The 59562-nt window shown below is 53.5% G+C and overlaps 2 protein-coding genes across 9 annotated transcripts; both read left to right on the plus strand.

Annotated features, from left to right (window-relative positions):
- Nucleotides 1-10166: 10166 nt before the first annotated feature.
- CDX1 (caudal type homeobox 1) lies at nt 10167-27913 on the plus strand. Its single transcript, XM_033180564.1, has 3 exons — nt 10167-10705; nt 26033-26178; nt 26738-27913. Exons 1-3 carry the CDS (start codon nt 10261-10263, stop codon nt 26942-26944), a joined length of 798 nt encoding a protein of 265 aa, XP_033036455.1. The 5' UTR covers nt 10167-10260; the 3' UTR covers nt 26945-27913.
- A 5707-nt stretch (nt 27914-33620) lies between these two features.
- On the plus strand, nt 33621-54463 carry SLC6A7 (solute carrier family 6 member 7). Of its 8 annotated transcripts, none has more exons than XM_033180568.1 (14): nt 33621-34122; nt 37886-38069; nt 39870-40001; nt 40196-40430; nt 42412-42550; nt 44285-44419; nt 45512-45615; nt 45744-45868; nt 47121-47233; nt 47340-47471; nt 47955-48054; nt 48250-48350; nt 48883-49050; nt 52838-54463. In XM_033180568.1, the coding sequence occupies exons 1-14, from the start codon at nt 34090-34092 to the stop codon at nt 53045-53047; spliced, it is 1911 nt and encodes a 636-aa protein (XP_033036459.1). In that variant the 5' UTR covers nt 33621-34089; the 3' UTR covers nt 53048-54463. The 8 variants fall into 8 exon arrangements, with proteins under 8 accessions (XP_033036459.1, XP_033036458.1, XP_033036456.1 ...); XM_033180567.1 differs by adding an exon at nt 52558-52666 and having other exon boundaries at nt 47955-48350; nt 52838-52977; XM_033180565.1 differs by having other exon boundaries at nt 47955-48350.
- Nucleotides 54464-59562: the final 5099 nt, after the last annotated feature.

Here is a 59562-nt window from a genome sequence, read left to right on the forward strand (position 1 = left end):
CTAACACTGTACTGAGTGCCGGGGACAGAGCAAGACATGGTCCTGACCTCAGAAGCACCCAGGCTAGTGAGCGAGATATTCACTGGGCAAGCAGGTGCCCGGTGGGCAGACAGGAGGCTGACAGTGCATTTAGAGGGACCCCTAATGGAGGCCTGAGAGAATCAGAGAGCACTGCTGAGAAGAGGTGACGTGGAGGAGACGGAAAGATCCTCCAAGATGATCAGCCATTTTTCCGAAGGACAAACCAAGGCCCAGGAGTGAATTGGCGCAGAGAGGGAACGTGATTTGGTCAACGTCATCCAGCACAGATCGGATATCTCTGGATATTGACAGATACATTCCTTTTCGCGTCTCAAAGTCCCTGGGGTGCAAGAAGAGGATTATTTGCCCCATTTTATAGATGGGGACACTGAGGCCCAGAAGAGCAAAATAAGCTTCCCAAGCTTACACAGCAATGGCAGAGCTGGGGCAGAACTAGGTCTCATGAGTCACATGATGGAAGAGACATAAGTCATCTGACCCCAACCCAAGACCCCCATTCCAGTGTAGATGAACCCCTGCCCTGCTTTCTTCCTAGGTTCCCCCTGTGGCTCTTTCATTCAGTCACTCAACAAGATACTTTTGAGGATCTGTTTTGTTCCATTTCCATTCGCTGGCTCTTCTTTCCCACTAGGGTCTGCCAAGACTCCTTCAGTTCCCCCGGCTGAGTGTCTTCTTCCATGCTTAGCTTCTCAGATCAGAAGACATCTCCAGTTACAGACTCCTAACCCTCAGATGCCAAAGGGCATTATTTTAGAAGGGCATATAGAGTGGGCTCACCACCCCTGCTCCCACTACTGTACACACGGGGTAACTGAATTCCAGAGGGTGAAGAAAGGTGTCCCAGGTGACACAGGTATAGAGGCCGGCTCTGCCCTCCTTTCACTCTTCCCTCTGCGCCACTAAGTCTTTCCTCCTCAGCTTCCCCCAGGCCCCTGTTCACAGAGCAGGGGATTTGCCTGAGCTGGAATTCCATGCCCACCACAGTCAACAATCTTGCAATCATTGCTTGGTCTAGTCTCAGTCAGGATTGCCCAGCAGAGCATCTGGGCTGGACCATATGGAAGGAGAAGTGTTCTCACACTGGCTCCTTGCCACGGGTTGGGGACCAAAAGAGTACCCCAAGAGAGGGGGCCTGGCCGGGTCTTTGTGGCAGCAAGGTCATAGGGGAATGTGAAAAGATCCTACAGGCCACAAGGTCAGGCTTGCATAGGGATTTCTTGTGCCCAAAGACTCCATCAGAAATTTACGACTCCCCTCCTCACATCTGCCTGGGCCATTCACCTCTGAAGCCTTGGCTGACCCTCTGCAGCCTGGCCAGCCTGGGGGAAGCCAGGAGACACACCAACCCCTAAACCCCAAAGAAGCTAGTCTGGGAGTCAGAAGACCCAGCCACAGACTTATTGGGAGACCTTGAATAGGTCCCTTGCCCTTCCTGAGCCTCAGTTTCCCTATCTGTGCATAACAGGTGTGGACTCACTATGCTACAAGGCCCTTGGGATGGTCTGTCTGCAATTTCCCTTAGAGCGGGACTCTAATAAGGGAGAGGAGGTTGGTGGACCCTAGGGCAGGGGTACAGCTGGGGGCCAGAGATGCAGCACAGAGGGGAGGGGCAGTTGGCGGTGGCTCCCCTGAGAAGCTGGCGGCCTCCAGTTTCCGGCCAGCCCAGCCGTCCTGAGGCCCATCTGGAATTACTTAGCCCCTACCACCATTAACCCTTGGTGGGCACCAGGACTGTCATTCCTCCTCTCAACTGAGATATGGGTGGGAGGCACAGAGCTATAGGGAGCACCCCAGGGCACTCACCAAGGACAGGACAATTGAGGCAAAAGTGTCATGATTGAGAGAGGAGGTTGGAGAGCTACAGATAGAGCTGGGTTTGAATCCCAGCTGCTCCAGTTTCAAGCTACATGAGCTTAGGCAAGTCACTTAAACTCCTGGGCCTTGGTTTCCTCCTCTGGAAAATGGAGATAAGTCAAAGACTGATTCATACGACTCTTCGATTTGTACGAAGGACTTAGTACATTGCCTGGAAGTGTTATTACTGAAATAGTGAGTTCCCTCATTCGAGCAGCATTTCATCACTGTGTCTCCCTGGGCCAAGCCCTCCCTTTTCTGGGTCTTGGATTCCCCTTGTGCACTCTGCCTTCAGGGGCAATGGACAGAGCACATGGGCAGTGCAGCATCATCACCCTGGGGTGGGCAGCGTGGCCCCCAGCCCCACTGTGGACAGGATAAACTATGAGCATCCTCACACCTGCCCAGATATGGGGAGCCCAGTACAGCCTCGGACAAGGCTGTCTTGGGGAAAGTTGGGCTGAGAGTGGGTGGGCAGAGCATGGAATGTGGGGAGCCCTGCCTGAGGTGGACTGGGATGGGGTGCAGTGGGAGAGTGGGGCTCTGGGCCTTAGGGTTCCACACCGCCCTCCCCCACAGCACAGTGGCACAGTCAAGAGTTAAATGTCTGGACTCTGATGTTGGCAGCTCCAACCCAGCTCCACCACTTCCCAGCCATGTGACGCTGGGTGATGATATTACCTGAGCTCTCTGAGCCTCAGTACCTTCAACTGTGAAATGGGGACACACGTGCCTACCTCATGGGGTTGTGGAGAGACCTGACTAAGCCATGCCCACAGGCATTTTGTCTAGCCCTCAAGCAAAACAAGAAAGTGCCACAAAAGGTGACTGATCCAGCCGGTACAGTGGCTCACGCCTGTAATCCTAGCACTTTGGGAGGCTGAAGCCGGTGGATCACCTGAGGTCGGGAGTTTGAGACCAGCCTGGCCAACATGGAGAAACCCCATCTCTACTAAAAATACAAAATTAGCCGGGTGTGGTGGTGCATGTCTGTAATCCCAGCTACTCGGGAGGCTGAGGTTGGAGAATTGCTTGAACTCGGGAGGCAGACGTTGCGGTGAGCTGAGATCGCACTATTGCACTCCAGTCTGGGCAACAAGAGTGAAACTCCATCTCAAAAAAAAAAAAAAAAAAAAGGCGACTGATCCTCAGGTGTTACCAAGAGCTGCTGTCATAGAAGTCCACCATCAGGGCTGGAGGGGAGCTCACCAACATGCTCATTTCACAGCCAGTATGACTGAGGCCAGTGATGGAAAGGAACTTGTGCAAGGCCTTGTGATGTTTCAGCCACAGACTGGGACTGGAACCGCGGCTTTCTTTTCTAGACTCATAGGCCCATGCTCTTCCCCAGAGGAGGGAACCAGGCTGAACAGACCCCTGTGCTAAGACCCCCCACCCACCCACGCTTGTCAGAGCGGAAGCTGCAGCTCTCAGTGGGGCAGGGGGAGGGAACCGGAAAGGGAGCCTGAGTGGGAGAATTCCCAGGAGGCTGCTCAGTCCTCACTCAGGCAGGCCAGCGGCCACCACATCTGGCTGTCCCACGCTCCCGGCTCTGCCCCCACTCCCAGGCTCCCCAGGCAGGGTTGTGGGGTGGGGGAGGGGGGTGATGAGGAAGCAGCACACACATATCCCAGGCGCTAACACAGTCATCTTCGACGTCAGGGCCCTAAGATGTGTCCCTTCTGCTGGCATGGAAACTGAGGCCCAGAGAGTGGAGGGAACTTGTCTGAGGTTCACGGGAGGAGCGAGGGAAGCTAGAATATAGGACTCCTGATCCCCAGCCCAGATCCTTCCACCTATGTGCGCCCTGAGCAGAGCAGGTAGATCCCTGTGCCTGTGGCTGGGGAGCCAGAGGGGCACAGAGTGGGAACTGTCCCCCTACCTCTTGGACACTCAGTGTAGTGGCTTTCTGAGTGGGCAAAGGACCAGTAGGGGCCTTGGGCCACATTCCTTCCCTAGATTCCTAGGACTGTCTTACTGAGCCAGACTGTAGCCACCAAGGCCTGCCAGGATCCCAGGAGATAAAGGCTTCAAGACACTGCCCGTTCAGCCTCTCCCCGCCCCCTTGCTGGCCTCCCTTTCAGTGCCCCAGGACCGTGGGCAACTGAAATGTGTTCATCTGGTACACGCAGATGGCTCACAGATCCCTGGAAGAGCAGGGCCCTCACCTTCACTGGATGTGCTGGCTCCTAAGGTCCGGAGAGCACTAGAACCTTTTTGAGGGCACACAGCAGGCTTACGGTGGGGCCTCTCCGTCTAACATCCAGTTATCACTAAGATAACTGTTTCTCCAACCATCCATCCATGTGATAGAAGTTAATTGAGGACCTACTATGTGCCCTGTCCTCACAGAGTTCACAAGCAAACACCAAGGAAACCACAAATGAATAATATTAAATTGTGATGAGTGAGATGAAAGAGACAGAATAGTGAGCCGGGTGGGTGGGAGTTCTTGTTCAGGTACAGTAGGACTTCTGTGGGGAGGAAACAGGCCTGTGAGGCCACACACATGCAGGAGTAGGAACAGTGTTCCAGGCAGGGGGAAAAGCATTTGCAAAAGCTTGGAGGCCAGAGAGATCTTGATGTGTTTGAACAAAGAGAAAAGAATGGTTGAGGCAGAGAGTGGGCAGAGTGGGGTAGAAGGTAGGAGAGGTGGTCAGTGGCCAGGCATCAGGGCTTTGTGGGCCCGAGGGAGTCTGACTTTTATCCTGAGGGTCAGTAGGGGCCACTGCAGGATTTTAAACAGGGGACTGATGAGACCAGGTCACCAAGGTGCACTGCGGAGGATGTACTAAAGAGGGCAGGAGGGAGGCAGGGGGCGAGTGTGGAGGCTGCAGTGACCGATCATGAACTGAATGCTGCGTGCTCACACACCCCTGCTCCGTGCTGCCCCCAACTCTTTATCCACCTGAGAGGCTGCAGGAATGCATCTCAACAGGGAGTCTGGGCTTCTGGGTCCCAGCCTGTGCATGGCCACTTGACTCACAGCATGGCCCTTTTCCTTCCCTGGCCTCTGTATCCTCTGCACAGTGGGTCACACACAGTGCTCCTCCGATAAGGACATCTATGCCCTGGGCCTCCGGTTCTAGCATCACCTCTGCTACCTAAGTGTCTGTGTCCTGGGGTCTGCCACGCTTCCCTACACCTCTGTTTCCCTAGGACAATCAGTGGCATCTGGGCATTACTGAGACAAGGCAACAACCGTCTGGCGAGTCCTCCAGCAGTACCCAGGAGTGCCAGCAGGTGGCGCTCCCAGCCCCTGGAGGGGTGGGAGGAGAAGAAAGGCATTGGGAGGAGAGAGGTTTCTGGAAGGCAAAGATGCCTCACAGGAGCCCCCCCACTCCCTCCCCGCATCTGTCCCTACCTGGAGGTGGGCAGAGCAGGAATTAAGATCTCCGATTCTGAGGTAGAAGCAGGGACTCAGAGAGAGGAGTTTACGTGTCCAAGTTCACAGAACGAGACTCAGGCTTGGCTGGGACGGGCCTCCAGTCCAAAGCTCTTGGACTACAGTCCAGAGAGAACTTCAAGAGGCTGGCGGTGTGGCGCAGTGGGCCTAACACTGGCCCTGGTGCCCACCAACTTCTCTTAGGCAAACTATTTCCAACAGAAAGCTGAGCCCAGAAACTTGTCTCTTCTAGGGCCATAAACCTGATTGAAAAACCAAGTTATCACTAAGATCTTTATGAGGCCATCAGCTCTGTGCCCCACCCCAGGAGGCCCTGGCGGGGTGTGTGAGAGCAGCCTGTAGGGAGGGCTTCCAGGGGAAAGAGGGGCCTACCTGGGAGTCAGAAGAAGGAGGGGTCCAATAAACAGCCACTCCCAGGGGCAGGGGATGTCAGAGAGGAAGAGGCTGCCCACAAGACAGGGTAGACAGGGCCTTCTCCACACACAGAGCCACACTGGACTGCTATCCCAGTCCCAGTGAGCACAGCGGGAGACTGAGGCCCAGGGGCTCAGGGTCACAAGGCGAGTCAGAAGCCAAGGTGGGAAGACCTACAATTTCAGACTCTCAGCCTGGGTCATTTAAACAAGGTTACAGTGTCTTGGTTGGAGGGAAACTGGGGGTGCCACATGAGGGCTGGCTCAGGACTTCTATAGGGGGTCCACCTAGGGGTGAGGGCGAAGGGAGAGCGGAGGCTTTTTTGCATGAAGAAGTCAGAGGAGGAAGAGGAACCAGCTATTTGTTTAAGCAAAATCCCAACTAACAAACTAGGGGGCAGGGAGGCACACACAGCTCACTATCCTGGCAGCGGGGGCCAGATGTAGAAGAAAGAAAAACTTTGGCTGGGCATGGTGGCTCACGCCTGTAATCTCAGCACTTTGGGACGCCAAGGTGGATGGATCACCTGAGGTCAGGAGTTCGAGACCAGCCTGACCAACATGGAGAAACCCTGTGTCTACTAAAAACATAAAATTAGCCGGGCGTGGTGGCAGATACCTGTAATCCCAGCTACTTGGGAGGCTGAGGCAGGACAATCGCTTGAACCCAGGAGGTGGAGGCTGCAGTGAGCCGAGATTGCTCCACTGCATTCTAGCCTGGGCAACAAGGGCGAAACTCTTCTCAAAAAAAAAAAAAAAAAAAAGAAAGAAAGAAAAAGAAAAACTTCCAGCTAGGACATTGACTTCTGTGTGACTTCAGGCAGGTGACTTCGCTTCTCTGAGCTCCAGCTTCCTCCCTTGCAAAACTGGGCTAACAATCAACCCCACCTCGTTGTGCTACTGTGAGGAGGAACTGAGATAACACATGCAAAGGGCTTGACATGATGCCTGGCACTTAGTAAATGCTTAATACATAGCAGTGCTATTGTTGTTATTATTACTCCAGCAAAATGTCAAGGACCAAACCCTGAACTCTCAGAGAGAACTGAGCTAGGAGTCAGAAAGCCCAGTACAGGGGAATCCACAGGAAGGGTGGGGCCCCAACCCAGGATGTGTCCGTGGAGTGGGAGGGACATCCACCCCAGGAGGGCACACTACTGAGGGGACCACAGAGCAGCTGGAGGGGCTCCCCAGGTTTTGGGGGTCCCTGGCTCTGCCCTCTGCCTGATCAGGAAAACAGTCTTTGCTCTCTGCTGGGAAAGGACTGCCGCTTTGGCCCCCAGCTCTCAGCCACCACCTAGCCCCGGCCACCATCTCCACCACTCCCGGACCCCTGCCCGGCTTCCTGCTGCTCTCTGGCGCCCCACCTCTCCTCTGGCTCATTCTCCACACACCAGCCACAGCTGTCTTCCCGCCACTGCCCTCGGCCACTCTAACCCCTACATAATACCCTTCCACACCCTCATCAGGCTTGTCCCACCAGGGCCTGTTCTGTCCCTTGCCGGACTCCTCTCTTGCCTCTACCACTCCAGACTGGCCTTTCAGTGCTAGGAGAACAAGTGTCCCCTCGGGCCTCAGGGCCTCTGTTCATACTGACCCTTGACCCCTGCCGCCCTTCCCCACTCCCCAGGGCCTTGACTCACGTGTCACTTCCTCCTGCAAGGCTTCCCTGACTCCTCCCTCTGGGTCAAATCTCCCTATTCCTGGCCTTTGCCAAGATGTAACTTTACCTTTATTTGTGATTATTTGATTCATACCTGTCCACACCTACCAGACCCCAACTGTAAGTACTGCAAGGGCAGGGCCTCACTCAGGACCTAACATAGTGTCAGCACAAAGGAGATGTGTTAATACATATTTTTCAAATGGATAAATACATAAAGAAATGAATGTGTATGCCTTTCCAACTTTAAGCCTACCATTTAGGCCTGACAGAACACACTCTTGAAAGTAGAGGGCACCTAGAGAGCACCCTTCCCCCAGGATAGGCATCCTTTCCCCAGCATCCCTAACGTGAGACTGACCTCCAGCAGTCACTTACATACCTCCTGTGATGATGAGCTCACTCTCTCTCATGACAGCCCATTTCCTGACAGATGGCCCCTAACAGAGCACTTTCTTAAGTATGGATGGGCTGAAATCCACATCTGTAGCCTGCAGCTTCCTCCCTGAGGTCCCAAGGCTACCCTGTCTTCCTCCCCAGACTCAGACCCCACTCCAGGTCTTCTCTTCCTTCAGTCCAAGCAGTCCCTGTTCTCTCAGCTCAGAAAGTGGAGTTCAGTCCTCTTGGGCCTCTTCTCCCTCCTCTGTGTACTTGCCAATTTCCCACCAATCCCTTGAAAACTTGAGTCCTAAGCAGAGCCCAGAGCTCCAGATGACTTCTGAGAAACATTTCAGCACTGCATTCACTTCCTGACCTGGGAAAGTGGGATCTTCCCTGCTGCGGCAGCCATGTGCTCATCTGTGTCATGTGCTGATCTGCACACATGTGGACAGCCATGTGCTCCCGCAAGGTAGCCAAGGGCTCCACCCGGTCAGCAACAGCCAGGATCTCCCTTCCCCTCTCCTACAAGCAGCCTTCATTTTGCTGCAAACACTGGGCACTACTCGTTTCCTTTCTGAGCCTCAATGCTTCTACCTGTGCAATGGAAAGGGTTCCTCTGAGCAGGAAGTGGAAGGAGCCCTGTGCTGGCTGAGTCTCCGGCTCTATCACATACCAGAGCTCCAGAAGAGCAAGAATCTCACCAGGGCCAGCTTCCTGGGTGGGTCACCATTGCAGTCACACAGAGGCCAGTGTGTGGAAGGGCCCTGGGCTCAGGTGAATGCTCTGCTGCCACCATCCTGAAATCTTTAATCATTTTCGAACAAGGGACCTTATATTTTTTTATTTTGCTCCAGTCCCAGCAAATTATGTCCTGATCCCGAAACATCTGCCCAGCCTTGAGACGATACCTACCAGCCCTCAGCTAATATGGTGACCCAAGAGAGAGACGGGTTGAACAGATAAGACCCTGATTCTGACCTTCTTCGGGGGACCACACATCTCTGCACAATGAGAGGAACCCAGGAAATGTGGGCCCATCCAATCCCACAGGGTGCTTCTGCACAGTTCCCTGGCACACAGCCCTTGTGGGGAGGGACCCCACCTGACTTCCTGACCCAGAGCCCTGTCCTTCATGCATCCTTCCCCAAATCCCTCAGCCTTGCCCCCACTCCCAGTTCACTGACACCCCCTCAAGTGTTCCCATCCCCCACTCCCCCTTAGGTAGCTATGAAATGTTTGCCAGTCCTTAATATGGGGTGGAGGAACATGTGATGCGTTTAAAATCCCAAGGGGGCTCCAGCCATAATAAACGGATCAGGGCTTTTGGATCCCGATTCACACAAACCAACTGCTAAAAAGACATTTTTGAATCAATTGGAGTACTCTGAATACGAACTGTGTGTTAGGTAATACCCAGGAATTTGTGTTAATTTTGCTAGATGTGATAATGGCATATTATGTAAGAAGATGTCCATGTATTTTAGAGATGCGTGCTGAAGTATGTAGGGGTAAAATGACATGATGTCTGGAACTTGTTTTAAAATACTTCAGAAAAGCGGGGAGTAGATGAAATAAGTGTGACAAAACCTTAATAGTTGTTGAAGCGGGGTGATGGGTACACAGCAGTTCATTATACAATTCTACTTTTGTGTATGCTTGAAACTTCTCAATTAAAAAAGGAGGGTAGAGGGTCATCAAGACAATTTGCTAAAAGTTTCCTGTAATGTCCCCAGAAGACCCCCCCAACAGACACACACACACACACACACACACACACACACACACACACTCTGCCTTTTAAGAACTTTCTCTAGAAGGCCAACCCAGGCAGTCCCCCAACTGTAAAGAACACTCGTGTATGTATGTGCATATGTGCATTTCCCCAGGGAAAAACATCCACAGCTTCCATGAGGAGAGGGGTCGTGACCCCTCCCCGCCGAAAGATTAAGGACCTGCGATCCTACAGACCGGAGCCCTGTTTGAAGTCTGCGTTGCCCCTCACCTCAAGCTGGTCACTGTGTGAAGTTGGCCAAGAATCCCCCGGCCCCTGGGTGCTTGTTCCTCCACCTGTGAAATGGGGCTGCAGGGCCGTCCACGCGGCCACTGGAAGGACAAGGTGTTCAGGCCGCTAGGCCGCCCCCTGGCAAGAGATTTCCACTCGCAGCGCGGCCTCCACCCTCGCCCAAGACGCGCCCTCCGCGCCCCCACCCCCTCCAGGCCTTGGCCAGTCCACCTCCCGCTTGGGGCGGCAATTTGTCTCCTTTTGAACCCCCCGCCCCCGATGGGTTTCCCCCTTTGATTCGCGGCCCGGAGGCTTCCCCCCGCTTTGAAATGCAAACCCGCCTCGGCTGGGGCCGCGGGCGGCCCGGAGCTATAAAAGGCCTGGGTGGGGCGGGCGCGGCGGCAGGACAGGCGAGTTCAGGTGAGCGGTTGCTCGTCGTCGGGGCGGCCGGCAGCGGCGGCTCCAGGGCCCAGCATGCGCGGGGGGCCCCGCGGCCACCATGTATGTGGGCTATGTGCTGGACAAGGATTCGCCCGTGTACCCTGGCCCCGCCAGGCCCGCCAGCCTGGGCTTGGGCCCGCAAGCCTACGGCCCCCCCGCCCCGCCCCCGGCGCCCCCGCAGTACCCCGACTTCCCCAGCTACTCTCACGTGGAGCCGGCCCCCGCGCCCCCGACGGCCTGGGGGGCGCCCTTCCCTGCGCCCAAGGACGACTGGGCCGCCGCCTACGGCCCGGGCCCCGCGGCCCCTGCAGCCAGCCCAGCTCCGCTGGCATTCGGGCCCCCTCTGGACTTTAGCCCGGTGCCTGCGCCCCCTGGGCCCGGCCCGGGCCACCTGGCGCAGCCCCTCGGGGGCCCGGGCACACCATCCTCGCCCGGAGCGCAGAGGCGGACGCCCTACGAGTGGATGCGGCGCAGCGTGCCGGCCGGAGGCGGCAGTGGCAGCGGTAAGGACCCCTCCCTCGCCCTGCACCTCTGGACCTGCAGGTGCTCGGGCGCGGCCCAGGCCGCCCCGTGTCTGACCTCTGCTCCGGCCTTGCTCGGGTTCCCGGGACTGTGGCCCCCCTGTCCGCTCTCGCCCCGGGGGGCTGCTCTTTGAGCTCCCTCTCCTGAGTCTCAGGCTATCGAAGCCTTCAGCAGCACAGCCTAACCCTCTCTCTGTACAAATAGGGAAACCGAGACCCCTTGCGAAGTGCGGAAATGCGCCTACCGCCGCGGAGCAAGGCCCGAACTAGAACGCAGGCTCCCAGACTGGTGTCCCACACTCATTTAGCAACACCGACTCCTTGCTCTTCATCTGCTTCTTCTACTCCTAACCCAACCCTAGGCAAAGGCGGCAAGTTCCCCCCAGAAGGGACGGTTCGCTAACTGTGTGAAAAGGGCAGGTGACTTTCCTGGCCAGGGCTGGGTCTCCCCATCATACAGTCAAGAGATTGCTGGGTCATATCCTTCAGGCTGAAAAAGAGCCCTCTTTGGCCAGACTGCGGCAAGGGGTCTATACCTTACCTTCCCAGGGTCCTCCCTGAACTCTTGACCCCGGGGGAGGGGAAGCGGGAGCAGTGGGAAGGGGGCTACTGTTTGGCTCCTGAGCCTGTGAACCTCCTGCCCCCAGGCAGGCCTCTCTGATCCGCCCTCTTCAAAGGCAGGGGAGGGGGCAGGACAAAGGGCCCAACTTTAATGAGGGGCGGCTTGACCTCCGTTGTGGGTCCCCCCTTTGTCATGTAACTGGCTCTGCCTTAGCTCGGTAGTGACTCCTGTTGGCCGGAAAGTGAACACGATGTTCCATTGTCCCGACTGTGTCCGGCCTGTCCTGACAAAGGCCACCTAGCCTTGGGGGCGGGAAGCTGGCCTGCCCACCCTTTGATGTCCAGCCCCTCCTCCCCTTCCCCCAGCTGGGAATAAGCCTGGGACTTCCCCCACCTCCTCATACTCTTCACCCCCATCTCCCCACACACCCTCAGCTTGCCTCAGGGCAGATGCTGTGTTGGCCTTGATCAGGAGCTACAGGTTCTGGCCATAATCATATACCCTTCTTGGAAGTCCCAGGGATACAGAACCTCCTATCTGCCTCCAGGGAGGTACAGGGAACCAGACTCTGCCGCTTGCTTCTGTGGCCTTGATTAAATAACAGCTAATGTTTTGGAACACTTACTAACGGACCAGGCATGACATAAGTAAGATCTTGCATGCATTAACTCCTTTAACTCTTAAAACATCATTGTGGATACTATTATCACCCCCATTTTAAGATGAAGAAACTATGGCATAGAGACTTTTAGTACTTGCCCGAGGACATATAACCGGTAACTAGTGGGGCCGGGATTTGAACCTAGGAGGACTAACCACTAAGTCTGTGCTCTAATTCTCTATACAACAGCTCCTCTTAAATCAGTCATCTTTTCTGGGTTTCAGTTCTACCATCTGTGAAATTAGAGAGAAGGGAGGTTATGCAGTGGTTTGTACCCTTGTTTGAGTTACAAAAGGACTCCTTTGAAAAATCTGCTGAAAGGTACAAATCTTTTTCCTAGGGAAAAAAGTGTTGCATCATTGGGCAATTTCAGGGGTTCTGGAGGCTCCCAGAAGCTTTATCCATAAATCCGGGGTTAAGAACCCTGTATTATATGAGAGGAGGTGGTGGCAGCACCAGTGCTCAGGATCCTGCAGTTCCCAGTCTGTGAGGCTCTGGAGAAGGAAGCCTGCGTTTCCTGCTCCTCTGTTGCACTTGCTGCTTCCTGCTTATCTGGTGACTTTGGAGATGAATGGGGAGGTTCCCTATGGGTAGGGACTTGGAGAGAGGCCATCACTGTGTAAGGGAAAAGGAGTGTGTCAATGGGGGTTGGAGGACTGGGGGATCCTGGAGGATCTTCTGTACAAATCACCTCGTGCCTCTGGGCACGAGAGCTGCTGAGCCTGGCTCATCCTCTGGTCTCAAAAGTCACTTGAAAACTGTTGTCTGCAGGCAGATGAGTCTGCTGCACGCAAAAAAGCATTTCCCTCCTTGTTCTCTGAGAGTAGAGGGAAAGGCAGAAGGAGGTCTGGGGGTTCCCAAGGCTCCAGGAAAGGGACTGCCTAGGAGCCAGGTTAGCCCCCTTCTGCAGAGGATGTAGGAACCCTGACCTTGAAGCTAGAAGGTGCTGCCTCTCTATCCTGAAGTGGGAGCAGAATTGGGTTGAAACTGTTGACTGTCCCTGAAAGAGAGGCCAAGCCCCTCCTGTCTTTGGCCTCAGTTTCTCCTTCTGGGCAATGAAGGCACAGGGTTTCCAGGGGCAGTTCCTGTGCAATGCTGCTGTCCAGGACAGCTGAAGGAGGATCAGTGCATGCCACTGCCCTCCCAATCCCCACTGACACTGGCCACCAGGTCTTCAGCCTGCCACCAATCCTGGCTAGCCCCTTCTTCCCCCACTTCTGAGCCTCCAGCATTCGAGAATGGACAAACTGGACAGTTAGAGACCACACATGTAGATGAGGAAACCAAGGTACAGAGACTGTGAGGAATGTTCCAGTTTCACACAAGCGGGGCTGAGCTGGGCTCGATGTCAGAAGTATTGGTTTAGAATTTTCCTATGGTTTCCCATCATACGTAGGATAAACCCCACATTCCTTCCTGAGGTCTATAAGACTACAGCATTTGCACCTGCCTGCCTCCCTGACCTAATCCCTGGCTGCTCTCACCTTGGCTTTCAAGCTCTAGCTGTTCCAGACTTCTTTTAGTTCCTCAGACCTGCCAAGTCCTACTGCAGCGCTTGTGCACATGCTGTTCTCTCTTCCAGGAAAGCTCTTTCCCCTGATTCTTTGCAAGAGTGGATCCTTCTTACCCTTCAGATCTTAGTTTAATCATCACCTCCTCTGTGAAGCCGTCCACCATTTCCCAAAGTGGACTCCCCGCTACAACCATCACAAATCTTTGCTGTGTTTCCTTCAGAGCACTAATTCCAGTCTACTCACTTCCTTACACTTGTTTGTATGTTGTCCATTCCCATGAGGTCCAGAGCTATGTCTGCTTAACCCACCACTGCATCCTGGCACCCAGCTCAGTGCATGGCATTTAGTAGGTGCTCAATATGTTTTGTTGAGTGAATGAACAGAGCAAGTGTGAGGAACAAAAGACATCTCTGGGGAACAGGGGGGTGGGTGAGATCTTAGCTTTCACACAGGTTTCTGAGGTCCCAGTCCTAGGACTGGGACCTGTGACTGTCCAGCCAAGCAGTTCAGGTCAGTGGAAACCTGGCCGCCTCTGTCTCTCCACTTAGATGGTACCCCGACTCACGTGGGGAAGTGGGGTTGCTGAGGCTGGGACTGAGACTTCAGTTTCTTCTAACTAGGGGGCGGTGACAATGGGAAAGATGAGAGAGAGGCTGTTGGGCTTCAACCAGTCTCCGATTCCTAAAGACAATATTAATCAGTTCTGAGTGATCATTATCATTTGACTGAGGCCAGGATAGGAAATGACTACAAGACGTTGTTTTTTTTTTTTCCTTTTCTCTTTGTGTTTTCATGAGGTGGGTTTTAAATATCAGCATTTTCATTAGGAGGGTTACACATCATCCTTCTGTGGAAGGCTCAGCCTCCAATTCCTTTGAATAAACCTGCTCCACAGGTTAATAGCCCATTGGGGTGGCTGAGGTCTCAGGACTAGGGAGACGTTCACGTGGATGAGACTGTGGGAGCAAGGTTTAGATCTTGGTCCAACTCCGTCAGCTTTCAGATGGGAAAACTGAGGCCCATGAAGGGCATGAATGCTCCCCTCCCCCCACATTGCAGGCCCTCTCCCTTGGCCAATTGCCACAGCCACCAGCCTGTTCTCTCACCTTCAGCCTCTCTGTGATGTTCCAGCTGTCTTCTAAAACCATTGCCATATTTACCTTCTCAAGGCACATGCCCTACTCAGGAGCATTCTGTGGCTCCCTACTGACATGGAATTGCCATTTCATTTTATGCCATTTCTTTGTTGTAAAATCTAGCTCCATTTCTGTGGCAATCAGAGCCTTCTTGAGAACTGGCCTCAACCATCTATTGAAGCCATTCTCCTGCTACTTTGACTAGATAAGGCAAGTTAAGAGCCAGGGCTTGGGAGTCTCAGACCTGGAATTGAATTTCCATAAGAAGCTGTATAGCTTTGGGCAAGTTAATTTGGATCATTTCTCCGAGCCTGGGCTTCTCCATTGCAACAGGATAATAATAGGATTGCATCTGGAAAGAGATGCCTGCAAAGCACCACCCTGCAGCTAGCACACAGTAGTTGCTTAGGGCATCGGTGCCTGTGACCACCTCAACCAGTCCTCAGCAGGTGCACTGGAGCACAGACCTCAAACTCCCTGCCTCTCCAGTCTGGTCCCTCGACCTGCATTGCCCTCCCTTCCGTCTCCTGCTCAAATGCTGCTCAGAGAACCTGCTCGTCACCAGCTCAAATGCTGTTCCTTCTCCAAGGCTGTCTCCTGTAGGAAGCCCTCCCTAATTCCTCCCTCCTAAGCACTGTATCAGGCCCTTGTTTTCATGACACTTACCACTGACTCTCTACTTTCATTGTCTTATTTATGCCTGCCACTTACCATCTGTAGTCCCTCGAGGACCAGTCCTAATCAGTCCCATCCTCACCCTGCCTTGCACATAGTAGGAGCTCGTGAGAGAGCAAATAACTGTGGCATTGGCTAAATCTTTACTGCATGCCAGGCACTGTGCCAAGAACTTTGCGTGGGTGATCTCACTTAAGTCTCATGATAGCCCTGAGTGGTGTAAGGATCTAGTATTAGACTCATTTTATAGATCAGGATAATGAGACGTAGAGAGGGTAAGGTGGCCTGCCCAAGCTCACACAGCGTGGACATGGCAGCACCATGTTCACACCCAGTCTACAGCCCAGCAAGCATATATGAAATAAAGCCACACACTCAGGAAGGGGAGCCCGAGACCCCCCCTTCCCCATGGACATTCCAAGCCAGGTGGGGGGAAAAGGAGGCCAGGAAGGGGATGTACTGTAAGAGGCTGGGGGAGGAGGGGGGCCCAGCAGGGGCCAGGCTGTTTAGAACTGATTCTCCAGGCAGAAGCTACATTTGACACCTCATCGCTCAGAGGTAGCTGGGAAAGGGAATGACCCAGTTAGAAGGTGGCAGAAGGCTTTTTTTTGGTTGGGTGTTTTCTCCCTGCTGCTTTGGCAGATATTGCTGCTTAGAGCTTAGGGAATCATTGTGAAGGTCCAAAATGGTTTGTTAGCAGCAGGGTCTGGTGGGTCTGTAGGAAGTTATCTTAATGGGCCAGCCTCTCAGGTTTCTGTGTTGGAGCTCCCGGGATGTGGAAACCACATTCACATCTGGAGTCAGGGCCATCACCATGTTAGCATGACAGACCCTCCCCCTGCCACACTCACCCCTCAGGCTTGTGGGGGCACCCCACATGGATCCCCCATCAACAAAAAGAAGGAGCAAGCTAGGCTTCACACCCTCCCATGGCTTCCTGTTGCTCTTGAAACCAAATCCAAATCCCTCTGCCACAGAATCTGCTGGCCTCTCCAGCCTCATCTTGTGCCTCTCTCATTCATTCATTCAATCAGGCAAGCAGTAATATTCTGTGAGTGTCTTCTGTCCTGAACTTGCTCCTAGGCATTGGAGATGATGGCCTGAACAAGGCAGACGGGTCCAACCTGCGCACAGAGAGCTGCCCTCTCTGCCCTCACTCTGCTCCTCCCTGCCTGGGGGCCTTTGCACATGCTGCTCACCCTCCCTGGAATCTCCTTCCCTGTTCATGACATGGAAGCCTCCTTCTCAACCTCAGGTCTTGGCTTAAATGTGGCCTGTTCCTGGAGACCTCCCCCAGCTAAGTAAAGTAGGGTTCTTCCCCCCACCTCCCCACTCAGTTGAGCTCATTGCTCACTTTCCTTCCTACTACTAATCCGTTTGTCATTTCATTTGTTTGTTTGTTTTTAATCTACCTCCCCTGCCATGAAGGAGGTAAGGAACTATTTATCAAATAAGTACTGTGCGGTTATTATGGTAATCATAATGCGAGCCAGCATCGATTGGGTGCTCAGTGTGTTCAGCATTTTTTCAAATGCAGGATTTCTGTCCCCAGAACAGCACATTTCTTCTCCATCAGATGAGTGGCTCAGACTAAACTTTAGGAGCAATGGAGATGGACAGAAGGCTGTGCTTTGGAGGCTGAGCCGCCAGCTGCTGGGGTGGATGCGGGGAGCAAGGGAGACAGGACTCAGAGGTGCCACCTTGGCTTTTGATCTGAATGGCTGGAGGATGGAGGTGCTGTTTATGGAGTTAAGGAAGCAGAGGAAGTAGCAGGTTTGTTTTATGTATTCAACAAGGATTCATCAAGTATTCACTGTGTCAGGCACGTGATAGGTACTGGTGAGCTAAATGGCATGGCCCTACCCTCAAAGAGCATTCAGGGAGCCGAGGCATAAGGGAAGGGTCTTCACCAAGGTCACACAGCCAGCGTCGGGGAGAAAGAGGCTGGAGGCAGAGCTCCTCACTGCAGCCCCACCTCAAATGTGAGACTTCGGGGGCCACGCCTGCAGTGGAGTAGCAAGGGCTTCACTCTCAGACTAGACTAGTGGAAGATGGCCAGGTTGCAGTGGCCTGGAAACTCCACCAGGAAACAGTTCAGAGAGGCCTCAAGTTCTTCAGCCTAGGAGAAGACCTGAAGGGATGCAGTCACTGTTTGTAAATCTTAAAGGGCTGTCTTGGGCTCAGGGTGCCCCTGTGGAAAAACTCAGGAAGGATATAAATGGGTGGCAGATGCAAGAACTGGCTGCTTTGCAGCTAGTAGGCGTGTGTTGCAGTGTGGGCGTCCGGACCCTGGTAGGAGTTTGATCTAGCAGTGTTTGTCCAGTAGGACTTTCTGCCAGGATGGAAATGCTCTGTATCTGTGCTGCCCAGTAGGCAGTCACCAGCTGCATGTGACTGTTGAACGCTTGAAATGACTGGTGTGACTAAGAAACAGAATTTTACATTTTATTTAATCAATGTGGCTAGTTGCTGTCATATTGGACAGTGCAGAAAAATCCATCTCAAGAGTTCCCAGAATGGAAATCCATCCTGCATAAGCTCCTTGTTCTTGCATTGAGGAATCTCTCCTGCCTTTTTTTTTTCTTTTTGAGTTGGAGTTTTGCTCTTGTCGCCCAGGCTGGAGTGCAGTGGCGCAATCTCGGCTCAGTGTAACTTCCGCTTCCTGGATTCAAGCGATTCTCCTGCCTCAGCCTCCGGAGCAACCGGGATTACAAGCACTCGCCATCATACCCAGCTAATTATTGTATTTTTAGTAGAGACAGAGTTTCATCATGTTGGTGGTCAGGCTGGTCTCGAACTCCTGACCTCAGGTGATCCACCCGCCTCAGCCTGCCAAAGTGCTAGGATTACAGGCATGAGCCACTGCACCCGGCCTCTCTCCTGCCTCTTTCAGCTTCTTTGTCTCTGTAGTATCATCATCTTCATCATCACAGTTTTTATTAATAAGTGCTTTGTTAAGTAGGTTATCACTTTGGTCTCCATAACTACCATATAAAGAAAGCATTCATGTCTTCATTTTGAAGATAAATAAACTGAAACTCAAAGAGGTCCAGCGACTTGCCCAGGAACATACCACTGTCACATGGCCAGACTGGGGGAGAGCCACCAGTCTGACTCTAAAGTCCCTTCCTCTTTGCTGCCTCCCAAAGCTGGGTCAGATTGTGGACCTTAATGAAGAAGATAGGACAGCAGATGATGCAAAGGTGGCCCTGGAGGAGGAGGGTGCAGAGATGATGAAGAACTCTAACTAGGAAGGAGGGTGACAGTGGGGAGGAGAATCTGGCTAAGGCTGCAGGACTCCCAAAATGGCTGGCCTGGCCATTGTCCCCCTTTCCCCACTCCCATGCCAGCTTCATCCCTGCTAGGGCTTGAGTGAGGAACCATGATATTAGCAGCCTGGGACTGCCAGATCAGCCAAGACAAGCACCCAATTGTGGGTCAGGCAGAAAACCTGATGTCCCAGGAAGGGCATCCATCCATTGTAGAGCTGGTGAGGTTAGGGCACAGTGGAGGGCCCTCCCCCTGGTGGTACAGATGGGGAAACAGGCCCAAATAAGGGATCACATGTCCAGCTGGTGGGCCAGCCAGATCTCCCCACTCCCAGGCCAGTGTGTTCTTGGCCCTGTGGCTCCCCATTAGGCGACATTCCTCTCTCTCATGAGGGACTCCACCAACATGCCCGCTTCTGCAAATAGCTGTTTTCTCCTTTTTGTCTCCATAGCTTTTTACCCTTTCCAGACTGCTCTCACAGCCATTCTGTTCCCCAGGCAGAGGAAGGAAAGTCCAGGGAAGTTCGGTCACTTGTCAAGTCCTTCAACTAAGATGGCCAGGCTGGACCACAGCCCAGGTCTCTGCCACCAGGCAAGGTCTGGAAGCTTGCCCCGAACACCCAGCCCTTCCCAAACCTCAGTAGAGTGTGATGCTGCTACAGTTTAGGCCCCTCACCAGAAGCACCACCGCCTCTGAGCTGGCCCACGTCCTGCCACCCTTGCAGCGCTCCTACAAGTATTATCTGGGGTGAGGAGATCAGTTCTCCTGAGCCCCTCTCTCCCACCTTTTCATTTGCTTATTGGCCCTGCAGTCATCCACATCAAGTGACCTATAAGCTCTCTGGACTTGCTTCCTTATCTTGGAAAAGGGGGCTCTTTGCAATAGGATTCTATGGCGACCCTATTCCCACCTCCCCTGACCCCTCCTGCCAAAAGCCCTATGCCTATGCCCTTCCATTTGTCATTCCCAGGCTGGCATCACAGACATGGGTGAGCTCCCCATCGCCTCTTGCTGTATGCAGTGTGGGTCTCTGAGAGACGTGGCTGGAGGGTGTGCGGGGCATGTGCTCCCTGTGGGGGTTGCCTGGGGTGACAGGCAGCAAGGTGGCAGGAGTGGGGCTTACAGCTGCACAGAGGGCTCAAAGCTTCAGAGTCTCGAGGGCACTTGAACTGGTGCACAGGCAAAACCAAGGCCCAGAGGAGAGGAGGAACTAATTCTAGGCCACACAGATGGCATGGAACTGGGACCAGGACCCACTGACTTCTGAGCTGGTGGTTCAGAATCCACAGGGGCATTGTTAAAGATGACAGAGAAATTAGGATGCGGTAGATCTGGAGTGGGGCCTGGGAATCTGTATTTTTAGCAAGCCCTTGTGTGTACAGATGTGCATGACTGTGTGCATGTGTGTATTAGAGGTTAGGATCTTGAAGCACAGCCAGTTGGGGCTGGACCACTCAGGGAGGAGTCACAAAGGTTTTTGGAGCTAGATTTGTGGTCCAGGCCTGGGGGGCCAAAGCTGGTCATCCCCCAGGGCCACACACCCAGCAGGAAGAGGGCAAAGGAAGTGCCGACCTAGGGGCCATTTGATTGTGCTGGAGCAGAGGCCACACTCTGTCCTTGCTTGGCCCAGGCTGGATGGGGAGCCCCCACTGCAGGCCACTGTGGCTCCTGTCCCTATCCTCCAGCTGGGCAGGCCCAGTGTCTAGACTCTCAGACTGTCAAATTGGTCTTAGAATTGTTTCAGCTACAATAACAAACACAATCAGAGAATCAATAAACATTGGGAGGTTCACGTTTCCAAGTTGGAAGGGACCTTATAAGTAAACGGTCATTTCTAGCAGATCGCCCATTGCACAGATCCATTTCCTGGCATTCCTGCCAGATGGTCATCCCACCACTGTTGGAAACGAGTAAGATCTGCCTTTCCCCGTGCACCTCCTGCATGCCAGGTACTGTGCTAGACATTGTCCATCTATCTCAAGTGAGCCCCTCTATGCTGCAGGGTTGGAGAGGACTACAAGAAACCTTGTACCATTTGATTGATAGGTTCTACTGCTGTTTCTGAGGCCAGATAGACCTGGTTTTGAATCCCACTTGCCTGATGCATGGTCCTCTCTGACCCTGAGTTTTCTCATCTGTAAAATAGAGTTAATAGTCCCCAACTCCATGGGTCATTGAGAGATGTATACAAAGGGCCCGGCACGTGGACGTGTTGGCTATTAGAATATTAATTTTCCCCATTTTACAAATACAGAGAATGAGGCTCAGAGAGGTGGGGAGACTGTCCTAGGTTACCCAGCCGGTGAGAAGCTGCACTCCACAAGCCCAGAGGTTTGGTTTCAATGACATCCAGGAGCTCTGGGCTCCAGTCCAGCTGTGGGCTGGAACTCCTGACTGCCCTAAGACACCTCTGGAGTCACAGAGTGTACCTCTGTTGGGCTCCACAGCCCCTCTCCAGAGCCCAGAGAAGGGTGACAAAGTCTGTGGGCCAGGTCTTCACTGGCAGCCTTGCCAAGACAGAGAGGAGTAATTGTGCAGCTAAAGCCCAACCAACCACGTTAGGGTCACCTGGAAAACTATTCAAGTGCCAAGTTTTGAGCCCCATTTGAGCCCCACTGAATTTGAATTTCTGGGGCCAGAATCTGTGCTTTGAAAAAGCTTCCCAGGCAGTTCCAAGGCTGCTGGTCAGGCATTGGGAGCCATTGGCCTGTACTGTGCATGCTTTAGGGGACGGGAGTTTGCTACCTCCCGTGGTGGCCTGATCCACATGGATGGGACATTCTGCACATCCCAAAACTGGAGAAAGAAAGCCTCCCACTTCGGTGAGTTACCCAAGGCTCTTGCCCTCTGTGCTCACCCCTGAAGAGCTGAAGGGGCTCCCCATTCTCCCTCCCACCCATTCACACGGGCCTCTGGCCCAGAGGATTACTCATTAGGTGGCTGGGAGTGGCCAGCCCCTCAGCAGACACCTGTTATAGGAGCCTGGACTTCCCCCTTAGCTCCAGCGTCCCAGGGGCCTGTAAATAATTCATCCTGGGCCCTCTCCCCACCCCACTGCTCTCATGCACCTCCCTGCCCCCTCCTTTCCAGGCTTCAGAGGTGTCTTAGGGCAGTAGGGAGTTCCAGCCCAGAGCTGGGACTGGAGCCCAGGGTTCCTGGCTGTCATTAAAAATATGAATTCACACATACACTTGGTAAAGATTTAAAAACCCCAAAGTCTCCCTCCTACCTGTGGCTTTCCAAACTCCAGTGCCCTTCCCAGAGGCAGCCCCTATTACTGGCTTCTTGTATATTCTTTCAGAAAGAACTGTATGGGTGCACAGATGTTTGGGTATGTGTGTGTCTCCCCCGTTTTTATACCATTACTATTTACACTATTCTGTCTTGCTTTTTTTTTTTTTTTTTTTTTACACATCTTAGAAATTGCTCCATATTGGAACATAGGGGGTTTTGAAATTTCTTTTTAATGACTGCATAATGCTCCTCTCCATGAATGCACCATCCCTTCTCTCACCAGCTTTCTTCTTGTACACATGTTTGTTGTCTTTTGTCTTGTGCTATCAGAAACAGATGGAGCTTTGGGCAGCTCTTGGTAGGATCAGTTGCTGGAAATGGGATTCTTGGGTCAGAGGGTATGTGCCTGTTAAACAAGGCTAGATATCACCAAGTTGGGCACTAAGGAGGATGTTTCAGTTCTCACTCCTGGAACAGCATATGGGATTCCCCGGTTTCTGAGCCACACAGTGTGATAGCAAACATTTTGTTCTTTGGCAGAACCATTTTCTTGCACTAAAATTGTGTGTTTCAAGCAGCTCCACCAGAGAGAAGTTGGCCAGTGGGTTCCTGAGCCCACCAGCTCCTCTCCAGAGCCCAAAGAGGGGTGACAAGGCCTGTGGGCCAGGTCTTTACTGGCAGCCTTGCCAGGACAGAGAGGAGTAATTGTGCAGCTAAACCCTATCTCCATCTGGTCTCACTCCTGACCCCCTCACTTGTGGAAGAGCTGGGCCTGAGGTCAGGACACCTGAGTCTTGGTTCATACCATGACCAGTCAGGACGGCCCTCTGCAGGTGCCCTTTCAGAGCCCATTTCCCCCCACCTATGAAATGGCTGTCATGGGTCTGGGCTTGCTCATCAGAAGAGGCAGGAGTGGGTGCTAGGACTCTACAGAAAAGGCACCTTCAGGACCACTGCCTATGATCTCTAGGCCAAGGTCTGGGTGGGCAGGGAGCCTCATGCCCTGCCTCAGGCCCATCCTCCTGGGGGTGGCTGTGAGTCCTCTGGGCATTTTAAGGGCCTCCAGCCTGGGGCTCTCAGTGGCCTTCCCTCACCATGGTCTGGGCTCTTCTTTCTCAGAAGTAGCAATGGAAGGGTGGTCTGCTGTTTAAGCTTCTGTTACCAACACTTTGGGGGCTCCATGGCAGACTCAGTGGGCCCTAAATATGGCAGCATGAGGAGTTGTGCCCTGGAGAGGCAGCAAGAGCTCTAGAGCAGGGGGCATGGCCTTGGGCAGGCCTGTACTGCCTGGGCCTCAGTGACCCTGACTACACAGGGAGGCTGTACTAGAAGGGTTCACCAGGCCTCTTCTTTGGCCCTCCAGCTGCCATGCAACCATTGCGAGCCCCAGTCTCTTCCTCAGTAAAGTGGGAGGAGACCAAACTCTGACAACCACTTCCGGCTTTAGCCCAGTGAACCCAGTGGGTCTGTGGATTCAGAGCCGTGTTGGTCTCCAGTGCTGGTGGCATTAGGCAGAACTGTTTTTGCGCCAGCTTTGCATTTTCTAGGCCAAGGAGGGGCCCTATCTGGAGCCAAGGCCTGGGCAGCCACTCCCTTATCCCTTTCCTGGGGCCAAGCCTGGCTGAAGGCCGAGGCTCTCCCGTGCTATGCTGGGCAGCGGACTGAGGTCAGTGGACGTGGAAGCGTCCGGTGCGGTTCCTCTGCTCTGGCAGGAAACTCAGGGAAAAGCTGCCCAGGAACATCTGCTGTCTCCCATTCTCCACAAAGCCATTTGGCTCACGGGGAGCCCAGTGGCTGTCCTGCCAAGCTGCGTGGGCTTGGTGGAGTGGGACAGGCGTCACAATGGGGGAGGGTAGATGGTTAGTGCAGGGGTGCCGAGGCACAGGCAGGACCAGGGCTGAGACCCAAGAAGGTGAAGGCTGGGCTGTGGTGGGGGCACTTGGGAGAGGCGGCGGGGGTTGATGGTCTTTCAGAGACCCACCATGCCGGGGTGGGAGCGTGTGTGGGTCTGGAAGTGCTTGCATGCGCCTCCTATTTATAGCCACGTGCTCAGCTTCTTATAAAGGAAATTGGTGCTTAGCCAGGCCCAACACCAGCCCAGGCCAAGCATGACTCCCAGTATTCTCTCCAGACAGACCTCTGATCAGAGTCCCAAAGAAAGCCCTGATATTAACCTCAGCTCTGGGCCCCAGGCTGAGCACCGTAACAAAGCCAAGCCACCGCCCTCTCTGCTGGGTTATGGCAGCTCTCCCTGCACTTCCCCTTCCTCCTACAAATCTATTCTCCATGCACTAGCCAGAGTAATATTAAAACCTACATCAGACTTCATGTCTTCTCTGCTCAGAATCCTGCAGTGGCTCCTGTCCCAGACACAGGAAAACCCAGAGTCCCTCCCCTTGTCTCCTGTCCCAACCCCTTCTCACTGTACCTCAGCTCCATCAGCTTCCTCACAGTTCCTCACTGTCAGACAGCAGTCAGACAGCAGGCATGCCCCACCTCGGGGCCTTTGCACTTGCTGTTCTCTCTGCCTAGAACCCTCTCCCCAGACGTCTGCATGACTCTTTTTTTTTTTTTTCTTGAGATGGAGTCTCACTCGGTCACCCAGGCTGGAGTGCAGTGGTGTAATCTAGGCTCGCCGCAACCTCCACCTCCCAGGTTCAAGCAATTCTCCTGTTCCCCTGCCTCAGTCTCCCGGGTAGCTGGGATTACAGATGTATGCCACCACGCCCAGCTAATTTTTGTATTTTTTAGTAGAGATGGGGTTTCACCATGTTGGCCAGGCTAGTCTTGAACTCCTGACCTCAGGTGATCCACCTGCCTCAGCCTCCCATAAAGTGCTAGGATTACAGGTGTAAACCACCATGCCCAGCCCTGCATGACTCTTTCCTGTACCTCCTTTAGAGCTTTGCTGAAATTTTGTATTTTTTAGTAGAGATGGGGTTTCACCATATTGGCCAGGCTGGTCTCGAACTCCTGACCTCAGGTGATCCACCTGCCTCAGCCTCCCATAAAGTGCTGGAATTACAGGTGTAAACCACCACGCCCGGCCCTGCATGACTCTTTCCTGTACCTCCTTTAGAGCTTTGCTGAAATTCCCCTTCTCAGGAAGGCCTTCAACAGCACATTCTATTTAAAATCACAACCCGTCTCCTCCCTAAATTCCTGATCCTCCTTCCCTGCCTCCTTTTCTCCTGAAACACTTATCAATTAGTGTATCAAATATTTTATATGTTTATTTTTCTTTTCATTCATTTCCCTCCCTAGAACCTAAGCATCATGAGGACAGGCGCTTTATTTTGCTCAGTGTTGTAGCCCAGTGCTTGACTCACAGCAGGAGCTCAGTGAGGATCTGTGGGATGAGCTGTATCTCTCCTGCCTGGTGCCTGGACACAGAGGGAAGTGTGGATGGCTTGGGCAGACCAGCCTGCGGCCCCTCGTGCAGGCCCAGTTCAGAGCTTGGTATCGTGAGCCAGAACCTTTGAGCTAACTGACAGGTCCTAGGGGTCCACTGTCCACCAGCAGCCCCAGTCCTCCTTGACTGATGTTGAGGCCATCCCCAGCCATTAGGAAGGAACTAGGGAGCCCACACCTGGGACAGTTCCAGATTCTTTCTGTTTCCGCCTCTACTTGTAGTGGCTCTTCCCTTCTCTCTTCTCTTGCACAGGAGGAAGGAGCAGCTGCCATCTCATTAGTCTTAATCACTCTTGCCTGCCCAGTATCCCCTCCGTGTCTCCAGAATTCAAACCCATCTGATATCTGACCACAGTCAAAACCACCTGAAGAGTTTGTTAAAAATGCAGATTCCACCCCCAGGCTTTCTGATTAACTGGTCAGGGATGCGCCAAAGCTGTGTTCTTCACAAGCTCCTGGAGAATGGCTGCTGTGCAGCCACATCTGGAAGCTGCTGGTTTAAAGCTGTTGGAGCTGGCCTTCAGAATAGGGCTCTGGGTCAGAAGACCTGGGTTGAAGCTGCAGCTCCATCAGCAGCCTGCTGTTTAACCCTGACCTTGTTGCTTTCCCCACTTCACTGCCTCCCTGATGGGCATGGGAGGAGCACTTGCCTCCCAGACTGTGAGTGTGTGGGTCTGAGTCTGGGAAATGACTGTTTTCCCTCAGCCTGGGGTATATGTCTTTCCCCAGCTCAGGGTCCTACTTCAGGGAACCTGGATTGTCTTCCTCCTAGGGGTCCTACCTGGGCCTTTTTTGCAGCCTCCTCCTCCCAACTCACCTTCCTTCCCGGCTTCTTCTGCTTCTCAGGTAAGACTCGGACCAAGGACAAGTACCGCGTGGTCTACACTGACCACCAACGCCTGGAGCTGGAGAAGGAGTTTCATTACAGCCGTTACATCACAATCCGGCGGAAATCAGAGCTGGCTGCCAATCTGGGGCTCACTGAACGGCAGGTGTGTCTGTCATCCTATCTCAGCCATAGGAGCAGTGCGAGGACTCTGGTCTCTAGGCTGCCAGGCAGATGACAGAGCTCAGTAGAAGGAAAACAGAGAGGTTGAGTCTCCAGGCCATTGTCACACGGCACAGCAGAAACTGAGGTGCTACCAGCACCCTCCCTTAACAAAACCAATATCCTTGCCCCCAAAGGCAGGGGTAAGGGGATCTGATTAGCCACAGGCTACAGCAGGCTATGATTAGTGCTGTAGAAGGTGCACGTGCTATTTACATTAAGGGAGCAGTCACAGGAAAAACAGGGAAGGCTTCCTGGAAGAAGCATGGCCTGGGAAGATGGAAAGGGGGAAGGTTACAGAGAAGGGCATCTCCAGGGTAGGGGTGCAGGGTCTAGAAGGGGAGAATGAATTCAGGGTCCATGTGGTCTGGGAGGCTGGAAAGGAGATAAGCCACAAAGCCACATGGAGAAATAGGGGCTCACTGTCCTCGTCTCTCCTTCTTGCGCTCTCTCCTTCACTCTCTCCCCGCTGCCCACTCCATCTCTGTCTTCCAACCCCGCAGGTGAAGATCTGGTTCCAAAACCGGCGGGCAAAGGAGCGCAAAGTGAACAAGAAGAAACAGCAGCAGCAACAGCCCCCACAGCCACCGACGGCCCACGACATCACGGCCACCCCAGGCGGGCCGTCCCTGGGGGGCCTGTGCCCCAGCAACACTAGCCTCCTGGCCACCTCCTCCCCAATGCCTGTCAAAGAGGAGTTTCTGCCATAGCCCCATGCCCAGCCTGTGTGCCAGGAGACCTGGGGACTTGGGGACTGGGAGTGTGGTTCCTGTGGGCCCAGGAGGTCTGGGCCGAGTCTCAGCCCTGACCTTCTGGGACATGGTGGACAGTCACCTATCCACCCTCTGCATCCCCTTGGCCCATCTGTGCAGTAAGCCTGTTGGATAAAGACCTTCCAGCTCCTGTGTTCTAGACCTCTGAGGGATAAGAGAGTCCAGGGTGGATGATCTCAACCGCCCATGGGCATCTCAAGCCCCAAATTGTTGGGGGAGGGGCCTAGACAAGGCTTCAGGCCCTACCTCCTCCTCCATACGTTCAGAGGTGCAGCTGGAGGCTCCTGTGGGGACCAGACTGATCCTGGAGAAAAGGGATGGAGCTAAAAAAGACGAATGCTTGCAGAGCATGACCTGAGGAGGGAGGAATGTGGTCACCTCACAACTGCCTCTTCCTGCAGCCTCACCTCTACCTGCCCCCATCATAAGGGCACTGAGCCCTCCCCAGGCTGGATGCTAAGCACAAAACCCATAGCACTGGGCTCTGATGACTGCTCCACTGGGTTGCAGAATCACAACCCTCATGATCATTCTCATTGAGGCCTCTGGATTGAGAGGGAGGCCCTGGGAGAAAAGAAGGGGGCAGAGTCTACCCTACCTGGTTTCTACACCCCCACCAGGCTGTCCATCAGGGCCCAGGGAGCCCCCAGAGGACTTTTTCCAGACCAAGCAGAGCTCACAGCTGGACAGGTGTTGTATATAGAGTGGAATCTCTTGGATGCAGCTTCAAGAATAAATTTTTCTTCTCTTTTCAAAAATGTATAAAAATCATTATACATAGCATTAAAGAAACATTTTTGAGAAGTACAAATCATCCTCACCTTCCCCAGCAATTGTGTATTCCTTTCCCGTTTGTTTAGGCCCACAACAAGGTCACCTTTAAAATACATTTGAAAGATCAAAACAGAACACTATTCGAGTAGGTCTATGAGACTATGTAAAAATGTAAGCAGAATCATCAGACTCAACATACCAGTCTTCTGAATTTTTCAGGTATGTTCAGTTCAGGTTTTTCTTTGAATAGATGACATTCATTGCTCACCCCCATGTGCCACGCATGGCTGGGCCTGGAAAGCACATAGTCCTTGTCCCCTAGACTGGAGGAGGGATGTGAGGGCCTGGCCTGGGAAGAGGTGGAGGGGGAAGGTTATGGAGAAGGGCATCTCCAGGGTAGGGGAGCAAGATCTAGAGGGGGAGAATGCATTCAGGGTATATGTGGCCTGGGCAGCTGGAGCAGGAGAGAAGCCACAAAGCCCCCCTCAGGGTCTGACTTCAGGGATCCTGAATTGCTCTTCAGAAGTCCCCAGTTCAGTGGGGAAGACTGCTGTGCACACAGACGACACTAATATAACAGGATCAGGGCCAATCAGAGCTGTGCTCTGAGCATCAAGGGAGCCAGAGCATCCAGCGAGAGCAGAGCACACACCTAGCTTATCCTGGAAGGCTTCCTGGAGGAGGTAATGTTTGAACTGAGACTGAAAAGGACTAGCGAGTGTGGATCAGGCCAAGAAGGGAATAAAGGAGAAAAGGAACTTGAGCAATATGAACTGAAAGTATACTTTTTTTTTTAACTCTTGGGAGTCTCCTACCTGGGGCCTTCTCTCCCCGGGGGCTCCGGTGCCAGCTGCTTACCCCTCTGTTTACTGTTCTGGGAGGTGGCCAGGCCATAAAAACTGTGTACAGCCTGCCTGCCATCGCCCTTTGCTCCCATGATAACAGTGCACAAGGTGGATCCTGGCCTGGCACAGGCCCCTGAAGTGCAGCAGGCACTTCTCTCTCTCCTCCTACCCGGGGCCTGGGAGACAGTGGGCCTTCATTAGTAATGGTGGACACCTGAGGCTTGGGAGAGAACCAGGGTTCCAAGAGCAGAGGGAGAGGGGCTGGTGAAAAGCAGCTGGCATGGAGTGAATAGAGTTTTCTGATCTTCAAAAAAATATGCTCTGTGACCCCAGGGTAACTGCTTACCCTCTTTGGGCCTGCATTTCACCATCTGTAAAATTGGGGAAGTTGTCTACCAAAAAGAAATAACTCTGGTCAAGTAAGTTCGGGAAATCCGGCAGAAGCCACTCCTCTGATAGAGTCACAGTGGGTCATTAGCACATCAAAGTCTCTGACAAGCCCCACAGCAAAGAAACCCCTTGAATTTTCTGTCATCCGGCATTCCCCCACCCTGCCCCCTGCCCGCACATTGCTACCTAGGAGGCCCCTACTCACACCTCCCAGCATCCCACTGAACTCCACACACTCTGCAGTGCTGGGATGTTCAGGCTGGAGGGCCACACCTCTGTGACTCAGTATTTAGCAGTAGGTTTTGCCATCAGATGGCCTGGATTTCAGCGTGACTACTTCCAAGCTGCGAGACTTCAGGCAAGTTACTTAGCTTCTTGGAGCCTCGGCCTCCTCATGTGTCAAATGGAAATAAAATAGTCTAACTGAGCTTAGAATTGTGTTTCGCTCAGGGCCCAGCACATAATAAGTGCTTGTTTTTGAGCCACCTCTCACGGGGCTGCTGCATCCCAGTGTGAGAGGCTGGCAGGCTCGGCTGATGTTCTACCCACCTGAAGGAGGACAAGCCCATCTCCGCATTAGGAAGACCTCTGCCTGGCAGGAAGTCAGTGGTCACTCCTCTGATAGAGTCACAGCGGCGCATTACCACATCAAAGGGTGAGCTGCAGCAGTCGCCCACATGGGAGATCAGGAGGTTGGATGCGACCCACAGGTTGGGTTGGTGATCACCTACCAATGGGTGTTTAGCCCCATGAAAAAGGAAACTCATCTAAGACAACTTCCAAGTGGTGCAACTTGCTGCCTTGTGCCTAGTGATTCCCCATCACCCAGAGTTCCACCAGAGATTGGGGGGCTGTAATGGCTCAGGAAAGAGACCCTTCAAGTCTAGTCAGATCTTAAGCCACCCCGGGGTAAGAGGTGCTCAGCTCTCCTATCAGGAATGGCCCGTGCTGCTTTGCTTCCGGTGACTTTGTGCTGGCCCTCCAAGGCCCACAGACTGCTTATGTCCTCTAGCAAATCAGAATTGTGCATGTCAACACTGTTTACATACAATTTCAGGGAGTCCATAGACTCCTAACCCTACGCTGAGAACCTGTCTTGTGGAAAAGCCAGTCCCATCATTGATTGCCAAGAGATTGATGTGGACTGAGCAGAACAGTTGCAGTGCTACTCTAGGGAGGGACTCGGGGTTGAGAATGGAGTATTCTGAGAGAGGAGGGTTCCAGCAGCCAAGAGTGTGTGTGTGTGTGTGTGTATGTGTGTGTGTGTGTGTGTGTAATGGACTGTGATAGAGATACAGGGGTTAGAATAGGAGGACAGTGGAGCTCTGAGGAAATCAGCCTGGCCCTGAGTGTTTGAGAAGATCTGCCAGGGGGATGCAGAGCTGGGGAGCACAGCTGGCCTCGGCCAGGGCAACTTTGGAGGGCAATCCCATCCCAGCCAGGCAGCTCTGGGATCACTTCTTCTGAACCACTCCAGATGGACTAGCAGCCTGGAACCTTGTTTTTCACAGTCGTCACTCCCTGGTGTGACAAAACACATGCTCTACAGTGATAAAATCTGAACACTTAAGCAAATTAAAAATGTTTATTTATATACATTTAAAAATATCTCCCTATATAATAAAAGGAAGTACATTTCATCCGACACTTTCCTTAAGCCACACACACACATCTCCACTGCACTTCTGATTTGATATGAGACCAGAACAGAGGGAGAGAAGAGGGAAAGGGAGAGTGAATATTTACCATTTGGATTCCTAAGCAGTCATTTGGCCAAGAATCATTCAAAACCCCTCTGGAATTGGGGAGAGGAGACGGTGGTGACAGCAATTGTCAAATGTGCTTGGTTGCCAGACTCCTGGCCAATTGTATGATCATAAAATTGGAGCTCCAGTGGGTAGATTGATTTATGTGGATAATGTCTTTTAGAAAATCTTGGAGTTTTGGCTGGGCACAGTGGCTCACGCCTGTAATCCCAGCACTTTGGGAGGCAGAGGCAGGCAGATCCCTTGAGCCCAGGAGTTCAAGATCAGCCTGGGTAATATAGCAAGACCCCGTCTCTACAAAAAAATACACAAATTAGCCAGTCATGATGGCACACACCTGTAGTCCCAGTTACTTGGGAGGCTGAGGTGGGAGGGTCTCTTGAGTTCAGGAAGCGAAGGTTGTGGTGAGCCAAGATGGAGGCACTGCACCTCAGCCTGGGTAATAGAGCAAGACTGTATCTCAATAAGAAAGAAAAAAAGAAGGAAGGAAGGAAGGAAGGAAAGAAAGGAAAGAAAGAAACAAAGGGAAAAAGAAGGAAAGAAGGAAAGAAGGAAAGAAAGAAAGAAAAAGAAAGAAAGAAAGAAAGAAAGAAAGAAAGAAAGAAAGAAAGAAAGAAAGAAAAGGCCGGGCGCGGTGGCTCAAGCCTGTAATCCCAGCACTTTGGGAGGCCGAGACGGGCGGATCACAAGGTCAGGAGATCGAGACCCCTGGCTAACATGGTGAAATCCCATCTCTACTAAAAAAAAATACAAAAAACTAGCCGGGCGAGGTGGCGGGCGCCTGTAGTCCCAGCTACTTGGGAGGCTGAGGCAGGAGAATGGCGTGAACCCGGGAGGCGGAGCTTGCAGTGAGCTGAGATCCGGCCACTGCACTCCAGCCTGGGCGACAGAGCAAGATTCTGTCTCAAAAAAAAAAAAAAAAGAAAGAAAGAAAGAAAAAGAAAAGAAAATCTTTGAGTTTTGTTGTTTTGTTTGTTTTATGAAAGGGCTGACTTTCCCCACCAGGGCTGTGGGGATGGAGAAGACGATGGCAGAGAGGTACGAGCTAAAGGGCAGAGCCTGGGTGAGGTCAGACTCCTAGGTTATAGACATGACTCTGTCTTTACTGAATCACTGAGTGATTTTGCAAATCCTGCCCCTCTGGGCCTCAGTTTCCCCATCTGAAAGGCATGAGCCTAGATCCATTTGCATCTCACAACCCCAGTGACTGCCACGGTGGCTCAGTGTTCACCCCCTCGTGTGTCTGCTCAAGGGAGGCTAAAGTCCTGGCCTGCTCCCTTCTTCTCCCCCAGACCTGGGTCCGTGAAGTGGGAGGAGCAGGTGCTGCTAGAAAGGGTCATAAAGAGGCCAGGCTTCTCAGCTCCTGAGCCAACTGCCTCACCCCTGCTCGCTGTCCCTGTGACTCTCTGTGCCTTCCAAAGGGCCTCATGAAACCCAAGTGCCAATGGGAGAGAGTGGTTGAGCAAGGCTGCTGCCTCTTTTGTACAAGATGCATTAACAAGCCCAGGACAAGGGATGGGGAAGGGTCCTGCCTGGGCCTCCTTGGATTCAGGAGCCCTTGGCTTCTGCCTCTCCTAACCATGACCCACGGTCTTCCTGGATTCATTCCCAATACCGGGTGCATGACTTCACTCCTATGGGACAGTTACCTCAGGTGTAAAATCAGATACACAAACTTGTCTTCCCAGACAGTCGGAAATAATTAAAAATTAGATGTTGGATGCAAAAGTCCTTCACAATGCACACAGTAGGGCTCCATAAATACTCCTTCTCTTCACACTCACAGCCACTCTCAGTCCCATATGGGTCAGTAGGCAGGGGGCAGAGGAGACTCCTTCCTCTTGGGTCTGGAGAGTCCCTGGTCTGCCCTTTGTGGCCAGGCTCAAAGGGGAGAGCAGTTTGATAGGACCTGAGCAGGGGGAGAGGTGGATTGGAACCTGGCCAGGCCTTTACCCAAGTCCATGCTTTGACTTAAACCCCTCCAACCTTTTTTCAAGCCCCAGAGGTGGGAGAGAGCAGACCCTTATTCACATCTCTCCCCAAAGGTCTCCCCCACCATGTCAACTGATAGGAAGCCAAACAGATGTATGATTAATGTCTGAACTGGCACACTTGCGAGGGTGAAAATGGCACAATTTGTAATGTATATACTGGTCCACTAGCGTATATCAATCAGTCGCAACAAACCAATGTGTGCCATCACTCCAGCTCATCATTTCCCATCCTAGCCACAGGCTCACTGGACCCTCAGGACATTCTGAGGCAGCCATGCATGGGCTGGCCCATGGCCCATTTTACAGATGTGAAATTAGAACTTTCCAGAAGCCATACTGCTGTTGGACAGGAAACCAGTTATTGATGATCTAAGTCCCAGATCACTGTGGCACTTGCTGTCCCTTCTGCTCACCCAAACCTCTCCATTTTGCTTTCATCTTAAGGAAAGGAGGAGAGTTGAAGACCATTACTAGTCCAGAGGTCCATGAAGCCTGACTCTGTCCCTGGTGTCACTCATTAGCTCCGTGACTTTGAGTAACTTAACTTCCCTGTCCCTCAGCTTCCTCATCTGTAGAACAGGAGTAACAACACCTACCTCTCCAGGCTGAGAAAATAGCACACTTAGTTCAGGACTTAGCACATTTTAGGTGCTCGATAAAAATTGATAAATTGAATAATTGGACTAATGGTGGCACGGGCAACCCACAGTCAGTGAATAAATGCTAACTGAGCACCTACTAAGTTAGGCCCTTTGTGCTAGATGTTTTCTATGCTCCATCTTCCTGAATTGCTCACACTCCACTCCTGTGAGGGAGGTGAGATTCTTATCCCCTAAGGTCGCACAGCAAAGAAGATGCAGGGGGGTGGGCTGTTACTGGCCGGCCTCCCTCCTGGCCCAACTGTGGAAAGGGAGTCCCAGAGAGGGCAGGTCGCTTGCCCAAGGTCACGCAGGAAGCTGAGGGTTTCCGTCGCTAACTCCCCTCCCCACTTGCTCAGGGCCCTCCAATCCGCAGCTCTGCGTGCGGGGGCGCGCGCATCCCCCCGCCGTCCGTCCGTCAGTTGTCTGTCTGGGTGTTACGCGGGCGCAGCCGTGCACCTTTCCCCAGCCTCGGGCGCTGCGCAGGGACAGACAAGGCGTTCACAGCGTCCTGACCGCGCTCCACGCCCGCAGCCGCCAGACGGCATCGCCTGCGTCCGTGCCCGCCCCAGCCGGTGAGCGGGAGCCGCGGGGGCAAAGGCGCAGCGGACCATCTCTCGTGCCCTCGATCTCTGCGCTCCGGAGCAGCTGAGCCCCGGCCACCCGCCTTCGAAGATGAAGAAGCTCCAGGGAGCTCACCTCCGCAAGGTAGGGCACGAGGGCGGGGGCGCCGGGGGGGAACCTGGAGGAGGGTTGGAGAGACCCGCCCCCATCGAGGCCCCTGGGGAAGGTCTGAGGGCGCACCCAGACCAGCTTCGGGCTCTGGGGAAGGCCCAGCTCAGCTGGATTACAGGGAGGGTCAGGGTCACGGTCTGCGCCCCCACCTCAGCCCCTGCCATCTGGGGTTCGGGATGTAGTATGAAGGGAGTCCTGGTTCACTGGGCCAGGGCTATAAACAGGTGTCTGCAGTCCTGGGAGGCGCGGGGTAGGGGCGGCCGGGGCCAGGCACCCACCTCTCCCTAGTCCCCAGTTCCACCCTGCTGCTCCCCGCCAGGCGCTGATTGCTGGATGTGGGGCGTATTGGGATACCTGAGCGTTGAGCTGGACTCATCTGGGAGGTGGGGAGTGGGAGGCGGTCGTCCATACTGAAGCCGGCTCCCTGAGCCTGCAGAAGGACTCTCTTCTTTCCTGCCTGCTCCCTCCCCGCCCCTTTAGCTTCCCTGCTGAGACCCCAGGCTGCCCCTCAGCAGGTGTGAAAGGAGACAAAGACAGGGAGGGAGCTACAGGAGGCTCGAGGATATGGGCAATGAAGATGGAAGCTGGTATCGGAGATTGGCCCTTGGCCCAGACCTCAGGCTCTCCCCACCTTGCTTGGTGGGATTGGACCTCTCAGTCAAGCTGTCAGCATATGGGGAGGGGGAATATTGGGGGAAGTTTTCTGGCTTGTACCAGTCCTAAATAAGGAGTCAGATCACCTGAGTACTAATTCTGCAGGTGCCACTTGCCTGGTGACTTTGGGCAAGTTCATTCTCTAACCTGAACCTCCTCTGGCTCAGCCCCAGCCTGGAGGCACCAAAGCAGGACCCACTGGGTGTGTGAGGTGTGGGGAAGAATGTGAAGGGACTGGTAGACATGAGAAGACTGTCTCAGGGGCTGGTGTTACCAACCTCCCTACACACGCACACACTCTCACACACTCACTCACACACACTCATTCATTCAAGTTCTCTGCTCTCGGGCAGCTGGGCTTGGAACCACTGTGGTGTGCCTTTTTTTTTTTGAGACGGAATCTCATTTTGTTGCCCAGGCTGGAATGCAGTGGCGCCATCTCAGCTCACTGCAAGCTCCGCCTCCCAGGTTCACGCCATTCTCCTGCCTCAGCCTCCCGAGTAGTTGGGACTACAGGCACCCGCCACCATGCCTGGTTAATTTTTGTATTTTTAGTAGGGACGGGATTTCACCACGTTAGCCAGGATGGTCTCGATCTCCTGACCTTGTGATCCGCCCGCCTCGGTCTCCCAAAGTGCTGGGATTACAGGCATGAGCCACTGTGCCCAGCCGGTGTGTCTTTTTTATTCACTGACATAAGTGACTTCTTGGGACCATTTGTGAGTCTCTTGGGTCCTGTTTCCATTCTTTTCCACTCTCCTTCTCTTCCCTCTCTGCCTTCTCTCCCCGCAAAAGGCCTGTTCCTCTCTGCTATAGGGCTGCACATTATGTAAATAGCCATGTTTTGTGAAGCGCTTGCTGGGTGCTGGGCTGGAGGGTTAGCAAGCTTTATCTCATTTAATCCTTTGACACTTTTGGGGGCTATGTCTTAGTAATCCTTTGACACTTTTGGGGGCTATGTCTTAGTAGCCTCACTTTATAAATAAGGCAACTGAGGCACAGAGGGGTGAGACTTACTGCTTACCTGCTGACAGGCTAAGCAACCTAGAGCCAACAGGGGAGGGGGTTGGTTCTAGGTTGCTACCTCCTCTCAGGGTGCTTTCCCTTTTCTCAAGCAAAATTGGGCGGGAATGAGAAAATGCCAGGTTTCCGCAAAGGAGCAGCGTTGCTCAGAGATGAGCACTGGACTTAGAGTCAGGGCATCTAGGTCCAAGTCTTGCTGTGCCTTTAACTTGCTGTTTGACCTTGGGCTCATCCCTTCTTCCTGAAATTCGGTCTCCTAATCTGCACAATGATTAAGTTGGACTCCAGATTCCTATTGTCTCTCTCTGTCCTGAAGAGCCTTGGCTTGGGCAGTCTTGAGTCTCCCAGCTCCTGCTGTGGGTCCCTAAAGGCGAGCATGCAGGTCTGACAAACTCAGCTGTGTGTTCCTGCATGCCCCTGGGGTAGGGAGTGGGAGATTCAGGAGTGGGAGCCTTATACCCAGGAAGAAGTATGAAGCAACTCATTCAGCTTCCAACCCTGCCCCAGCTATTTGATTGCTTTCTTCTGTCTCCCAACCAGCCCCATCCTCACTGTGCCAGCCTCCTGGGATTCACCCCATGGTGGGGTTGGGGACTCCAGTTGGGCTCCTGATTGGCTTAGCTTTGGAGGACCCTATGTCCTGCCCCTGGAGCAGAAGCAGGCTTCCCTCTGATTGGGGGAGGAGGGGAACGAGCTGGCAGCATCCTGCTCCTGGAACTCTTGTCACCATGGAAACAGAGAACCAGGACCGCTCCGTGAGCATGGAAAGGGCAGCTTCTCTGGAGGGATCAGAGGAGCCTCATTACTGGGACCTCCTGCGAACTGGCCTGAATGGTGCTGGGCTGGACAGGGGCGTGTCTCAGGGTGACAGGCCTGCTCACCACCCAACTCCAGGAACAGTGTCAACTGGCTGCCACTCCATTCCTCCCAGAGCTCACCTGGGAGTGAGAGGTTTCTGAAGGCTGATGCTCACCCAGCCGGAGAGGCAGCCTTAGGGAAAGGGGCATTGGAGGGGAGGGGCGGGTTTCACATAAGTCTGGGATCTGCTGCTCCTGTCACCTCAGCATGTCCATGATCACAGCTAAAGAACTGCCAGGCAGGTGTTTGTTTCATCCCTTGCAGCCTAGTTACTTTAAAAACAGCTCTTCATGCTCTGTCATTGTCATCGTCACCCATAATAATGCCTGGCTGTTCCTGTCACCACAGCCCCTGTGGCTAATAGCCAGTTTCTGGCAAAATCAACACTGTGGTCACCATCACTGAGGGTCTCCGAAGGGAGAATGCCCCATGGGCCTCCCACCCACTTTGAAGCATGAAAGGGGACCTTAGAAACAGCTGGCCTCCGCTCCCCTCTGGGCATGCATCTCCCCTCCAGGGACAGCAAGATTATGACTTTCTGAGACAGATCACAGCTTAAGTACCTTCTTCCTGCTCATGAGCCAAAATTCACAAAATTCACCCAGACCTCAGGCTCTCCCTACCTTGCCTGGTGGGGTTGGACCCCCCCAGCCAAGCTGTCAGCATGTGGGGAGGGGAAGTATTGGGGAAAGTTTTCTGGCTTATGACCGAAAAGTACCAGTCCTAAACAAGGAGTAAGATCTCCTTTGTTCTCAGTAGGCCCCATTTGAGCCACGGAGCATAAGTGGACTCCCTCCCTCAGGGGAACCCTAGGTCCCTCCAAGTCCTCTCCTTTCTATGCTGAGGGCTCCCAACTCCTTCCTGTTGTCCTCCTATCACCTCTTTTAGGCAGAGCAAGACTCTGTCTCAAAAAAAAAAAAAAAGGACCATTCCTTAATTTGACCTCTGTGTTAGCCAAGCTAAGGTCAGGGTAGCTTTGTTAGTGCCTAACCTACCCTGCTGGCCCAGTAAGTTTTGGTCGCCGAAAATCCTGAGGCTCTCCTGTATATGACCAGGTTAGTCCAGTTGAGAGCATTTGATTATCTGGACGGATAGTGTCTTTTCATTTAGTCCCGTTCAATTCCAGAGTCTTGTCTTGAGGTTGCATTTCTGGCCTGGCCTCAGTCTTCTCCCTGACCTCTTTGGTCTTTTTCATTGGCAGCCTATCACCCCAGACCTGCTGATGACCCCCAGTGACCAGGGCGATGTTGACCTGGATGTGGACTTTGCTGCAGACAGGGGCAACTGGACAGGAAAGCTGGACTTCCTGCTGTCCTGCATTGGCTACTGTGTAGGCCTGGGGAATGTCTGGCGTTTCCCCTATCGAGCCTACACCAACGGAGGAGGTATGGGCCTGAGGTCCTGTTGGAGGGTGTCTGGGGTGATGGGCCAAGGCCCTGGGGTAGAGTGAGCTTTTCGGTGGCCTCAGCCACTATCTCCTAGGTGACCTTGGGCAGAATTCATTGAAAGTGGTTTATAGTTACTTGGGGCTGGGAGGAGGGAGTTCACTCTGTTTTGTCCTTCTCATCACCCAAGCCCTTCCTTCTTCCCTCTCATCCCCAGGAAGGATACCCACATGGTTCCCTCTCTAAGGCTGGCCACGCCCTGCACGGTGGGCAGAGGCAGCTGCCTCTGCTTCGTGATAAAGAACTGTATCTGCCTGCCGATGATCACTGCTCTTTCAGTGTTCTCCCCACCCCCTCCTTTCCCCACCTCCTCCTGAGCTGTGCTCCATCAATCATTCCCTCTCTTGCATCTCCAATCTTTCCTCCTCTCTTGGTTCCTTCCATTCAGGCTGCAAACACAAAGCCTCCCATCTTAAACACATTTCCTTTCATCCCTGCTTCTCCATCAAGTGACTGTTCCAAGTCTCATTAGCAAAAGCTAGGGCGGAGCACTTACCACCTGTCAGGCCCTGGGTTTGGTGCTTTCTGTGCCCATCTCATTTAACCCTGGTGATGACCCTATTGGGTAGGCACCATGGATACGATGAGGTAGCTGAAACTTGAAGAGACCAGCGTCCTTGCCCAAGGTCACAGGGTGGCAGACCCAACATTCCAATCCAGAACTATCTCCTCCCTGGCCAGTGTGCTCTCACCAGTACTCTGTATCTCCTCCTGTCTCTAGCAAACTCTTGAAGGAAGCATATATTGAGAAAGTGAGAGAAATCCAAATAAAGCCAGAGATGAAGCAAAGAAAGGATAAATTTACATGACTAGGATGTGTGGGACTGGAGCTGGCCTCTGAAGCTCCAGGACCTTGAAGATACCCATGGTGTCTCTCCGCAAGCACTCTCCCCATGTCCCTACTCTTCCTCTCTGTGTGCTGGCCTCATTTTGTCCTGAGACAGGCTTCCTCCCTGCAGTTGGTGGGGGGCAGGCCTCGGGGGGAGGTGGCCACAGACAACTCTGCAATGACTTCATCCTCAAATAGGTTTAGCAACCCAAGAGCTTTGCAGAACTGCTCTGTCTGAATGAATCTATACAGAATTGCAGGGAAGGTCTCTGATAAGCCTGGCTTTGGACAGGTGCTCACTGAGGAAGGTGGAGAGGGTGATGAACTCCCTCCTCTCAGCCCCAGGTTATGATAAACCACTTTCAAATAATTCTGGCCGAGGTCGCCTAGGAGGGGGTTGGTTGATGTGACTGGCAGCCCTTCCAGAGCCATATGGTGGTGGGCAGTTCTCTAAAGAAGTGACTGCCAATATGAGAATCAAAGGGGAAGGGCTGTGGGCCCACGGAACCACAGGTGGCAGTCACAAGTATCTGAGGCGACGTGGTGGGGAGGGGCAGGCAGATAGAGTGGAGCCAGATTCTGAAGGGTGCTGGTTTCTGTACTTAGGAGTCTGCACTTTCTTCAGTAGGAAATTCACACGTTCTCTCCCTCATTCATTCATTCACTCCCTCAGCAGGCGTTTCTCAGCGTCTGCGCTGAGCCCAGCACTGTTCTGGGCACTGGGGCTCCAGAGGTGAGTAAATCCCTGCTGGCCACTCTGGCCCTCAGCAGTCTGGTGTAGAAGAGAAGAAACCTACAGTGTTCCATCAGGTCTGAGGGGACATCTGCAGGCCAGGGGAGGGGCGGGGCTAGAGCTGGGCTTTTGGGGGAGCTGCCCCCAAGGCCCTTGCTGACCACCCCGCTCCCGGCAGGCGCCTTCCTCGTGCCCTACTTCCTCATGCTGGCCATCTGTGGCATCCCCCTCTTCTTCCTGGAGCTCTCCCTGGGCCAGTTCTCCAGCCTAGGGCCGCTGGCTGTCTGGAAAATCAGCCCCCTCTTCAAAGGTGAGGCCTCAGTGGTCCCCAGGGAGGAAAGGGCTCAGGGCCTGGGGGAGGCAGGGAGGTTGCCCCCAGAACCCCCACAAGCTCCAGGCAGAGATGGAAGTGAAGCCCAGAAAGCCACCAGCTCCCCGGAGGCCACCCCACCCAGCTGGCAGAGGGCTTGGCCTGGGCAGCCCAGCAGCCTCTCCCCACACCAGGCGCCGGCGCAGCCATGCTGCTCATCGTGGGCCTGGTGGCCATCTACTACAACATGATCATCGCCTACGTGCTCTTCTACCTCTTCGCCTCCCTCACCAGCGACCTACCCTGGGAGCACTGTGGCAATTGGTGGAACACAGAACTCTGCCTGGAGCACAGAGGCTCCAAGGACGGCAACGGGGCCCTGCCCCTCAACCTCACCTGCACCGTCAGCCCCAGCGAGGAGTACTGGAGGTCAGGCAACTGCTGGCCCCGCAGCATCTGAGGGGACCCTGCACCACTGAGGGTGGCCAGAGGGCATTCCCAAGGGGCTCAGCATGAACCGCCAAGATGAGCTCAGGTGCTGGTGGCAGGTGGACTCTGGCTTCTAATCCCAGCTCTTCACCTGACCAGTTGTGTGCCCTTGAACAATTTATTTGGCTTCTGTTGCTTTATCTGTAGCATGAGGGCAATAATACTAGGTATAGAAAGGTTGTAGTGAAGATTAAAGGAGAGAAAGCATATATTAATAAATTATGCAGTCCAGTCTGGTGGATAGTAAGTGCTCAATAAATACCAGCTGAGAATGATGATGATGATGATACTAGTAATAGTAACATTATGGAGTCTCAGTTTCCTCCTCTGTAACAGGGGTTGGTAACAGTACCTGCTTCATAAGATGTTATCCAGTTAGTCATTTAACCCACTCATTCATTCTTTTAATAAATATTTATTGAGCAACTGCTATATCATAGGTAAAGCACTTAGCATAAGGCCAGGACTGTACACAGTAGGGACCATCTCAGACTTCTCTAATAGAGATAGGACTATGATAGAGTAAGGGATCATCATCAGAATTAAACAACATAATGCAGGTGAAACCATTATCACAGTGCCAGGCACATGGTAGGTCCTGGGAATGGTGGGTGTTAGAAAGATGTTGCACTCATCAGCCTATGCCCCATTTTATGGTCAATAAAACAAAGCCTTGTCACTGCATTCTGCCTTTAAAAAAAAGAGAGAAAGAAAGAAAGAGAGAGAGAGAGAAGAAAGAAAGAGAAAGAAAGGAAGAGAGAGAGAGAAAGAAAGAAAGAAGAAAGAAAGAAAGAAGAAAGAAAGAAAGAAAGAAAGAAAGAAAGAAAGAAAGAAAGAAAGAAAGAAAGAAAAGAAAGAAAGAGAAAGAAAGAAAAGCCTGGAGGCTTGCTCAGTATTGCTCAGTAGTTAGTGACAGAGATAATACTGACACTAAGGACTCCTGAGTCCTGATCCTGCTCTGGATCATTCTAAAATAGCCTGGTCCCTAGGTGGTACTGTTGGCTGGCCAGAGAACACAGACCCTATAACCCCACCAGCTCACCTACAAAGGACTGCTGTTAGGAGATTTTTCCCAGATAGGCTCCATGTCTTGAAATGTTTTGGTATTTAACCTGCATGCAGTACATAGTTCATTCATTTGTCCACTTCAAGTCCATCTGAAGTGTCCACACCTGCTGAAGAGTTTATCTGACCAGTGGGAAAGAATCAGCCTGAGTTTGCAGCTTAAAGCCAAAGGATTTGATGCAGTCACTGGCAGCTGCCAGGGTGGTCTCCATGGCCATGCCACAGCCCACTGCATCAGTCTGGATGCAGGCAGGAGGCAGATGGATTGTCAGAGGGTTTCACTGAAGGGAGTTTAGTGAAGAGACTTTTCAGAGGGTCATGGAAGCCACAGTGAAGAGTGAAGCATCAGTGACTAGCAACCAGGAGAGCTGTCACCACTCCTGAACCTAGGAGGCAATGGGAGGGAACCAGGGGAGAATCAGAGCCTTGGAAGAGGGGCTGCCTAAAAAACACAGTCATGGCCAGGCCCTGGATGGTCTGTGTGTGTGTGTGTGTGTGTGTGTGTGGTGTACACATGTATATGCAAATACCCAGACCCCTCATTCCTCCCCCAACTCCAGTCTCCCACTGTTGCCTCCCATTAGCCAAACGCACATGGAAGCTGAAGAGGAAGGGTGGTCTCACACTCCTATCCTCAAGCGATCTTGCTTCCTCAGCCTCCCAAAGCTGAGGAAGGGGTAAGGTCTGGTGAGGCCAGCCTCCTGGGTCAGAGTTGGTTGGAGAAGGATGGAGAGGGACCAAGAGGGTGTCAAGTGGAGACCAGCAGTAGGGCCTTGTGAGCTGGACATGGGTTGACTCCATGTCTGTGGAGCCTGGCGGGGTGACCAGGGGACACTGAGACCTTTGTCTCCCGCAGCCGCTACGTCCTCCACATCCAAGGCAGCCAGGGCATCGGCAGCCCTGGGGAGATCCGCTGGAACCTCTGCCTCTGCCTGCTGCTGGCCTGGGTCATCGTGTTCCTCTGTATTCTCAAGGGTGTGAAGTCTTCTGGCAAGGTGAAGTTCGGGAGGCCCCAGAGGCCTGAGGGGCTGGATGGGGTGAAGGTTTCCTGGAGAAGGCAGGGCATGGACTGAGCATGAGAAGATGAAGAGACTTCAGCTGGGAAGAGGGGAAGGGAGAGAGCCTTGAGACTGGGGGATGAGGGCTGCTTGAAAAGAGATATGGAGGTGAGAACACATAGGGGCAAGGCTGCTTTACTAGACTGGAAGCTCACCAAGGCAGGGTCTGCATTCAGCTGTATCCTGACCCAGTGCTTGGCACTTTGAATGAGCTCAGCAAGAGTTTGTTGAACACTTGGAGTGTGAGTACATGAGTTAGGGCTCTTTGAGATGCAGGTGACCAGAACCCAGTTACCACACTCAGTTGGAAAGTCCAGAGGGTGTGCTTCAGGCACAGCTGGGTCTAGGGGGTCAATCAGTGTCGTCAGTAAACTGGTTCTCTGGGTCTCTCAGTAGTGCTTCCTTTCAGGCTGGCTTCCGTCTGAGGCTTCATTGTTCATGAGGTCGCCCTAGCAGCTCTAGGCGTACATCTAAGCTTGGTAAAGGGTTGTTTTCGCCAGTTCACAAATATTTTAGAATTGAGTCTCATTGGATGAGCAGGGATGTGCATCCATTCCTAAATTAAACCCTGTGGCCAGGAGGATGGAATGCTCTGCTTGGCTGGGCGTGGGTCATATATCCACCCCTGGAGCTGGGAATGGAGTCAACTCCATGGTGGGAAAGTCAGGTACTGTTACATGAAAAAGGCAAACTAGAGACTGGAAGACAAAGCCACGGATGTCTACTTTAGGTGATGAAGGGGTGGAAAGGATGATAAAGCCGTTTTGAAAAAACTCAGGGCAGGAGGTGGTGGCTCAAGCCTTTAATCCCAGCACTTTGGGAGGCCGAGGTGGTTGGATCACCTGAGGTCAGGAATTCAAGACCAGCCTGGCCAACATGGTGAAACCCTGTCTCTACTAAAAATACAAAAATTAGCCAGGCATGATGGCAGGTGCCTGTAATCCCAACTACTCAGGAAGCTGAGATGGGAGAATTGCTTGAACCCGGGAGATGGTGGTTGCAGTGAGCAGAGAGATCGCGCCACTGCACTCCAGCCTGGGAGGCTAAGTGACACTCCGTCTCAAAAAAAAAAAAAAAAAAGAAAAGAAAAGAAAAGAAAAAACTCAGAAACCTTCAGGATGGTTTGCCCAATCATTGATAAATCAGAACTGTTTCCTCTGCATGGTGCAGCCGATAGCAAAAGTGAGAACAGAGACATTTAAGACAAAAAAGACAGGGTAGAAACCATATAGAAAGAGAGGAGAGGTTATGGTCAAAGCCAAGGCAGTGAGGACGTTGAGACTTGATGGTGTTTGCTGAAGGGGTGACTGGAGGTTTGGGAAAAGAAGGAGAGAGGGAGGAGTGAGTTTGGGAATGTTGAATGTCTGAGGATGATGCAGAGTGGGTTTGCCAGGGCAGGGAGTGGACACAGGGAGGAGGCTTTTGTAAGCAACAATGACTGTCTGGAGCAGGGGCTGCAGTGGACATGGTCTCATGGCCTTGGGAAGCAAGGTGGTGGTGCTTTGCCGATGCTGGGTGTGTGAAGGGAGGAGGGAAGCCTCATGGATGAAGGCTGGTTCCTAGCTTGGGCTACCAAAAGGCTGGGGAGGCAAGTGACACAGATGAGTTTATAAGGAGTGGCACTGAGGGAAGCTCCCCAATGCCATCAGCTCCTCACTTACCCTCTCTCAGGTGGTGTATTTCACGGCCACGTTCCCCTACCTCATCCTGCTCATGCTGCTGGTCCGCGGAGTCACCCTCCCAGGGGCCTGGAAGGGCATCCAGTTCTATCTCACCCCCCAGTTCCACCACCTGTTGTCTTCCAAGGTGAGCCCCTCGGGGTGGGGTGCAGAGGGAGGGGCCACGCCTAAGCTGGAGAATGGAAAGAGGGCTCCCTGGGACACCCCAGTACCAGGCATTCTGCTCAGCCTTCCTTGTGTCTTTTTAATTTATTTTTTTATTTTTAAATTGATAGGTAAAATTTTATGTATTTATCATATACAACGTGATATTTTGAAGCATATGTACGTGGGGGAACTGTTAAATCTAGCTAATTAGCATATGCATTATCTCACATAATTATCATTTTTGTGGTGAGAACACAACATCCACTCTCTTAGCATTCTCCAAGAATACAATATCTTGTCACTAACTGCATATAATACTTCATTTATTATTCTTAACAATCCTGTAAACACTATCCTCCTTGTTTTACAGAGGAATAAACTGAGGCTCAAAGGGGTTTTTAGTAAGCTTAAGGTCATACAGCTAGGGGATCGCAGAACAGGGATCCCAGCCCAGATCTGTGTGACTGTAAACCCCAAGGAGGGCATTAGTGACGATGGTGATAACAATGGTACTGACAGCTAACGTTAATATTTATTGACTGGTGACTGTGCCTGACCTTGTGCTAGTGTTTTACATGCATGTGTGTAGTGATTTAATCCGCACTCCTCCCATGAACTAGGCACTATTCCTATCCCCTCATTACAGATGGGGATCCTGCGGTCCAGAGGGGTGACCTGGCTTGCTCAGGCTGCACAGCTAGACAGTGCTGAAGCTGGGGTCCAAATCCAGATGCCAGGATTCCAGAAAGGAAGTAAAGGGGTTATGCAGGCTTATTGCCAATACAAATCTCCTGAATACTTTACATTAGGCTCTGTGTCCTTCAGAACTGGACCAAGCTTAGTGACCATCTTCTAGATCCTGGGTGGGAAACTGAGGCCTGCACAGGCGAAGGGACATGCCCATGTCCCACTGTGTAAGTGTTGGAGCAGGCTTTGCTCCTGGTCCACGTCACTTGTGAGCCAGGCTGGTCACCACGCCATCCCTGGAGCTGTCACACCGTCTTCATTCACTGCCTTCCTTCTCTGTCCTTGACCCTCCACACACCCTCCCTTTCCATCCTTCCTGGCACAGGTGTGGATTGAAGCTGCTCTTCAGATCTTCTATTCCCTGGGTGTGGGCTTCGGAGGGCTCCTCACCTTTGCCTCCTACAACACATTTCACCAGAACATCTATAGGTCAGTGTCCCACAACCTCCCAGACCCTGGGGTCCAAAGCAGGGAGGAGAGTGGCTGACCAGGGAGGGCCTCAGAGGCTGAAAGGAAGGCCCACTCACCCTGGCCTGCACCTGGACTTCTTCTGGTAGAGACACTTTCATCGTCACTCTGGGCAACGCCATCACCAGCATCCTGGCTGGCTTTGCCATCTTCTCCGTGCTGGGCTACATGTCTCAGGAGCTGGGCGTGCCTGTGGACCAAGTAGCCAAAGCAGGTGGGCAGGCTGCCTGGCCTCAGAGGGGTGAGCATGTGTGTTGGGTAGAGATGGGGCTGGGCTGGTGGACCAGCAAGATTATGGATGGGGGCCAGGCGTGGTGGCTCACGCCTGTGATCCCAGCACTTTGGGAGGCCAAGGTGGGTGGATCACTTGAGGTCAGGAGTTCGAGACCAGCCTGATCAACATGGTGCGTCCAGTCTCTACTAAAAATACAAAAATTAGCCGGGCATGGTGGCACATGCCTGTAATCCCAGTACTCAGGAGGCTGAGTCAGGAGAATCGCTTGAACCCTGGAGGTTGAGGTTGCAATGAGCCAAGATTGGATCACTGCACTCTAGCCTGGGCAACAGAGCAAGACTCTGCCTCAAGAAAAGGGGCCGGGCATGATGGCTCACGCCTATAATCCCAGCACTTTGGGAGGCTGAGGTGGGCAAATCATGAGGTCAGGAGATTGAGACCATCCTAGTTAATGCAGTGAAACCCTGTCTCTACTAAAATACAAAAAATATTAGCCAGGCGTGGTGGCGGGTGCCTGTAGTCCCAGCTCCTCTGGAGGCTGAGACAGGAGAATGGAGTGAACCCAGGTGGCGGAGCTTGCAGTGAGCAGAGATCGTGCCACTGCACTCCAGCCTGGGCAACAGAGCGAGACTCTGTCTCAAAAAAAAAAAAAAAAAAATTGTAGATGGGTATGTCACGTGTGTGCATGTGCACACATGTGCATGCAAAGGAACACGTCCTAGCTGGTTTCTGGTGGTCCATGTGCAAGGGGATGGGTGAGCAAAGGAGTGTGCATTAACCCATGTCTGGAGGTAAATGAGTTTCTGTGCAAGATTGTCATGTTCTGTGCTTTGGTTACACAAATAAGTCGTCTCGTGTGTGTAGGTGTCTATGTGCAAGTGAAAAGGGTGAGAATGGTCATGTGAATCACTGTGTCTTTTGCCAGTGGATGCATGTAAATGTGTGTTAGTGGCATTGTTTGTACCAATAACTGTGTACATAAGTATATTTCAATGAGGTTTTATACTGGGGTCTTGTGTTTGTTTATCAACCTATGTTCATCGAGTACCTGCAATGTGCTGGCCTAGGTCCTGGGAGTTAAGGAAGTGTCAGAGGGTGCATTTAAGTGGGCATCTCTGAGTTAGACGAAACAAGTGGCCCAAATGAGTGTAAGTGGTCGTGCGTGTCTGCGTGTGCATATGGGAGCCCACTGCATGCCCCAAGCTGCTGACCCCCTGTGCCTTTGGCCCAGGCCCTGGCCTGGCCTTTGTCGTCTACCCACAGGCCATGACCATGCTGCCTCTGTCGCCCTTCTGGTCCTTTCTCTTCTTCTTCATGCTTCTGACTCTCGGCCTGGACAGCCAGGTGAGCCTCATCTGTGGCAGCAGGCACCGTGTGTGTGTGTGTGTGTGTGTGTGTGTGTGTGTGTGGTGGGGATAGAACTCTGACCCCAGCCCCTCCTCTCTCCCAGTTTGCTTTTCTGGAGACCATTGTGACAGCTGTGACGGATGAGTTCCCATACTACCTGCGGCCCAAGAAGGTGGTGTTCTCAGGGCTCATCTGCGTGGCCATGTACCTGATGGGGCTGATCCTCACCACCGATGTGAGTGGCGCTGCAGGGAGGATGGCAGGTGGGCGGGACAAGGGCAGACGCCTGCAACGAGATCTCTGGCCCGGCTGAGCAGTTGCTGGGCCCCCTCCATCTTCCTCTTTGCAAGGAACCCAGTCCCTCCCCGTCCCTATCTCCCAAGGGAGGCAATTTGGCCTTGTGATTCAGAGTCCTGGCTGTGGAGATTTAGTCTGCAAAATCTGGGTTCAAACCTTACTCCTGCACTTGCTGAGGGGGCTTCAGGATATGATTTCCCCTCCCTGAGCCTGTTTTTCAGGAGGATTCTATAATAGACGACTGTCATGGAACTCAGATAAGACGAGGCCTGGAAGGGCTGGGCTGGCAGCCAGCTGTCGCCCTGTCATCTTGTGCTCCCCGTCAGCATGTCTGCTTCCTACTCACTTCTTGCCAGGAGAAGGGGCTGCAGCAGAGAGTGAGGCTTGGGGAGGGGACACCAGAACTGTGCTTGTGTTTTAGGGGGGCATGTACTGGCTGGTCCTTCTGGATGACTACAGCGCCAGCTTTGGGCTGATGGTGGTGGTGATCACCACATGCCTTGCCGTGACACGGGTGTATGGTGAGAAGAGCCGTGGGAGGCAGAGTCGAGCTCTCTGCAGTGGGAGAACGGGAGTCTACCCTAGGGCCCCCCAGTACCTGGGTCCCTGGTCCCAAGGGCCAGGGTTTCCAGTGGGGGCAGCTGGGGGAGGGGAGGGGCTGCTGGCACTTGTGGGGCCGGCGGGTGGGGCCATTCCTCCTCCCCTCCCCTGTGCAGGCATTCAAAGGTTCTGCCGAGACATCCACATGATGCTGGGCTTCAAGCCGGGCCTCTACTTCAGGGCCTGCTGGTTGTTCCTGTCCCCAGCCACGCTCTTGGTAACTGGGGAGGGAGGGAGGGTTGCTGGCTGGGGCCCCAGAACTGAAAGCGGGATTCCCCTCTGCACATTCAGTCTGGTAGGGCCACCCTGGTCCACAGTGGAAGGCTCTGGGGTGGGCACCAGAATCCTAGTCCATCCCCTCCCCTGATGTTCCCAGCTTTTGTAGCTGTGCTGGGCCTGGCCCTAGTTCAGTTGGTTAAATGGGTGGGTCTTTCCCAGGCCCAAGGACCTCAGGATTGGAGCCTTTAGGCTGTGATTTCTGTCTTGAGGTTGGAGCAGCTAAGGGATTGGGGTGCTTCAGAACTGGGCTGCTGCAGGCCTTGGTGTTGGGTCAGCTTCGAGCTGGACTGGCTCAAGCCTTGCAAAGGCTCCAGAGATGGACCACTTCAGGTTCCGGTACAGCTTAGGATCCTGGGTAGCTCTGGGCTGGACTGTCTCAGGCCTTGGGCTGGCACTAGGCTGGGCTACCTCAGGCCTTAAGGCAATTTAGACAAAAGCCCGCAGTAATGCTGGGAGTCCCCACTCTGCAGGCCCTGCTGGTGTATAGCATTGTCAAGTACCAGCCCTCAGAGTATGGCAGCTACCGCTTCCCACCCTGGGCTGAACTGCTGGGCATCCTGATGGGCCTGCTGTCCTGCCTCATGATCCCAGCTGGCATGCTGGTGGCTGTGCTTCGAGAAGAGGGCTCATTCTGGGAGGTGAGTCTGCCCACCCTGTCCACTCTCAGCCTTCCTGACCTGTGGCCTGACCCTGGGTCCCCTTGCTAGAACAGAAGATATATGCACCCACCCCTTATCCAGCTTCTTTTAGCCTGAGGAGATCTGCCTGGGCTGAGGCAGATTCAGGGGCTGGAGTCCTGCCCTGTGGCGCTTTGTACCACATGAAGCCTTGGGGGAGGGGGTGGCACAATCTAAAGACCACTGTTAACCAGGGAGTGGCCCCAGGTCCCACCATGGGTTGGGGGTGGATCGGGTCTTGAACTCAGGTCACCAGCCCAGAGCTTGCTTCTGGAACTCAGGGTCAAATGGTGACAGTGAGGGACCTCAGAGGGCAGGCTGTCACCCTACTCCTGTGCCCAGGAGTCCTGCTGTGTCCCACTGGTGGCCGGGGATAGAATGATGGTGTGAACCCTGCCCATGCCTAGAGTTTTGGGGAGGGACTCAGACAAACATGGAGAGTACACTCTGTTTGCCACAGGGTCTGAGGCGTTGGAAGAGGGGAGTAGTGACCCTTTGTGGGCCAGCAGAAGTGTGTGGTCTGAGCCTCACCGTACCCTCTGAACACTGAGGCCTGCACTTCTGCCACCGCTGGTGTGGAGTCCTCTGGTGGCAAGAGGCCGACATCATGAATGCAGCTTTAGTGAGCCCGATGGATGGCATCCAGAGAGAGCCTGGAGGCACCCACAACACACACATCCCACCAGAAGTGTGCTGGAGCCAGCTATCACTGGTTCATGAGAGCTAATCCTTAAATATTCAGGAATGTGTGAGCTAGGTGTTAAACCATTGGTAGCTAGGAATTGGCAATGGTGGAGATATTTACACCACAGAAAATGGCTATAAAGCAGGCCTCCCCTGCACCCCACCCCACAGTCTGCTTACCAGCACACTGCTGCCTCTCCTCTACTTCCCCCATGTAGCTCCTGCCCCTCAGCTGCCCCCACCACAAGGCTCCACCTGCAGGGGTTGCTCAGGAGCCAGAAGTGCTTTATGCCTCCCCCATCCTGCTGCCAGACCACAGGGGGCAGCCTGGAGTCTAGCCTCTGCACTGCCTCCAATTGCTGGGTGACTTGGGGCAAACTCCTTCCCTTCTCTGAACCTCAGGAGCTCCACCTCTGCTCCTTGCTTGAGAGCCAGGGTATCTGCAAAGGGAAGTAAGAGAGGGGAATTGCTCAGGGTGGAGGCTCCGGCTCCCAGGAAGCTCATGGTCCCCAAGCCTTGCTAATGAGCCACTAGGAATGCTGGGCTCCCCAGCAGTCACCACCGCCCTGCTGCCCTGCTGCCCTGCCCCACAGCCAGGGGGAAGGGGCATGTTTTGGGGGGCCTGAGAGGAGTGTTGTGCACTGCGGAGGAGGCATTCCCCAGCTCAGGAGTGCCAGCTTCAGAGGCCTGGGCTTCCAGCACAGACCCTAGGATCGGAATCCTGCCCTGCCATTTGCCAGCCTCGTGACCCTAAGCAAGTACCCTGAACTGCACTTCTCTGAACCTCAGCTTCTCTGTCTTTATTTTTATTTTATTTTAATTTATTATTATTTTTTTTTGAGACAGAGTCTTGCTCTGTCACCCAGGCTGGAGTGCAGTGCAGTGGAGACAATAAGCATAGTATCCAATAGGCAGGTTTTTTTTTTTTTTGGTCTTTTTTTGTTTGTTTTTTCAGACAGTTTCGCTCTGTCACCCAGGCTGGAGTGCAGTGGTGCCATCTTGGCTCACTGCAACCTCCATCTCCCGGGTTCAAGTGATTCTCCTGCCACAGCCTCTCAAGTAGCTGGGATAACAGGCACCTACCACCATGTCCAGTTAATTTATGTATTTTTAATAGAGACGGGGCCAGGCTGGTCTTAAACTCCTGGCCCCAAGTGATCCGAGCACTTCGGCCTCCCAAAGTGCTGGGATTAAGTGTCTCTGTCTTTAAAATGGAGAGGGTGATACCTACTTTTAGGCCTGCTACGAGAAGAAAAGAAGCTTATCAATATAGTCTCCACTGTGAAAGGCAGAAAAGCAAAGTATTTTAAAGGTTCAGGATGGGGTCAGGACGGGTTCAAATCCCAGCGTCACCACTTCCCACCTGTGTGACGTTGGCCAACTTAACCAATCTCTCTGAGCTTTAACACTCAGATAATATCAGTGTGGGCAGATGGTAAAAGTAGTAATACCGCTGTCATCAGGACACTGTAAAGATTAAATTAGCCACTGCTTAGCACAGAGCTGGAGTGCAGTGGGTACACAATTTTAGGCCAGGGGTTCCCACAGGGGGTGATTTTGCCGTTGGGGGACATTTGGCAAGGTCTGGAGACATTGTTGGCTGTCATGGAGGGGAGAGGGGTACAAGGAGGAGTGCTCCTGTCATCTAGTGGGCATAGTTCAGGGATGCTGCTAAACAACCTTCCATGCACAGGACAGCCCCCATAACAGAGAATTCTCTAGACCAAAATGTCAGGAGCACTCAGGTTAAGAAACTTTGGTCTGAGCACCCCCCATTTTCAGCTGTAAACATATCTAAGTCCTTGTTCTCAGGGAGCTTGTATTTTATTGTGGGGGACAGGCAATAAACAAATACGTAAAGGTAAGTTCTGCACTTAAAAGAAAAGGAATACAGGAATAAAGGGAGAATGGCACTTTGGCCAGGATCGTCAGAGAAGACCTCTCTGAGGAGATGACAGACCTGACTAACTGGACAGGGTGATCCATGTAGGCATCTAGGGTGAGAGCATTCCAGGCAGAAAGGCAACATGTGCAAAGGCCCTGAGGCAGGGGGCTGGCATGTTTGAGAATAGCATGGAGGCCAGTGCTGTGGCTGGAGCAGAGGGGGGTGGAGAGAACTGGCAGAGCTGATATCAGGGAGGTAGACAGGGGCCAGGAGCTGGAGGCGCTGGTGGGCACTTTGGATTTCATTTCCAGTGAGATGTGCAGTCATTGGCAGGCTTCTGAGCAGTGGGGTAGCGTGCTCTCAACACATCTTCCTAAGTATCACTGTGCTGTGAGTACGAAGCTGTGGGAGACCCCGGGTAAAGGCATTACACACGGTTTCTCCCTTGGAACCTGCCCAGTGGGCTGCCCAAATGTTAATTGCTTCCTTTCTTTAAGGACACAGGGGCTCTCTCTTCTCCCTCGCAGAACAGGCAGAGGGCTTTGGGAATGTGGTTGAGGAAGAAGGAACTCTGGACTCTCCAGGCTTAGTCATCATCTTAGTCATGAAAACTGGGGCTCCATGAGGGAAAGGTCAGAGGCAAAAGGAGGCAGGTCGGGGCTGGAAGAAACCGGGAAAGCCAGCTGCAAGTCCACCTCAGTTCTCCCGCTCTTTTCCAAAAGCCCCCAGCTCCTTAAGACTCAGCATTTAGGGGAAGGCTGCTAGATCGTCATTCAGACGCTCTAAGGAGGGGCCTGCCACATAATTATAGCAACAGCTTCCACTTCCCAGGCCTTACCCTGTTCCCAGCACCCTCCTGAGTGCGTCATCTCAGTGCCTTCACAACAACCCTATGACAGGACTGGGATTCCCGAATTACAGACCAGGAAGCAGAGCACCCAGAGCCGGGCGGCATTGCCAAGAGCCATCCAACTTCCAAGTGGTAGAACAGGATTCTCACTGAAGCAGGTGGATCCCTCCCCTGGGGAAGTCATAGTGCCCCCACCTTCCCCGCCAGGGAGCTGTGGCCAGGACTCACCCAGTGATGTGGTCAGGTCTTTGCTGGGTGCCTGGCCACAGTGAACACTCCACCAGTGCTGCCTGTTTCCTGTTTTCACTGCTCTCATTGCTTTGCTGCAGCGGCTCCAACAGGCCAGCCGGCCGGCCATGGACTGGGGACCATCCCTGGAGGAGAACCGGACGGGCATGTATGTGGCCACGCTGGCTGGGAGCCAGTCACCAAAGCCACTGATGGTGCACATGCGCAAGTACGGGGGCATCACCAGCTTCGAGAACACGGCCATTGAGGTGGACCGTGAGATTGCAGAGGAGGAGGAGTCGATGATGTGAGGCAGGAGGCAGGTGGGCCTCACAGTCCCTTCTTAGAAGCCTGCAAAGGTCAGCTGTGCTCTCTGGGATTCTGAGAGGCTATGGGGGGCTGCCATAAAGATGCCAGTCCCCCAGTGGGGGTCCCTCTTGCAGCCTCTGCCTCTCCTGAAACCTCTGACAACCCCCTACGCACACAGGCATACTCAGACCCACTCAAAGCTGAGAATGATCCAACTCAGCCCTACTTTGCAGATGGACATATTGAGGCCAGGAGGGGAGGGACTTGCCCTAGGTCTCATGGCAGAGGGGACTTGACCCCAAACCTCCTGACCAGTCAGCTCCCTTTCCCATGGGGCAGCCGGCACCACCTTCTCATCTCTATTCAGGGCCTACACCCCTCCCTGTTTAGGGGGAGCCTGTCCCCATGCACCTCAGCACAACCAGAATCTGAAGCTGGGCAGGGAGGGTCAGGGCCACAGAGGCTCTTGAGGCTCCGAGGCCCTGGGGATCAAGGGTCAATGAGCTCCTTGGGAAGAAGGATCCCTGGGGGCTCCTGTGTGCAGGACTCCTGAAGGAGGTGGGAGCTGAGGACGCTGGAGGATGGGGAAGTTTGCAGAGAGAGGAAGAAGAGGGCAAGGTCGGGAGGAGCTCTGGGCCAGAGGATGCTGAGCTGCCTGGGCAGAGACCAAGAGGGTTGGAGACATTGATTTTACCAGGTTACAGGAGGGTTCAAGACAGAAGGAAAACTAACAGAGGGGAGCCGGGGATGATGGGGTGGGCAGGGGATTTGCATGAAGAATATCATTCTGGGTCTGTGCAGGGTGGATTGGAGGGGACAGGGTGGAGTGGGGAGGTCTGTGCAAAGTGGGAAAGGGGTGCCAGTGGCCTGAGCCAGGGCGCCGGGGCTGCGGGTGGGGACAGGAGGCCCCAGCACTTCAGAGAAAGGCCACCCCTTCACCCACTGGACCCCAAGCCGTACAAGCTGGGGAGGTAGGAAGGGTCACTGTGAGGGTCCAGGGCCCCTCTCTTCCCATCTCCCTTGTCCTGGTGGCCTGCAGTGTCTCCTCCAGTTCAGGAGCTGCTAGGAAGCTGGCCTTGGTTGCTGGTGACAGGGCAACCATGAGACTAGGAGGTGGCCCACACACATGGCTGGCTGGTCCCGAGGTCACCCACTCTGCTCCAGGACATGGGCCCTGGGCCCAGTGTAGGGGTAGAGGCAGAGGGCAGAGGGTAGCCCTTGGTACTGTGGGTCCCTCAGAGAGGAGGGTGGGGTGCAGAAATGCCTCAGCATGGCTTATGCACACAGCATTCTCCCGTGGGGCAGGGCTCCCTCGTGCAACTGTGGCCAGCCTCTGCCTGTCTCTCGCTGTGTCCCCCCATCTCCTTGTGTTCTGTTGGTTTATTGTTAATAAATATCAAATGAGGTCATGCTCCTTACCCTGTCTCCTTACTGCTGAGAGCCATGAGGTGGGCAGCACAGGGCTCCCCAGCTCCCACTGGACAGGGGAGGAAACAGGCTCTGCTCCCTCCTTCCCCCGGCTCTCCTGGCTTCTGCCCTGGGTCTGACATTTCCCTATGGCAGTGGGGGGTGGGAAGGGCTCAGAAAGGAAGACAACTCCAGGCCCTTAGAGACTGCTTAGTTCCCTGTTACACAGACAGACAAACCGAGGCCCACGGAGGGAAGGAAGCTTGCTCAAGGTGACCCAGCCAAGCCGGGCAGAGCCTGGGGTGGTGGGGGCCGGCAAAGCAGAGCCCATGAGCCTACTGCCTTCTTCCCTCTCCCACTCCTCCTCAGCCCTGCCTGCAGGTGAAGGCTGGAGCTAAAGACCAGGGCTAGGAGGAGCCAAGAGTTTCCCAGTCCGGAAGAATCTCCGGGTTCCACCCACCACCTCCTGGCAGGGCCTTGTCATATAAAAGAGCCCCAGGGCCTTTCAAATGCGAGGCCCAGGTGTTTGCAAAGGCTTTGATTGGGGGTGGAAAGGAAGGGCGGCTGCATTTTTCAGATATTAATAAATTCCCCCTAACAAAGGGCCAGGCCCCCCTCCCACTCCTCTTTGTTTGGGGCTCTGGGTGAGGGGAAAGAGATGAATTTGCTAATTTGCAAAGCGTGTGAGAATGGCCTTCAGAATTCAGGTGCTTCTTCCCACGAGGCAGACTGCAGCCCTGCGGGCAGCGCCCTGGTACTGAGCCTTCTCAGCGTGCCCTTTCTGGGCAAGAGGTGCTGTCTGCCCGGGCATGGGGCCATGGACCTTTGAATATTCCTCACCAGCCTCTCGGCTGCAGCCAGGTGTCCCGGGAGTCAGGAACGGAGCATCTTGGGAGTCTAGGCTTCCCTTCTCCTCAGATTCCAAGTGTGAGATTGGAGGGTTCTAGGAGTCCATGGGTCTCACCAGCTTCACTTCCTCCTGCCTCCCCAACCCCTGCCCCACTCCTGCCACTGGGCCTGTGGTCCCTGTCCTGCCCTCCCTGGCCCAGTCTTTCAGTTTCTCCTGCTTTTTCCATTTCCTCTTCTCTCAGACAACTTTTCCTGCCGTGCCACCTTCTCCTCCCTCCGTCGCCAGCAACGTCTCCCAACTGCCCTGGTCCTGATCCCTGTATTGACTTTAGGTCTTCCTGGCTCAGAACAGCCCCCAGCCTGGCCCTGATTATAGTGGGAGCTGACTGGGGAACAGGGAGCCCCAGCTGGGGGAACCCACAACAGCTTAGCGGGCAGCTCAGAGGAAACATCAGCCCTGTCTGGAGTAGGATCCCACTCTGCAACCCACGAATGTCCTACCCAGTGGCAAACCCACATGCCTACAGGGCCAGCCAGGGACCTGGGTGAGCAAAGCTGTTGGTATGAGTGAGAGAATATGAGGCAACTGACCCTCCGTGAGTGCTGGAGAGGCAAGAGGGAGTGGTGGGGACTGTGGTGAACTAAAGAAAGCACACCTATCTTAAGAGGGAGGCCACCTCTCAGAAGTGTGGGCCGGGGCTACCAGATCTCCGGGCTTTTTAAAGGCAGCTGGAAAGCCGGATTTTTATGAGAAATTTCCCAATGTGCAATGTGGATGACTGACTTAAAAGTTGCAATCATGGGGCCAGGTGGGGTGGCTCACGCCTGTAATCCCAGCACTTTGGGAGGCCAAGGTGGGGGGATCACGAGGTCAGAAGATCGAGACCATCCTGGCTAACACGGTGAAACCTCGTCTCTACTAAAAACGCAAAAAATTAGCCAGGCTTGGTGGCACGCGCCTGTAGTGCCAGCTACTTGGGAGGCTGAGGCAGGAGAATCACTTGAACCCGGGAGGCAGAGGTTGCAGTGAACTGAGATCGTGCCACTGCACTCCAGCCTGGGGGACAGAGAGAGACTCCGTCTCAAAAAAAAAACAAAAAGAGTTGTAAGCACAGCTCAGTTAGGGCCTCCTGTCAGCCTCTCTGCAGGCTGACTGTTCTGCAGTCTCAGGGGATGAGCAGCCCAGAGGGGTTACCCAGGTCCCATGGGGAGAATGTTCTGGAGCTGAGGCCAGGCCCCAGGGCTCTCCACCCTCACTCAGTCCTCTAATGTCCTGTCTCATCTGATCTGTGTGTCCATCTGAACTTGGGAGGCTGGTGTGGAGCCTTGGGAGGCATTGTATGTGCCTGGCTGGAGTGTGGGGTAGGGTGCCCCGGGGCCCTTCATTCTTGTTCTGGGGCTTGTTAGAGGGTGCCCCTTGGGCACCAGGAAATGCTGAGATGAGAAGCCTGCCAACGTGTGGTCTCTGTGGCAGGGAAGGAGGGAAGGCAGTGGAGGGGCAGGGGCTCCTACCCACACCATTAGGTCAGCCATATTCCCGAGGCCAAGTAAGGGTCAACAGTCTCCAGGGGTCACACTGGTTAACTGAGAGTTCGGTCCTCAGTGGGCCCTGAGCTCTGTGCTCCTGTCCATCACCCCAGCCCAGCTCATGCTTCTGAGCAGGCCAAGGCTGTCCTGCCTTCCATCCTTGGCTTAGGCAGGGCCTTCCGCCTTGATCCAGTGTCTTCCCGCCCACCCGTTGGGATCCTGGCCATCCTTTAAGTCCCTCCTAAATATGTCCTCCCCTGTAAGCCTTCCTCAATTCCCCAACCAGATGTGGACGCCTAGAATCTTCAAGGGGTCTGACTCAGTCCTACATCTGGTGAGTCCTGACAGCCCAGCCCTGCCTGCCCAGAGCACTCACGTCCTTTTGAGACAATGCATTTTGTTTCCATGTAGTGAAGACTCTCCTTGGACCCCAGAGTGCGTTGGGGCCACAGAAGGGCATGGTGCAGAGGCCTCAGGCTGCTCAGCCACACTGACCTGGATTTTTTCCCAGCCCTGCTCCTCCCTGGCTGTGTGGTCTTGGGGAAGTCACTTAACCTCTCTAAGCTCTCATTCTTTTACCTGTAAAATATGGGTAATGACAACTCCTACCTTGTAGCAGCATCACCTTTGGGCTTGGTGGGCGTGTGATACACATTTATTGATTGGAGGAACACACTCGTGCCTACCACCTCTGTCCCGCTACCAACTCCTTCAGGACAGAGATTGGACTCTCCTCATCTCTCAGTCGCCCCAATGACTCCACAAGGCTGGTTCACAGCTTTGTACCATGAAGCATCAAACTGAACACAGTTCTTGGGTGGCTCTGGGGTTATCCAGCAAAGAGTTAAGACAGTCGCAGGCCCCTCAGGATCCCACGTGACCCTTGGTTGCTGAACCCCGGGGTCTGACGTAGACAGGCTCCTCCAGACTCATTTTTTGCTGGTGGCTCATGGAAAGTTTGGTTCTTTGAGCTCCAGGCCACTCCCTCTGGGGCCTGAGTCCTCGCTGAAGCTGGTCCTGCCCTGGAAGGGCGTCCGGGGCTGGCTGCCCGTCTGCGGATCCTTGGCCAACAGTTCCGCCTGCTCTGTCTCCGCCTGACTTCCTGCTGCCCTGGCCTTCTCCCCAAGGACAGAGCAGCAGCCCGCCCCCTCTGGCCACAGGGAGGCTTTTTTCAGCACCTCCATTCAGAATCACTTCTTGTTTTGGGAAAGAAAGCCTTTTCCTGCTGAAGTCCATAGGCTCTGTGAGCAGCAACCCCAGAAAATTGCAGCCAGGGAGCCAGGTTCGGTGGCTGGTGCCTGTAATCTCAGCTGCTTAGGAGGCTAAGGCCATAGGACTACTTGAGGCCAAGAGTTTGAGACTAGCTTGGGCAATGTACCAAGACCTCATCTCTATATTTTTTAGAAGCCAGGCTTAGTGGTTTGTGCCTGTAGTCTCAGCTACTCAGGAGGCTGAGGCAGGAGGATTTTGTTGTTGTTGTTGTTGTTTTGTGGAGTTTTTTTGAGACAGGCTCTCCTGTCACCCAGACTGGAGTACAATGGCACAATCACAGCTCACTGCAGCCTTGACTCAAGCAATCCTCCCACCTCAGTCTCCCTAGTAGCTAGGATCACAGGTGTACACCACCATGCCCAGCTATTTTTTAAATTTTTTTGTAGAGACAGGGTTTCACTTTGTTGTCCAGGCTGGTCTGGAACTCCTAGGCTCAAGCAATCTTCCTGTCTCAGCCTCCAAAGTGTTAAGATTACAGGTTTAAGCCACCTTACCCAGCTGGGAGGATCTCTTGAGTGACAGGGTAAGAAGTCTTCTCTAAAAAGAAAAGAAAACCATGGGCAGTAGAAGCCAGGGAGGCCTTAGTTATCTGCTGGTCAGAGTGGAACCCTGGCTCCATGGTCCCTCCGAATCTGCTGCTTCACCTCTCTGAACCGCAGTGTTCTCAGATGTGAAAAGGGGAGAATAGCTTTCCCTTCGTGGGGGATTAAATGAGATAAATTAGATGCTCAATACATATTTTTAAAACGTGATCAAAGTGCTTAGCACAAAATGTGGCCTGCAGGAACACTCTAGATGGGATGCATCTCAGTAGCCAGCTCTCCCTTGTACAGATAAGGAAACTGAGGCTCAGCTCCCACCTCCAACCAGCTTGGGGAGAAGGAGGCTGGGAGATAGCGTGCCTGGAGCCAGGGACAGGCTAAGCTGGAGGCCCAGGCTTGCCAGCACCATCTGTGTGCCCTGAGGATCCGGCCTCAGTGTCCCCATTTGTAAAGCAAATGGGTTGAACAAGGGCAGAGGGCTCTGCAGAGGTGCCTCGGTGGAAGGAGGTGAGCAAAGGGGAGCTATCTGCACCCACCCACTCCATGCAGCCTTCTGCTAGGGACCACGCCACGGGAGCTAGGGCAGGGAGCAGCACCCCCTTCAGAGATGGATTGGGATTGGCTCTGTCTGGTGGGAAGGAAGTCTCATTTCTCCTGCAGGATGAGTTGAAGGATTCAGAGCCCTGAAGATTTCTCCAGTGAGCCAAATGCCCTGCCCGATCACGAGGAGTAGGGGGATACAGGGTGAGCGTGGGCACAGCCATAAAATCATCACAGTCCCAAGCCTGGCTTGACCTTGACTCTACTGATCCGAGGTCAGGGTCTCAGAGAGCTTCGGGGCTTAGGGTGGCAGGACTTAGAGGCAGGGGAGGGGCCTATGGTCAATATTGATCTAGCTGAGTCAGGGGAGGACAGGGAAG

This window comes from Trachypithecus francoisi, unplaced genomic scaffold (assembly GCF_009764315.1).
Source record: "Trachypithecus francoisi isolate TF-2019V2 unplaced genomic scaffold, Tfra_2.0 Lachesis_group2, whole genome shotgun sequence".
Taxonomy (NCBI): Eukaryota; Metazoa; Chordata; class Mammalia; order Primates; family Cercopithecidae; genus Trachypithecus; species Trachypithecus francoisi.

Coding starts and splice junctions, on each gene's coding strand:
- CDX1 (XM_033180564.1), top strand. CDS start 10,261: ATGTATGTGGGCTATGTGCTGGACAAGGATTCGCCCGTGTACCCTGGC. Junction 10,706..26,032: donor CGGAGGCGGCAGTGGCAGCG/GTAAGGACCCCT, acceptor TCTGCTTCTCAG/GTAAGACTCGGACCAAGGAC. Junction 26,179..26,737: donor TGGGGCTCACTGAACGGCAG/GTGTGTCTGTCA, acceptor CCAACCCCGCAG/GTGAAGATCTGGTTCCAAAA.
- SLC6A7 (XM_033180565.1), top strand. CDS start 34,090: ATGAAGAAGCTCCAGGGAGCTCACCTCCGCAAG. Junction 45,616..45,743: donor TTTCACCAGAACATCTATAG/GTCAGTGTCCCA, acceptor TTCTTCTGGTAG/AGACACTTTCATCGTCACTC. Junction 47,472..47,954: donor GGCTGATCCTCACCACCGAT/GTGAGTGGCGCT, acceptor CTTGTGTTTTAG/GGGGGCATGTACTGGCTGGT.